The following is a 72,089-nucleotide window of genomic DNA, read 5'->3' as shown; positions in this document are numbered from 1 at the left end:
TCATATTGTCTTCTAATAGTTCTTTACACACGGATTTGGCTCTGATTCCCTAGGAAACAGAGGCTGAGCCCAAGCTTGCATGCTCATGCTTTACTAGGGAGTGCAATCTCAGGACAGCAGGGGAAACAGAAATGAGACCAAAAAGGAGGGAAAGCAAATGCATGGTGGGACATTATGGAGCCGACCACAGCTTCACGAGGAAACACAGTCACTCAGTCACATGAATGTCAGGGGTGGGGGATGGTGAGAATGGGGAGGAGAAGATTTTATCTGTCAGTTCCCTTCCATCTGCAGTTTCTCCTGGTCAACATTTGCCCCACAGGGCATGAATTGCCCTGCACTTCTGGGTGCATTACCTAGTTGGTGGGGAAGCCAGATCCCATGTCCCGTGGTATGCTGTTTCATCTGTGTCCAGAAGAGGGGAGGGTCACATCATCCAGATCTGGGCACCAGTGCAACACGGCCCTAGCCCAGCCTCTCCCTGGTGGAGGACAAGCTGGGCAGGATTGTTGGGGCAAAGCAATGAGGGCAGTGGCCAGGTCACTCCACTGCGCAAGCAACTGTGATCCTAGAGTGGCAGGTGGATCCAAGCAATTCTGGAGGGAATATATATATATAATTTGCTCCAGAATTTCTTGAACCTATCTGCAATATCCAAAAAAGATAAATAAATAAATATATGATATTATATATATATATTATCCTTTTTGCTATATTATAAGTTTCAGATATTTCCCCCCTAGTTTGTTATTTGACTTCGACTATTTATGGTGATTTTCTTCTGCCAGCAGAAATGTTTGGTTTTTATGTGACTGAATTTACCAGCGCTTTCTATTATGGCTTCAGCCCTTTCCTACTCTGAAATTATGAAAAAGAAAAAAAAAAACCTCCCATTTTTTCTTCTGGTGCTTCTAGGATTTCATTTTTCAAAGTTTAAACATCTCTAATTCATCTTGATTTTATTTTGGTGTAAAGGCATATAGTATGGATACAATTTTATTTTTTTCTAAGTGGCCACGCAATTGTCCCTGATATAAAAGGACATCTTTATAATATATTAGATTTTATTAGTTTTGAAGACTTCTTATTGAACCTGCTTTCACCAACTGGGTCTGAAATTCACTAGGTCTAAGAAATGATTTCAGGGGGAGAGTCGTGCAACTGTGGAGCTGGACTTTGTCCTGCACTGTGTCCACTCTAGAGAGAGCAACAGTGAGCAAATAACAGGCAGTTAAAACACAATCAATACTGCATTTGTAACACTGCAGTCAAAGTTCTATCTCCTTCATTTCACCAAGATGTTGCTAGTTATGGAGACATTGCCCCCACCTTGACATATTGTAGTTTGAATTATAGCTTCTTCCCCAGGAGAATGTCATAAAATATAAATGTAGTTTTAGATGTGCTATTTTTACTTGGCATGGTCTGTGGGATATCCTCAAAGGTGTTTAAAGTGCCAAAAGACCAGTAAGACAAAGATGAATAGGAAAAAGAAAAAAGCACATTTAAAAGAAACTGAATCTCTGAAACGACCTTTCGCCTACAGCTAACCATTTCCTTGTGCACCCCAATACAATTTTAATGACATTGAGTTATTTATGATCCATCTCTCCTGGCTAGACTGTAAGTTTCTTAGAGGCATAGACAGGATGGAGACCTGCCTATGTTTAATCCTAGGGATTAGCCTAAAGCCCGAAACACAGTAGTTGCTTAAAATGTGTTTCTGGAATGAATAAAATAAAGAACAGGATAATATATCAACCAAATCACCTCCTTTGAAAGCTTTATCTAACAGCATCATTGCTCCCTTTAAACCTACCCAGACTCTGGGATCCCACTGTGCCTTTTAATTTAATCAGGGACTTCCCCACTTATCCATTTATGTGTCTGTCTTCCCTGTGAGAGTGTGAACTCTTAAAAGACGTGGGCTGTCTTAATCAATTTTATATCCCCAGCACCTAGTAAACACTCAATAAACATTTGAGGAGTGAATGAATGAATGAATGAATGGTCTGTAGGCAGACTATTAGAAAAGATCTGAAAGTTGTTAAGGGGTAGCTGATATCTCCAGTCTTTGTGTCCAGAAAAGAGAGACCTGTCTTCCCAGAGGAGAAAATATAGTTGAGCAGAAAGATCACATGCTTCAGACAGAGAAGACCTGAGTTCTAATTTCAACTCTGCTGCTTACTTTGAGCAAGTCACTTCTTTTCTCTGAGCTTCAGTTTCCAGCACCGTAAACTGGAAATAGTTAGGATTGGAGATAAAGATACAGGGCATGGAATGTAGTAGGCCCTCTGTACTAGCTGTGCTGTTGCTATTATTTACTATTATTGTAATTCAGAAGTGTAGAGGAAATACAGAGAAAGCTGCTGAATTTAGAGTTTAGGTAGCTTTGGAAGAGATAGTTCCGGCATGGAATGGAGTGTAAGGGAACCTCCAACAACTGCTATGGTGATAACCATCAAATATTGAGCACCTGATCTGTCAGGAATTCCGCATACATCATTTCATTAAATCTCTACAACAAACCTTAACATCAGTGGTATCACCCCAATTGTCAAAATGAGGAAAATGAAATTCAGAGCACTCCTCTGAGTTTCAAGGTCACAGAACTAGTAAGTGGTTGAGCTGGGTTCAACCCAAATCCACCTGATTTCAAAGCTTGTACCCCAGGCTTAACTCTTACCCTATTCTGAATAACCCAAGAGCTGAGAATCTTCTGGGAATAAACCCTAGTTTAGAGACCTGTCAAGAACCTAGATAGTGAGTTAAGCCAGGCTAAGGTCTTGAGTAAAGTCACAAAGCTACATATAACCATTTTTCCATCAACCTATGCTTATTGCTCCTACTGTCATTAAAGATGTCTTACATTTTAAACAACTCAGTTTGTGCTGGACCAAATGGACTGCATTGGGTATGGGAAGTTGGTCCTTGGGAAAAAATCCCCACCTACACCCATCCATCGGAAGAAGCAAGTTACCAGTGGTTTTAGGAAAGTTGCCTTTTAGGGGACCGCCCTGGGCCTGGCTAATCACATGAACAGAGAATTTCATTGGTTTGCATTTCCCCAGCACACATCAGATGTTTGCCTTAGCATACCATACATTCTCAAAGCATGCGGGACGTGGAGACTCACCCCAGGCACAGCTGTCGCAAAGCTTCATCCGGCTGCAGCCTCTTTGACCCTTCTTTAGACTATTAGAAAAGATCTTTCAGATCTTTTCTAGACACGGGTTCATCCTGGTCAAAGACTTCTCTTCAGCATCACAGAACTTAGAACTTGATTCTGAATTCCCATGCACTCTGTGCCATTGTTGCACAAGCCTTCTCTCCACCAGCCAGGTGGTCTTAAATGTGCTCTGACCGCACAGTCCCCAGTAAGTTGTAGAGCACTCGGTAGGTACTCAATAAATATGCCCTGAACTGAGAGGTTCACTGAACAAGAGGAGTTGAGCAATATCACCTCTTGGCATCAGTTTTATGTGGCATCAGTATTTGGGAGGGGTTGAGAGGGCTGTGGAGCAAGGGTGACTTCTTTAAACCTCTTCATTTGTATCTATGTCTCCCCCACAGAGAGTCCTGCTGAAAATAAACATACTCTGCCCTGTGTGTCTCCACCACTGGAGGAACATACAGCAGGGGTAAGAACTGGCTTCTCTGGGGGAGCTTTTCCAAAGGACACCATCTATTTACTTAGCAAATATTTACTGAGCAAAATGGGAGGAGGAAGTGCATTCCAGGGAGAGAGAGAACAGTTTGAAAGAAGCTAAAGAAGAAAACAGGGGAAGGTATGGAGTCCACTGAGTAGTGAAATTCAGGAGATAAAATCTGGAAGACAGGAGAGAATCAATCAAGATGAGCTTTGAATGCTTGGCAAAGGAATTTGGGCTAATTTCAACTGGCAAGAGTGAGCCAAAGAAAGATTTTGAGCAAGAAATGGACATGATCTAAACTGCCCATTAGGAAAATTAATTTGACAGTAGAGCCTAAAATGGACTGAGATGAAGAATAGAATAATCATATCATGCAGCCAGCAATGACTGAGTACTTACTATGCGCCCAACACCATGCCAAGCCCTTTACATACATTGTCTCATTCAATAAAAGAAATAGATAATGCATTTAAGACTCAGCACCTGGCACATGGTGTTTTCCAATCCTCACAATCATCCTATGAGTTCAATATTATTATTACCTCAATTTTACAGAAGATGCCTGAGGTTCAAAGAGGTTAAATATGTATACCCAAGGTCAAACAGCAATAAGTGGCAGAGCCAGGATTTACACTCAGGTTGGTCTGACTCCAAAGCTGACTCTTAAGAAAGGGAGATGTTAGGAAGCAATTGCAAAAGTCCTGACAGGTGGTGATGAACTGGACGAGGAACAGGAGGGAAGGAAAAGAGAAAATGGATGTGCAACTGAATTATAGATACCTAATGGACATGATGTGGCAACTGATAGACTAGTGGAGAGAGAGAGTGGTCAAAGATGGCCCAAGGTCTGGAGCATGGGTGACCAACAGAAAGGTGGCATGATAATGAAAATCAAGAACATAGGAGGCAAAGTAAGTTAAAGGGACTCAAAATATATTGAATTTGATGTGTTGATGGCATTAACAAGTAGAGATATCTTGCAAGCATTTGGAAAAATCACCTTATTCCTTACACCCTGTTCCTCATTTATAATTTCTCTTTCTTTCCTTTTTTAAAAAATTTTTATTGTGGTAAAATATACATAACATAAAATTTACCTTTTAACTATTTTAAGAGTCTTTTATTCTTGAAATTAACATAAAGTTGACTTCTGGTTTCCAGTTCAACATGTCAGGAGCTTGGAAGTCATCACTAACTAACAAGTAAAAAGTTGAACAAACTGAAAAATGAACAACTCTTCTTAGATCCATCAAAGAAGTGAGGTCACAGGGCAAACCACTGCCCCCCAAACTGGAGAGACAGACGGGCAGATACAGCGAATCACAACTTACCAGAGCAGAAACCTCCATAGGAACCAGTATTGGGATAGGAAAACCTAAGCTGTAATTAATGAATTGCTGGAGGCTCAGTGTGGACAAATGCGAGAGTTAAAAATTCCAGTCATGGGGGATCCTCATACTTTTGTGAGTTTTAGCTCTCAGAGCTCTATCAGATTCTCACAGAGAATATCAGAGAAAAATCCCCTCATGCTTCTAGCAGGGGAAGGGGAAAAATGACCATTTTGAAACATGTCAGAGCATTCTGTTCTTCTTAACAGGCCTGCTCTCAAGAGAAATTATTTTTCCAGAGCCTAACCTATTGGGGTTTTATCAGAGCTTAATGAAACTGAGGGAAGGGAAATATCCAACTCCAGCCTACTCTAGCCATCCTGTTCCACCTAAGAGGAGAGAAAACTGAGAAGCATGTACAAAGTTCACAGTCCAGGGGCACAGACTCACTAAAAGACTGAGACTTACTCGTAGGACTACAGAATGCTTACCCTCTCCCCACACCCTACCCCACCACACCACTAAGGCCTGTTTATTGCAGTTCCTTTTATCCAGTACATCATGTTTGGCTTTCAACAAAAAAATTACAAGGCATACTGAAAGGCAAAAAAACAGTTGGAAGAGACAGAGCAAGCATCAGAACCAGATTTAGATATGGCAGGGATGTTGGAATTATCAGACCAGAAGTTTAAAACAATTATGATTAATATGGTAAGGGTTCTAATGGAAAAAGTAGACAGCATGCCAGAACAGATGGGTAATGTAAGCAGAGAGAAAGTCCAAGAAAGATTCAAAAAGAATGCTAGAGATCAAAAACACGATAATAGAAATAAAGAATGCCTTTGATGGGCTTATTAGCAGACTGAATATGGCTGAGGAAAGAATCTCTGAGCTTGAGGATATGACCTTAGCAACTTCCAAAACTGAAAATCAAAGAGAAAAAAAACTGAAAAAAGTGGAACAGAATATCCAAGAACTGTGGGACAACTACAGAAGGGGTAACATTTGTATAATGGGAATACCAGAAGAAGAAAAAGAGAAAAGAATGGAAGAAATATCTGAAGCAATCATGGTTGAGAACTTCCCCTACATTAACGTCAGACACCAAACCACAGATCCAGAAAGCTTAGAGAACAGTGAGCAGGATAAATGCCCCCAAAAAACTACACCTAACCATATCATACTTAAACTATGTAAAATCAAAGACAAAGAAAAAATCTTGAAAGAAGCCAAAGGAAGAAAACACCCTGCCTAGAGAAGAACAAAGGTAAGAATTAACTTGACTTCTCAGAAACCATGCAAACAAGAAGCAGTAAAGTGAAATAATCAAGGGTTGAAAGAAAAAAAACACCAACCTAGAATTCTGTACATTGTGAAATTATCCTTCAAAAGTGAAGGAGAGGGCCAGCCCTGTGGCTTAGCAGTTAAGTGCGCGCACTCTGCTACTGGCGGCCCGGGTTTGGATCCCGGGCGTGCACCGATGCACCACTTCTCTGGCCATGCTGAGGCCGCGTCCCACATACAGCAACTAGAAGGATGTGCAACTATGACATACAACTATCTACTGGGGCTTTGGGGAGAAAAAAGAAAAAAAAAAAAAAGGGAGGAGGATTGGCAATAGATGTTAGTTAGCTCAGAGCCAGTCTTCCTCAGCAAAAAAGAGGGGGATTAGCACAGATGTTAGCTCAGGGCTGATCTTCCTCACAAAATAAATAATAAATAAAAAATAAATTTAAAAAGTGAAGGAGAAATAAAGATCTTCACAGACAAACAAAAATTGAAGGAATTTGTTGCTAGTAGATCTGACTTGCAAGAAATGTTGAAAGAAGTTCTTCAGAGGGAAGGAAAATGATACAGGTCAGAAACTCATCTACATAAAGAAAGGAAGAGCATCAAAAAAGGAATAAGTGGAGGTAAAATTGAAACTTTTATTTTTCTTATTCTTAATTGATCTAAAAGATAACAGTTTACTTGGAGGGAAGAACTAGGAATATTTTGTTTTTATTAAGATACACTATTCTAGAATCGAAAGCCCAGAAATAAACCCACACATCTATGGACAGCTAATCTTTGACAAAGGAGCCAAGAACATACAATGGGGAAAAGAAAGTCTCTTCAACAAATGGTGTTGGGAAAACTGGATAGCCATATGCAAAAAAATGAAAGTAGACCCTTTCCTTACACCATACACAAAAATTAACTCCAAATGGATTAAAGACTTGAATGTAAGACCTGAAACTGTGAAAGTTCTAGAAGAAAACATAGGCAGTACGCTCTTCGACATCAGTCTTAGCAACATCTTTTCAAACACCACATCTGACCGGGCAAGAGAAACAATAGAAAAAATAAACAAATGGGACTACATCAAACTAAAAAGCTTCTGCACAGCAAAGGAAACCATCAACAAAACGAAAAGACAACCTAACAATTGGGAGAAGATATTTGCAAACCATACATCTGATAAGGGCTTAATCTCCAAAATATATAAAGAACTCATGCATCTCAACAACAAAAACTACCAACCCAATTAAAAATGGGCAAAAGACCTGAACAGACATTTCTCCAAAGAAGATATACAGATGGCCAACAGACACATGAAAAGATGTTCAAAATCACTAACTATCAGGGAAATGCAAATCAAAACTACAATGAGATATCACCTCACGCCTGTCAGAATGGCTATAATTAACAAGACAGGAAACAACATGTGTTGGAGAGGTTGTGGAGAGAAGGGAACTCTCATACACTGCTGGTGGGAGTGCAAACTGGTGCAGCCACTATGGAAAACAGTATGGAGATTCCTCAAAAATCAACGATAGAACTACCATATGATCCAGCTATTCCACTGTTGGGTATTTATCCAAAGAACTTGAAAACACCAATTTGCAAAGGTACATGCACCCCTGTGTTCATTGCAGCCTTATTCACAATAGCCAAGACTTGGAAGCAACCTAAGTGCCCATCAAGGGACGAATGGATAAAAAGCTGTGGTATATATACACAATGGAATACTACTCAGCCATAAGAAACGATGAAATCCAGCCATTTGTGACAACATGGATGGACATTGAGGGCATGATGCAAAGTGAAATAAGTCAGAGGGAGAAGGTCAAATACCGTATGATTTCCTTCATTAAGTAGTAGATAATAACAACAATAAACAAACACATAGGGACAGAGATTGGATTGGTGGTTACCAGAGGGGAAGGGGGGAGGGAGGAGGGTGAAAGGGATAATTGGGTACATGTGTGTGGTGATGGGTTGTAATTAGTATTTTGGTGGTGAACATGATGTAATCTATGCAGAAATAGAAGTACAATGATGTACACCTGAAATTTATCCAATGTTATAAACCAATGTTACTGCAATAAACAAATATATACCCACGAAAAAAAAAAAAAAAAAAAAAGATACACTATTCTGCAGTGGTATAGTGTTATTTGAAAGTGGACTTGGATTAGTTGTAAATGTATATTGCAAACTCTAGGGCAACCAGTAAAAAAAAGTAAAAAAAGAAGTATAATTAATATGCTAAGAAAGGAGAGAAAATGGAATCATAAAAAATACTCAGTTAAAACTACAAAAGCCAGAAAAAGAGTAGAAGACAAAAATAGGAACCAAAAACAAGGGTAACAAATAGAAAATAGTAACAAATATGGTAGATATTATTAGTCCAACTATATCAATAATCACTTTAAATGTCAATGATCTACTATGCCAATAAAAAGACAGAGATTGTCAGAGTGGATCAAAAAACAAGACCCAATTATATGTTGTCTACAAGAAACCCCCTTTAAATATAATCTAGATTATATATAAATATAAATATGATTAAAAGTAAAGGGATGGAGAAAGATATGCCATGTTAACACTAATCAAAAGAGAGTGGGAATAGCTTCTTTCACTCAGCATAATGCCTTTAAGGTCATCAAAGTTGTTTCATGTAGCAACAGTTTGTTCCTTTTTAATCCATTGTATGTATGAACCAGTTTTTTTTTTTTTAATCTGTTTACTTATTCAAGGACATTTGAATTGTTTCAGTTTTGGCAATTATGAATAGAGCTGCTATAAATACTATACAGGTTTTTGTGTGAACATAAACTTTCATTTCTCTAGGATAACTACCTATGAGTGCAATTGCTGGGTCATATGGTCACTTATGTTTCGTTTTTTAAGAAATTTGTCCAGTTGTTTTCCAGTGTGGCTGTACCATTTTGCATTCCCACCAGCGATGTATCGGAACGATGTTCCAATGTATCACAGCATCCTCTTTAGCACTTAGTATTATCCGTATTTTTATTTTAACCATTCTAACATTTGTCATGTTAGCTCACTGAGGTTTTAATATGACTTTTCCTAATGGCTAATGATGTCAAACATCCTTTCATGTGCTTATTTGCTTTGGTTATCCTCTTTAGTAAAATATTTAAGGCTTTTGCTCATTTTTTCATTGGATTATTTGCTTTCTTACTGTCAAGTTTTGAGAGTTCTTTATATATTCTTGATATAAATCCTTTTTTGTCTAACTTTGTTCTTCTTTTTCAAATTCTTTTAACTATTCTAGTTCCTTTGCTTTTCTGTATAAATTTTAGAATCAGCTTGTCTATATCTACCAAAAATCTGCTGAGGTTTTGATTGGAATTAGTTAAATATATTTATCAAGTTGGAGAGAATCAAATCTATACTTACTGAGTCTTCCAGTCCCTGAATATGGTATGTCTCTCCATTTATCTAGGTCCTCTTTGATTTCTTTCATCAGTATTTTTAAGCATATAGAACCTGTGTATGTTTTAGATTTATATCTAAATATTTGATATTTTTACCTATTGTAAATAGTGTTGGTTTTTTGAATTTTGGTTTCCAATTTTTATTGCTAGTATATAGAAATATGATTTTTCTGTATCGACCTTAGATCCTGCAATCTTGCAAAACTCACTTATTAGTTCTAGATGATTTTTTTTGTGTATATGTGAATTCTTTGGGGTTCTCTGTGACTAAGGATAGTTTTATTTCTTCCTTTACAATCCATATGCTTTTACTTTTTTTTAATTCATAAATGGATGTTGAATTTTGTCAAATGCTTTTTATGCAACAATTTCTATAATCATGTTGTTTTTTCTTTAAATGATAAATATAGGAATTACATCAATTAATTTTCAAATAATAAATAAGCCCCGCATTCCCTGGATAAACTCCACTTGGGAATGGTGTATTATTCTTTTTCATTATATTGTTGAATTTGATTTTCTAATATTCTGTTGAGGATTTTTAAGTCAATGTTCATGAAAGATATTTGTTTTTAATTTTCTTTTCTTGTGATGTCTTTTTCTGGTTTGGGTATAATTATATCCTATTAATGGACCAATCCTTTAAAAAGGATAGAACTTAAGAAATGACAAGGATTCTGCAAACATCCTATAGAAGACACCTCCTGGATTCTGAGCCAGTGACATTTGCTAGGTTGTGAATTGGATAGAATTTCTTTTATGTTTTGCTCCTGAATCCAAAATACAGATGGTAGTCATGTTGGCTGCAGTGATAACTAACTTTTGTAATCTCACTATCTTATTGCCAATTACTAAAACTAGTCTTCCCTGCTGACACATTTTCAGTAATTGATACAACAAATGTTTACATTTTCCTACAGCTGCACTATCAACCTGATCTCTTTTTTTTCTTCTTCTGTTTTACAGCCACACGTATAATGGAACAAAATCTACCAGCCAGGTGAGCCAAGGCCTCTGTGCAGTTCATAACTATGTAGATTTCCAGGGGACTTCGGGCATTTCTGCTTCCTTCTCCTCCAGAAAGGTGCAAATAGTTGAGATAACCCCAGGCCTCTAGGTAAGAATGGCATTTGGCTGAATAGATTGCCCATCTTGGGGCCATGGTCATTCAGGTAAAGGCCAGCCTGGGTCACCAATGTGAAAGTAGACAACAGTGGAACTTTCCACCAGGCAGCCCCTCTCCAAGTGACGGGAGGAATAGATAAGAAGTCAGCTATTCATTTGTTTTGTTTCATTTTCAAAAAGATAATTTTTAATTTTTTCCTAAGTATTAAATTTATATAGTCCAATTGTGGAGGGCTGTCTATGAAATGGAGTGGGAAATTAAATAATAGATACATTAAAATAGTTAAAATTCATGTAGTGCTTTTTTTTCCCAGTAATTTTATTGAGATCATAATGGTTTATAACATCATGTGATTTCGAGTGTACATTATTATTTATCAATTTCTGAATCGACTTCATCATGCTCACTACCAGTAGCCTAATTGTCTAATTTTTGTCTGTCACCGTACATATGTGCCCCTTTACCCCTTTCACCCACCCCTCAACCCCCTTCCCCTCTGGCAACCACTAATCTGTTTTCTTTGTCCATGTATTTGTTATCTTCCACATGAGTAAAATCACGCAGTATTTGTCTTTCTCTGTCTGGCTTAAGTCACTTAATATCATAACCTCAAGGTCCATCCACGTCGCTGCAAATGGGACAATTTTGTCTTTTTTTATGTAAATAGTGCTTTAGTGCTTTTTATATGCCAGGTATTGCTCTAAGCCCTTTACAAATATGAACTCATTTATTGTGACAAAACCCCCAATAAGGTAGGTATCATTGTTATCTTGATTTTACCAGGTAACGGTCACAAGAGGGGTTGCAGAATAACACGGATAGTCTTATTTGTGCAATAAAAAAAAAATCCATGTATGAAAATACAAAAAAATATGACGTGGGGTGAGGTTCCTCACGCTAAGCTGGCCGTGTGGGAGTATGTACTGAGAGAGGATTTTCTCTTCTGTTGCACATACATCTGTTTGCTTAGATTTTTTTTATGAGTATGCATTATTTTTATCATTTAAAATTAAATTTTTCTTCAAATTACTCACCCAAAAAAGGTAACACGCACTCATTGTAGAATTTTTAGAAAATGAAAACAAGCACAAACGAGAAAATAAAAATAAAAATGACCTGTAATCTCACCACAGAGAGGAAACAAACATTTTGGTGTTCACCTTTTCATTTCTTTTTTCTTTGTATAAATATATAATTTTATGTTTATCAAAAAATTGGTTTACACTTGTGAGATAATAAAAAACATATATTGGTCTCTGCTCCTGGTTCCTGACACAGGGCTCCTGAAGCCCTTGTAATTTCCTGGGTGATAGGAGTGTCTTTTATTCTAATGAGGCGACTCTGGGTGGCCTCCTTCTGCCTGATTGCACAGTACTGCCTTTACATATTTTTGGTCGCCTACTGCTGAACTCTCTTTTGCCATTGGAAGTGGATTGGGATGATTAACTGAACATTTTATGTGACAGAATAACCTGATTGAGAAATCAGCCATAGCTGGTTTTCTTGGCTGTGGACTCTTCAGGAAAGAATGTGAAGTATTTTTTCCCACATCCTCCCAGGACGGCCACCAGGGCTTCCAGTCCCGGAAGTCAAGGAGGATTAGAGCTGGTTTTGCAATTGGGAGTGGGAGCAGCCTTACCTGTGGGGCAGTGACTTCTAGCGCCTGAAAAGAGGGTGGGAGATCATGAGCGTCCACAGATGGCAGAAGTTGAGATCCAACTAGAACACACACATCCTCCCACCTCCCAGGATGGCAAAACCTGGTACGGAGATGGCTGTGAGGAGGAGGCTGGAAGAAAGACCGTGAAGTGGCCAGTTGCTGGGCTAGGCCACTGAGAGTGGGCAGCTCACCAGCCTGCGTGGGGAAGCAGTACCCACAGACACGAAGGCCCAGCATTCAACACGTAGCACACAGAGCAGCCGCAACTGTGGCCATGTCTACTGAATAAGAACAGCTGCTGCAGTTCTACAAGATCAAGCTGTTTGTTTGCTTGCTGGGGGATTTTTGTTTTGTTTTGTTTTGTAAAATCCAATGATCCAAGGGAAGAAGCCCTAATAATGATATTAAATTTCTAGCCAACTGTGGATGGGGCTTGGGACCAGATTTAAATAAACTTGGAAAAATAAAGAACATTAGCATTTCTTTCCCATCAAGTGTCATGGAGCTACTCACTCCTCACTTATATGCGACACCATAAGGAACATTCATGTGGCTAAATCTTTGTGTTCATCCGTGATCACTGGCTGTTCATTTCAAATGTCTTCTTGGCCCCGTAAGGGGAAGCAAGGTCTGCTGGGTCAGTCAGCTCCGTGGATTAAGCTTCTTGGATTAAGGGACCTGCACTGGGCCAAATAGATAAGGGTGGGGGAACCTGGTTCTAGTCCTTGCTCTATCACTAATGTGCTTTATAACTCTGAGCAAGTTTCTTCACCTCTCTGTGCCTCCATTTTCTAGTCTGTAAAGTTCTACGAACCAACAGGTCTTTGCCCCTTGGGAGCCCTTGGCCTATAGGAAGTCTGGAAAAACTCACTGGTAAATTAAGTGACATATCCATGGAAACCGTAAGCAGCTCAATATTCTCCCATGTGCTGCAGTCAGACCAGATTGCAGGCCGTATTCCGAATACTCTAAGTTTCACATCTCCATTGTTTTGCTCTTATTCTTCTCCTAGAATGAGTGCCCCTCATTTCTGCCTATTGAAATCCTACTCATCCTTTAAGATTCAACAAAAATGACTCTCTTCCACAAGGCTGCCCCTTTCCTTCCATAAGAAGCCATCTTTCTTTCTTCTTCCACAGGCATCTTATGGCTTTGACTTTACAGTCATCAGGGTACATTTTGCAAGCTCCCCAAAGGCAGGGGCTGGGCTTCATTCATTCTGCATCCCCCACAGGACCCAGTCCAGGATTCTACAAGTTATGGTGCAGCCAAATGTCTGTGGAACTAAAATTGGGACGTGGGCCTAGGCTTGGGTGAAGTTGCAGGCTATTTCAGGCCCCAGGATGGGTGGGGTGATGAGGGGAATGCTGGGGCTGGGACATCAAAGTCCTGAGCGGGAAGGCGGCCTGGGCTTCACTGACTGGAAGGGCCTCTCTGCTCCCCTCCTCTCCCCACCCCCATGCCTCCTCGCGAAGCCCGTCCAGGAGCACAAAATACTGTGTACTAGGGACTCTTTTCCATTAGACCCTTGGGACCCTTAGGACCCTCACTCCACCCATTCCTTCTCTGAGTCCCTCTAAAAAGGGCAAATATCCGAGTGGGTCTGCAGGAAATGGCTGAAGGGGCTATGGGGGAGGCCAGCGTCCAAGCTCCTGGTCTCTGGCTTGGGCCCCACTCTTGCTCTTGGTCTAAAATGTTGTGTTGACCCCTCGTCCGGGCTCTGTTTGGAGTGTGGAAGTGACATGAGCTCATGCTAGAGGCTGAGGAATCTTTCCTCACTGCTGCAGAATGGGACAAATGCTGAGGGTGGGGATGAGGGAGATTAACTCTTTTCCTGGAAAAGAGGCGAGGCTTGCATTGGGTAAGGTGGAGCCTTCGACCCTCAAAACGCTGCCCAGGCAGAACCCCTGTGCATCGTGGAGCAGAAGGGAGGTTTTCAAGATCAGGACAGGCAGGCCTGAGGGGCAGCCTTAGGAATCGAGGTCAGCTATAGGGAGGACTAGGAGGGTGAAATGGTTAATGGTTTGTTGAAAAACAGGGAGAGTCGCTCCTCCAGGGGCCCAGCTGGCTGCAAAGCCATGAGCAGAGGCTCCAAGAGTGATGCAATAGGGCCCGCCCTGTACACCAGAGAGGGTGAGGAAGGCAGGCTCCCACCCAGCAGCAACCTCCACACAACCAACAGCTGACCACTCTCTCTCTTCCAGCTCCAACAGACCAGCCACAGGGCAGGGCCTTTGGGGCAAAGGGGGCAAGACCCTGGCCACCTGAGATTTGAGAAGTTGCAGCTTCTGCCTGCCCCACTCTATCCAGCTCCAGTGACTTCCAGCCAAGGCAAATGTTCTGCTAGCCCCCAATGGGGTATCTAATCAGCCTAGCCAACCTCTTGTCTCTTCCAGTTCCAGGACTGTTTCCTGTCCTAGGGGCAGGAAGCAGGCACAGAGAGGCAACGCAGTGCCTGATCCTGGCAAACTGGCACCTCCACCTCACCAGCCCACTCTCCATTGTCTTGGGACAAGATATCCTGCCAGGGAGATAGTATTCCAGAAACTTCTAAAAGACTTAGGGCAGCTCCAAGGGTGGGTAAATCCATCTGAACTCTGGAGATGGACTGCTGTCCTCTTTCCCACTCTGAGTCTGGCATAGTCTCAGGGGCAGGGAGAATATGCCAGGTACTTCTAAGGAGGACTTTGCAGGATAGGGCACATGGAGAGAGCAAGGAGGAGGGCCCCTCTATGAGAAGGTATTGGGGGGCCCAGATTTTGTGGTAAAGCCCAGCTATTGACACTAAGCTCCATGTGGACAGGAACTGTGTCCGTCTTGTTGACTGCAGGCTCCCTGGCGCCTAGCACTGCTCCTCACACAAAGCCCGTGCTCAATAAATAACTGGCAAGCAGAGACCTGGGCTGAGGTTGAAGTCCAAGGCGAGTTTCACAATTTCTAGAGTCTGCTTTTTTGGTAAACTCCTCACCGCACACACACACAGACACACACACACAGATACACACACCCACACACACACACACACACACACACACGCAGAAAAGTACACAAAGTAGCACAAAGAATCATCAGAACAGATTCCTTGAATACTGTTTACAATTACTAGATGCCTTCTCAGCCTTAACTTTCACAGGCTGCAGCTTTGGAAACTGAAAAAAGATCCATCAGGATCTCTGGTCCAACCCAGAAAAAAGCATTTGAGGAAGTTTTGAGGGGCCGCTGGACACACAGTAGCCAGATCCTGAGGCCAGCTTGGGCCAGGGAAATGGCAGTTGCTCCTGCTGGGGCAGCTCCAGTCCTCCTTGTTCAGGAAGTACAATCCCCACGTAAACAAGCACTCAGTACAAGCAATGACAATCTTTTCCTGTGGCAAGCAGGTTTCTGCTCCCTCTTGTTTTTCTGGGAAGCAGGGCACAGAGAGAATTTCACATTCTCCACAATCACTCCCTTCCCCTCCAGATTTTCAGCCTGGATCCACATCTTAGTAACTCACATTTGCACAATACTTGTAACTTGTTCAAAGCTCTTTTTTATTTATTATTTTGTTGGATTGGATCATCACAAGCCCCAGCTGAAGAGCTATCACCCTGTTTTGCATGAGGGAACAGAAGCCCAGAAAGACCCAGGGTTCCAGCAGCCAAGTTGGTAGCAGAGTCAAGACTTGAGGCCACATCTCCGTCTGCCCAGATGCCCGGCTTCCCTCCACACCACACAGCCTCCCCATGAGTCAGCCATCACGAGTTCTGGGCAGTGGACCTCACACCCCCTTACAGCAGAAAGGTGCCGTCCCCCTGGCCCTGCTTACAGCCAGGACAATTGGCCCCACTGCTAACATTTTTGCTCCTTCTCTCTGGCAGGACCTAGTGCTGTGACCCACCCTTGTCTGTTTTGCTTGAAAGCCATTCCCACTCTGACTCCTATCCTGACACACTCTGTTTATACTGCACTAAGTTGGAAACAACTCATGCCCAACAATAGGAAAATGGGTAAGCAAACTCCTATGGCAATAGGATGGAACCCTTGGGAAACAGTGACAAGGACAAGTACGTAAACAATGTCCACATGTGGTACACGTGCTTTCAAAACACTATGATTTGATCAAACTGGAACACAAAATGACATATACCTACTGATCACAGGTATGTAAAAGTGAGTTTCTGCAAATTGATAAGAACCTGAAGTGAACTTAGATTAAAGAGATTTTTATCTTCACGGGTTTTTCTTTCCTATAAAGATTATGTTCAAAACAATAATAAACAGTAAAATGCATAATAAATAGGATCATAATAAGCACAGGAGGAGGCAGAGAAGGAGGAGGAGTCTTTCTAGGCCCTGGGGGACCGCCTATCTTCTCAAAAGGGCTGGAATTGAATACAGGGGAGGGAAGGAGGCTGGAAGTGGGGAATGAAGGAGCTCAGTGGGAAGTAGGAGCCAGGCATGCCTGGGGAGCCAGCACCAGAGCCGCAGAGGTGCAGCTGGGAGCCTTCCCCTTGGGGAGTCCCTCAGGGCCAGCAGGGCAGACCAGCAATCTGGACTCGTGCTCCAAGGGCACATTTCACATCAATTACAATGTCAATGGTGCCTTCCAGAGTTGTGCAACATGGCGGTTCTGGGACAGAAAGATAATGGGAGGGGGTCTGCTGGACACAGAGCCACTGAGCTGTTCACCTGTTTCCATACTTCTATTGTCACCCAAGATCTCCTGCAATTTTTCTGCACCATTCATTTTGGGGGACTAAAGTGGGGCCTGGCCTACAGGAGAGCACAGCCTTGCTGCAGGGTGCTGGGGGTACCAGACTGGCAGGGAGCAGATGGTGTGAAAGGCTCCAACTTAGGCTCCCCTGGACATAGGGCAGCACACTCCACAGACATATCAACCTCAACATGTCTTAAGCTGACTCCTTATCTCAGCAGCCCCTCCACCCAGACCTGCCTCTCCTCCCGTGTTCCCCATCTCGGTACATGTCACCACCATCCACCCACATCTGGCTCCAGCTTCAGCTCTCACTCTTCTCTACTTTGTACCCTGTGTCCCACTCACACTGAAATGTTTACAGTTCCCATAACATGCCAAGTTCTCTCATTGCCCTGCCAGGCTATTCCTTCAGCCTGGAATCCCTTCCTTACCTCGTCCAGCTGCTTAACTGTCAAGAGTCAGGTAGAGCAGCATCTTCCTCTATGAAGCCTTTCCTGCTCATCCCCATCCACCATCCCACCCACCTTACCCTCCACCATCTGTCCCCACGTAGACATCAGTACTTCATTCCTCTCTGTTGTCCCAACATCCAACACTGCTCCTTCTTCAGCATTCAATGTATATTTTATGAATAAAAAAAAAAAAGACTGAATTTGGAGGGTAAATTTTAGGGTGGACAGAAGAGTGAATTTGATTAATAAGATCAAGCCCATGTGTGGTACCCTTTCTAGAGCAGGGTCCCCTCTGGTCTCTAAGCCCTTCGGAGACTTCCCCTGACCACACACAATAGGTGCATCTGTCCTTGGGTCCCCGCTCTTCTCAAACACTGGCCCCTGGTGGCTTCTCTCATCTGTGTGTGGATTGTGCTGTTCAGGGGAGTGAGCCCCGACTCATCCACCTGACTAAGCTCAGAGGCACTGCGTCTCGTAGGTGGGTGGGTGGGCTGAAGACAGGTCATTTCTTGGCATCCATGAGAGGCAACACCTTAGCTGGTCCATGTGCAGCCATCTAGGAGTGGTGGGGGCAGCGTGCAATGGTTCTCACTGATGTTATGTCATCACACTTTCTGGCTGAGTGAGCTCTTTGATCTCCAGCCACACACAATGGGAGCAAGGGCAGCCACTCATGTCCTCTGCAGCAAGCTGGTTTCCAGGAATGCCCTTGGGCTGTGGCCTGACATGAACCACATAGGCCTGCTGCCTTTCCACCAGGGCAGGGAGCACTGCCCCTCCATCCTTCCAGTCTAAGCACCCCGACTCCCCTAGGTCAGCCTCCCCAAACCCACCTTGGGCCAGGCACTCACGTAAGTGGAGTCACACCTTCTGGTCTCCTTCTTGGCTCAAACTGTGAAGGTACTGCTTCCTCTAGGCCTGGCCCTGTCTTCACCACCCCCAACAGCAGCAACAGCCAATCCTGTGAACCTGGTGATAGGGAAAACCTGTTACTTTTGTTCAGGAGTAAAAGAGAGGCTGAACTTCAGTCTCTAGGAATCTCATAATCTGAATACTAACATTCACAGCATGTCTCTGAGAGACAAAGCTCTCAGACAATGGAAGTTTTAAAAATCAAATCCAAAAGACAAACACACCCTGCTTCCTTATTTTTAAATAGGCTATCCTAAGTCACATGTTTTCCTATTCAAGGGATGTGGAGTTTTCACCTCTGTTCCAACTCGTTCTGCCTCTGTTCTCTGAGCAGGCAGCTCTGATCCCTGGACTCTGACAATAGTTCAGGCAAACCCATAGGATGAAAGCTACTTCAGGCCATATGTCCAAAGAGTCCTGGGTGGGCAGGTATAGCTCTGGGCCCCGGCTGGGAGATGAGGACAAAGGTGCCAGTCTGGGACCCTTACAGATGAATCCACCATTCTGGTTCCCCATCTCTCTGTCCCTTATGCTACAGGAATACCCCTGAGAGGGAAGTTGAGGGGCTTGAAAGAGTGGGCAGATGAGAGAATCCTGACAGTTAAAGACCAGGATCTGCAGAAGTGTGCATCCTACCAGGCACTTCCACAGCCTGCATCAAACAGATGGCCTCATGGGGCTGGAACATGGGCTTCTCTGTCTAAGACTTCTGGAGCCCCACAGGCAAGTATTTCACATACTTCCCAACTTTGAACATAAACCAGTGGGGAAAATATCACTTCAAACCACAACTTCTTTCTTGAAAGAGTTGACCCTGTCAGAGACCTGGTAGGTTTCTGGATATAAAAAGGTGGCCTGGGGAGAAATTTAGGAAAAGGGCAGTGGGAAGACTTGAATAGTCAGCACTGTAGAGAAAAATCTGGCTTCCCAGAGTCACTCAAGGAGGGGAGGATGAGGTGGAGGGATGGGAAGGGAATAAGAAGAGGAAGCTAGATTAGATGGCAATGGGCTAGGGATCTTTGTGGGGTGGTGCGGCCAGTGAGAAATCCTGGGTGACGAGATAGCCAAAATAACTTTTCAGAACATTTTAGAAATATGACTTTAAATTGTTTGCTGTGTGATGTAATCTCTCCCCTGTGGCCCACAAACCTTCATTAAAAGTTCTGCTACATGTTACGGCATTATTTTTGTGGTTGTTTTGGAATAGAGGTGGGGGTTAAAAGGAGAAGGGGCTATGTTCCATATTTGAATTGACAGCAGGAACTAAAGAAACAGCTACAAAACCAGAATAGCGAACAAAACTTCAGATGAGGCAGAAAATTAGAGCCAGAGGTAACCATGAAAATCTAAGTCCCCCCAGTAATTCACAGAAATCCTGGGGAGGGCATTGGACTTTCCACAGGAAATGGGAGTTGGAGCCAACGTCGTTCGAATCTCAAAGGACAAGCTACCTCAGCTGACATTAGGTTGCAAATACGGTTTGAGTCTTCGGGTGGACAAAGCCTTGCAAAACATAAAACGTATCACACTCATCTTTACTATCCAGGGTCTAGCACAGGAACAGTACGTAGTACGGCCCAGTAACAGCATGTACATGGTCCATGAACGCCCTGGTTGCCGCACTGGGAGCTGGCAGAGTCTCGTGCTTAAGGGGCGGGGTGCATGGAGCAGGAAAGCCATTCAGGCTCCTCCACCCCCGCCCCTCATGCTCTCCACCCTCTGACCCATTATCCCTATCCTCATGGCCGACAACATCAGCTCTGCGGCCTGAAGGTCTTGTAAACAGGCAAGGCCCAGCGGAGACGGTGGTGAAGGAGGTCACAAAGGGTCGCGCAGAAACCACACAGCTTGGAATCTGTTCTGGCCACCCTTAAGTCAAAGAGGCAAACACTGCCCCTTGGGAAGGGGCTTCTGGTCCAAAGGGCCTGGGGTGGGGGCAGTGAGTGGGCTGTCTTGGGCCCCGAATGTCACCTAGGACTGGCTGTAGGATGTGTCGTGTGGGACTCTGGACTTTGCTCCCAAGCATCCCCCTCACGCTCTTCCGAGGTCTTGCCCGAAACCCCGCAGTCCCAAACGCCCCCCACAATTACGCGGCACCCTTGCATGAACCACGCGCCTCTCACAGGGCTGATGGCGCCACCTGGCGGCGCAAAGGGTCAGGCTCACGCTGGGAGCTTCAGTACCAGCGAGCTGGAAGAAGGGGTGGCTTCGGCGGCCCAGTCCAGCGTGGTGACGTCATGACAGAGCGCCGTTTCTCCCCGCCTCTTCCTCTTCCCCGGAGCTGCCAGTACTTGACGTGGCGTCACCTTCCTCTACCCTTAGTTTGCGTGCGTGTTTGCGTGCGGCGGAGGTGGTGGCGCGGACCGGTCAGAGCTCCGCGCTGCTGCTTCTGGTGCTCTCGTCGCTGCCGTTGCTGTCTGGCTGTCTTGGACTGCGGTGCGGACGCGGCACGGGTCACAGCTCCTCAGCCCCGGACGCAGCTCGGCGCGGGGCCCGGCGGGAGGGTGGGCGAGCGCGTGTCGGAGGGAGCCGCGCGGGCGGGCGAGCGGGCGCCCGAGAGGGAAAGAGGCGGGGGCGGCGGGTCAGCCGCGGGCCCGGCCGGCCGGGGGATGTCGATGCCTGACGCGATGCCGCTGCCCGGGGTCGGGGAGGAGCTGAAGCAGGCCAAGGAGATCGAGGACGCCGAGAAGTACTCCTTCATGGCCACCGTCACCAAGGCGCCCAAGAAGGTGCGGGGGCTCTGGGTGGCGGCGGAGGCGCAGGCTGGGGCCTCGCGGAAGGGGCGCGAGCGAGCCCGGGGCTCCAGCTAGTTCGGGACTTCGGGGCAAGGTTCGAGGTGCCCCGGGACGGCCGAGGTGGTGTGAGGGGCGGGTGAGCGGCCCCAGACCTATCCCGAGCTGGAAAGGCCGCCCCTGACCTCACTTTCCTTTGTCCCTCGGCCCTCGGGATCTTTTCGAAACCCGACAGGGCTGGGCCTTAAATTTGCGGCTGACTTTTCCTGGATGAAAGGTCTCCAAGACGGGAGTGGGAGGGGGTGAACCAACTCAGTGGATCTCTGTGACCAGCCCCATGGGATGGAGGTGTTCAGAAAATCTCCCCTCGGGTGAGTGTGTAAATCGGGTAGAGCTGCTTCGGGCAAATCTTTGGAAGCGGTGGCCGGTTTATCCAACAACTGCGTGCTAGCTTGGAGCAGGAGGGGAAAAAATGCGTGGAGCTGGGTCTTTTATGCAGGTGAAAGCAATGAGGACAACATGCGATTCAAAAGAAAACTGATTTTCACCTTTTACGGTCGTCCAGTTGCTTCGACATATGTAAGAAATTAACATTTGGAGGTTGGTGACAGCAGACATTGTCATGGATACAGGTTGATCGTAGTCATGTGCATAGATCACTTAGGCATCCCCTGAGAAAGGAGCTTGGGTGGGTTGGAGGGGTGGGTGGTAAGGAACGATGGCTCATTCTTTACTGCACTTACTGAGGCAGAACAAGTTTAGTCTGTTGTGCTGGAGGTTGAGCTCAAAGGACGCCCTTCTAATTCTCTTGTGGAAAAATAAATGGCAGCCTTTGGAGGTTTTAGTCTAACTAGTTCTCAGAGTGGTGGAATTGGGATTTCTAGTGCTTTCTGAGCATTTGTTGCCAACCACATCTTGACTTGTGACATACCTGGCATCCAGTTAACAATAGACCAGAGAACCTTTGCAGAGACGTGACCTTTCTGAAACCAGTGAGAACCTGGATAAATATTTCCCTCCTATATAAAGACAGAGTGTTTCAAGGCTGTCTCTCTCTGCCTGCAGTGTTTGATGGGATGCAGTGCTTCTATAAGCTGAACAAAGCAGGGTTTGCAGGAATAGTTACAGTCTTGGAGGCTCCTGCACCTGAGCTCGTTATGCTGTCATAAGTGGGAGAGATGACTTTTTTTTTTTTGAAAATTAATCTACTACTCCAGAAATCAAGTGCAGAATTGAAAAGACAGGTCACCATCGTGTGCTTTAGCTCTGTTTTGCCACAAAATTAAGATCTTACCAATAGAATGCCTAAAAAAAGGTTATAGAAGATCCCTTGGTTCTAAGAAGTCTGATTAACCTTATTTTTAGTGCTATCAGTTCAGCTGACTGCTTTGTTGGGGCAGTAACCCTTTGTAACCTGCATTATTTGGAGATACAGTCTCAGCCTTTATAAGCAGAAGGCTTAAGGGTAGTACCTGTGATGAGTTAGGGGGAAGAATGGGAAAGCCCTGGTACCCTAATTCCCTGAACTCATCCTCTCCCCATTAGCCTGTCCTCTTTTGTCTAGTTGCTTCAAGAATTAGGTGTCTTTATTCTTACTTGCCTCTATTTTAGTAAGGCTTTATTCTTGGAAGTGCCACTATTAGTAAGACACAGGTTGTATTGTAGATTGTAAACTCAGTAAAGGCAGGGACTCGTGTTCACCATTGTATCCACTCTGCCTAACTCTGTACCTGGCATACAGTAGGTAGTGAAATATTAATTGCCCACCTGGCTAACTAGTAATTTGTCTGTATGACTGCCTACCAGGAATAAGTATCCCTTTTCATCTTTTCTTCCCAGGAGGAATATTGCTAATGTGTACGATTGTCAGGCCAAGTGCGAATGATTTTAGAGACTCATATCCCATTAGCTGAAAGAAGCAGTTTTTGCCAGGAATGTGGGAAGACCCTGTTGTAAGTTTCCATTTGCTGGTAAATGTACCGCCGGGTTTCTTATTAATCTGCTCCTTCTGAGCTTTATTGTTTAGCATTTACGCAGCACTTTGTATTAAAGGGCTTTATGATGACTAATTACCCTTTCCCTGGTGATGATAAAAGGCATTTATTTAGTTAATGAGTTGGTTGAGGACTAGTCAAGGTCACATAGCAAGTCCTAGGTGATCTGTTTTTTCAGAACTTCAGCTGAATTGGACATTGTGTTTCAAGTCACTTTTGTACCTCTGCCATGTACTGATACTGTGAGAAAGCATGAAAAAAGTAAGAGGAAAAATGTAGCTTGGCCTGTACTGAATGGTGTGAGAAAAAGGCCTCTTTAAATGGTGCGGTCCTTCACCTGTGAGGATTCCAGTGTGGTTCTAGACCAAGGAATCCTTGGATCATTCCAAGCCCTAATGCCCTTCAGGAAATGAGGACATTTCTGGTGCCAGTCAGGGTGACTTGGATAGTCCTTAGATCAGATTCCATTGTAACTAGTGAAATTTTATTCACTATGTTTGGGGAAGCGTGATGTCCATCAATTAGAAGCAGAGATGTTGGGAATCTTCAACTATAACCATAACTTATTCAGTTTTGTATACCCCAGGGTCTACCACAGTGCTATGTAGGTAATAGGATTTGTTGGTTTGATTCAAGGCTTGATATGGTTGTCAAGAAGCCATCTAAATGGGTACCACCTTAAGCAAGTGAGCTTCTATGCCTCAGTTTCCTCATCTGCCAAGTAAGTGCTTTTTGTTTGGAATAGGCACCTGGCATATTGGGAGCTAAGATAGCAAAAGTGGTTTTTAAAAAGAAGTCTATTAGTATACTTAAACTCTCTCTTTTTAATGAGCATTTGAGATGGCTTATAACACAGGACACATACAATGTGGATAGGAAGTCAAAACTGTAGAAAGAAGGAAAAAAGTATTGTTAACTCTGAGGGCTAAGATAATTGATGAGGCTGGTCATCATATGCAACTCTAAGCTTCCTGGGAGCCAGAGGATAAAGGGAATCACAGTTATAGTCTCATTAGCAGACATAGGAAATAATACATACCAATTCCTCAGGGAGACAACTTGTGCCGACACTAAATTCTAAGGGAAATTTTCATGGGACAGTATGAATAGCTATAGTGTGATTCTTGTGGTAATGCTTGTTCACGGCTGTCACTGGTGGTTTCAGGTGGTATTGCCAGGAACATTTGGGTGAGAAAAGGAGTCCTTGAGTTGGAAGGGTAGTATACATTGTACTACAACTAAAGAGGATCCATGTTTAATGTTGGCAGTTATCAGTCCACCTAAATAAGTCAGCTAGTTTCCCATGATCACTGGGTATTTATCCTTCTTTTTCTGCTACTTTGTGTTGGAGATGTGATAGCTGTCCTTGGGCCTTTGGAAATTGACGTTGTGTCAAGTTGATTTTTTTTTTTCATAGAGTAAACCCAAATCTCCAGCTTGTTGTTCAAGCTTCCCAAGATAGACATGTTTCTCTGGAAGGCCTGTGGGAAAATTTGCTATTCTCTGCACTTCTGAACATCTGGAGGGACTCTCTGGAGTTACACATTAGGCATTGGACCTAGGCTCTATGTAGTCAGACGTTTACCACCAGCCCAAGAGGGGAAAGGAGAAAAAACACAAAAGAAACTACTTTCGCTTGTAGGATATTCTTTATTGGAATAAAGCGTATATTGCACCGATTCGTTAAAAGGGTCAGCTGAGACTTAGGAAGAATACTAAGTAGAGCCCCAGTGAGTACTCCTTAGATGTTAACCTTTTGGGTGGAATCCAGGATGGTTCTCTTCTCATCAGGGTTATGTTATGGCTAATTCTTGTTGCAGTTTTCTAGCATTACACCATTACTTCTTGGATTCACTGAGAAGAGATTTGGTAGATTGATATTTCTTATCTTCTCCACATCACTAGTATCTCTCGATTCACTTTGGAGCACTACTCTTTTAGTGGCAGTCTTTGAACAGGAGTCAGGGCCGTAAGATCCTATCTTGTTTAGATTTCTCCACAGATATTGATTAGTTCTCTTTTTCATATTTGATTCTGTTTAGATACTAGTTTCCCTATTACTTTGTTCTAAATTCCTTTAGACTTTTAACTTGTAACAGAGAGAAATCTGTTCATTGTCTGGATCCCTTGCTGGCAAGATAACAAATGCATACTTTTTGTTTTATCAGAAGGGTATCATTTGAATCCAGTGTGTTACCCAATATAATATTCTTGTAAAGGTGTTTGTAAAGAATATTTTAATACATAGAATTGTTAGATCTTTAGTTGCCTGTGACTCCTAATAAATTTACTCTACCGTCTCAAGTAGTTATGATTTGTAAACAGCACTTTAATGCCCTCTCGGGGCTGTTACTTAAAGGAACCAACCAGTAAAGGAGAATCATTTATACCTAACAGCTTCTCAAGTTTGGAAATTGGAATATTAAAATTTTACAAAGAAGAGCCACCATTATTATGCTGGGTATGATAATTTAGAACCCAGCATACTGAGGTGGCTCAGAAGCATCCCCATCATGTATGAACAACACATTTGCTGAGACCAGAGTTTTTTCCAACCTGAAATCCAAGAATCCAAAGTTAAAGACAGATTCCTACCACAAATTTTCCTTCCTATTCTTGTCAGCACTATCAGTGTCTTGCATATGGTAAACAGTTAAAAATTCACATAGAGTTGTGCTCACCCTTTCTCTTCTGATTCCGTATTTCCCTTTGACTCATCCAGGTGGTTCTTTTGCTATCCCACTGTTGCTTGGCTGTTATGTAAGACCTCTTTAACTTCTACTTTTTCTTCCTAAAACTGTGAGTAGTAGTACAATGTAAGTTAAGCACCTGATTTTTGGAGTCAGGTTTACCTTCAGTCTCTACCATCTAATACCCGTGTGACTTTGGATGAGTGACTTACCCTTTCTGGGCCTCCATTTTCTTATCTGTAAAATGAGGAATGATGATAGTACTACAGAATTGTTGAGGGGATTAGCATTTAGTAAATACTAATTAGTATATTTTCTCCTTTATAACTAGAGTGACCATGTATCCTGGTTTGCCTGGTCTAGTTCTGGCTTATACCTGTTACCCCAGCCTGCTGTTCAGTGAGTGCTTCCTTACACTCTGAAAAGTACCCTAGTTTATATGGAATTTTGGAATCTTCTTAGAGCCAAAACAAAGATGTTTCTTTTGGAATGTCTTTTGAACAGGAAGAAAATTTTCCCTGGCAAAATATGTTATTTTATGTAGAGCTTACACCTGTTGAACACTAAAATATTTGTTGATTTCCAGGAAGTACGTAGACAATGGGAGAGCTTAGAGCTTGTGATGGAAATGGGATATGCTCTACCTGACCGCTCTCCCACCCCATCCCCCGTATCACACAATCGCCCCCATAGAAATGCCCCCAGTGTGGGCATTTGTCAGACACTGGGCTAGCTGAGACCAGGAGTTTATTTCCTCAAACTGCAATAGTTTGGGAGTCTTCCCAAACTAGAATCCTTGAATTACATAAAACAACTCCAAAGACTCGTCTGAGCTGTGACTTTATGTTTTTATACAGTCACCTTCAGATTGCATCCCTATGTACTCCAACTCCCTCCCCCAGGTACTTGCTCTCTGCTCTCAACAGCCTGCTCCTATAACTGATTTTCTCCTGCAGAAATGTGTGGCCTTTGCTCCACAGCAATTACAGAACTAGGGTGGAACACTCATGCCTTTATTGACACTCAGACTAGTTTCATTTTTGTTCCTATCTCTGTTCACTTTTTCTAAAGGATTCAGTCCAGTGCCTTAATCTCAGAATGTATGTAATGATTGATACTGCGTAGCAATATACAATGGGGCTTAATCATTTACTACCCAAACAGGACACAAAGTAAAAAAGTTTAATGAACTACTGGTAAAGGTAGTATTTGGAATACTAGAGTAGAGATTGGGAAAGGACTTTGACAGAACCACAAACCTAGGACCGTCCAAGCATGCTCCTGCTTTCTTGCCGTGAAAGCCCAGTGCCTCAGCTAAGGTGCCTCTGTACTTAACCTGTAGGGCTTAATGGGCTTAAAATGTTCTCCTTTACCAGCCCAAACCAGTTCACTTCTTTTAAAATGGACACCCTATTCGCAGTTGTGTGCTAGAATGAGGCTTAGACAGGAATGGTTTGGGGCTGCTCACTGTTCCATGCTGTTCATCTTGAGCCTACCTCAGGGTTATTAGTTCTTTACAATCTGAAGAACTGCCCAGCTAGAGCAAGCCCTGTTTGTATATTTTTCTCTTCTCACCTGAACCTATGTGTATACAGTGGCATCAGTGGGATCCCATGGAGCCTGTATGCTCAAGGTGCCAAGGAAAATGCTTATGTGCTGAACTGCAGTGGTGCCCAGCTCTGTGAGCTAGACGGTGAATTGGTGAGTGGCAGAATGGAGGTGTGAAAGGCCTGGAGAGGATGAATGTAACCATGTTTCCCCCTGAATGAAGCTGTTCATATCACTGTCTTTTGAGTAGTGTCAGGATTTGGAGAGTTCTGTTTTTAACGAATGGCTCCAACTCTGCTAGTACTTATTAATTGTATTGAGGTGAACCTTGGGCACAGTTTCCATGGGCATAATGGGAATTACTTTATCCCTTTCCCCCAGGACTGGCTTGACCTCCAGTCGAAGTTTTTGGGCTATTATCTGTTCCTATTATGATCTTAGGATCCTGAAATCAAAAAAGGGACCTATCCGGAAAGTTAATAGGACTGAGATTTTGCTCTGCTCTTTGACCACCCCCACCCTGTCTCCTTCCTCAGAGGCTTTAAGGAAAACCTGTTTGGGCTCTCCTGATGGGTAGCTTTATTTTGGAGATGTAGAATAGAGCTCTTTGCCTTGAATTTTCAGAGTGTACATCCCCATCTCTATTTCTGATTTCAAAAGAGAGGTCAATAAATAGACAAATCTTTGTGGAAGGCAGAGAACTTAAATAGATTTCTCTTTTACCAGTTTGAGGGAATGCTCTTGAGATATTCGCTGGATTAGAGACTCTAGAACAGTGGTTTTTAATCTTTTGAGTCACAGATCCCATTAAGAATCTTACAAAAATCATGGTTCTTTCCTCCAGAAAATTCAGGAGCTTGCATACACTTTCAGAGGATTTTTGGTACTGCTTGAAACTTTTCCATGGATCCTGGGTTAAAAAAACCTGATTTAGAAGGGCAGGCCTCTAAGCCATAGTATCTCTTTCCTTTACAGATCTAGAAACTAATGAGATTTCCAGCTTGCCGTTTGTCCTTGGAACAAAGCTGAGGTTGTTGGTGTTCTTTGTCACCCGCTCTTCGGGATACTCCTCAGCTTCCCAAGAGACTCATTATCCTTGCCTTGAGGGTTCAACTCAGGAACTTAGGCACACTGAAACCAGCATTTCAGCAACTTGGGGGGTTTTGTACTGTCTCAACCCCACTGCACTTCATATGAACTGTGGCTGCCCCTAAAGCTCCAGAGCTGATTCCATAGGAGTATTTAGAGTAGGGAGCTCACATTACTAGACTGAGTATCAAAACTAAATAATTTGCTTCCCTGTGTCTCTCAGAAATAGGTTTGATTTCAGTATAGTACTTCTCAAACTGTTTTCAGGACTGACTTGATATCTGAATCTTACTCTTCACTTGATTTCTCTAGACCAAATATATTGAGGGCAAGGACCATGTCTCACTCATGTATAGTATATAGTGCCTGACACATAATACTGTCAGTAATTGTTTATTGAGTAAAATAGTGTGAGATGATTATCCCTAGGAGGAAGTGAGTTGGATACACTTGGTGGCTTTGGCTCTCTTTCCCCTTCATTTGGCCAGGGTTGTTTTTCTAACTTAGACCCCTCTCACGTGGGTGATAATGGAGTACCAAGAACTGCTGCTGAGAAATTGATGAGAATTTCCAACAGATTACTAGATCCCTTTATAATGCCAGAAATAGGAAGTAAGGGAGGAGACTGTTGAGGATACGTGGCCTCTAGCTTCTTAGCCCAGTAATATGAGAACCACAAGGCAGTAGGCTAGAAGCTTAGGGATATTCTTAGACATAATGGGAAAGGTAACTTGAATTTCCCACTGAGTGTTAAACCCTCAGCAGTAGGGACACTGCCCAAAGTTGAAACTGCTATTCTGGTTTACACATACTCTTGATTTAAGGAAGAGAGGCTTACTCTTAGGGTGTTTGAGATTTGGGGGCCAGCGATGAGTTGAACAGTTTCATTTTAGAATGTGTGTTGGAGTCCTGAAAGTAATAAACAACAGCTCTGCCCAGCAGTGCTGAGCAAACTTCTGATTCTTCTCATTCTGCAACCCTGGCTGCCCAAAGGCTGAGCTCAATGTTCAAAAGCTATATATGCCCTCGTCTTTGAAATACACCTTCTTTAGTGTTACAGTCCTCTGGGAACTGGGCCAGTGCCTGTCCTAACCAGGAACTCAGGCTCTCGTTGGCAGTGAGGATTCGGTGTGCGTTGTTTGCCTTAAGTATGTGACCTAGGCAGGATTCAGGGGAAAGGGAGACTTTCAGAATTTTACAGCTTTCGAAGTAGGAATAGGTGCTTCGTAGACATGGCAGATATGTTCACTTGTTCTGGTAGCTAACTCAATTTCCTGTGGGTGGCCAGGGGTATCCAACTTCTAATTCAGTTCTTGAGTTTTCAGCACCCAGCTTCAGGGCACCAGACTTCTTAGCAAGCAAGACGTGAAGATTCCCAATGTTCAGCTCTTATGGAGAGTAGCCCAGCTGGCTTGTCATGCTGGATTAGATGAATTGTGAATGTTAATTATATTGATCAATACAGTGGCCTTGGTAACAGACTTGTAGCTGCTGTAGAATCTGTTTACTTCAGGTTTGTAACAGAAAAGAGACCAAGCTGGTTGGGAACATGGTGTTCTCTGTGTGTAATAAACTGTATTGTAAGTCCAAGGGAAACGCATGCTGGAGGAACTGACCCCATTGCACCCCTTCCCCGGGATTTCTCAGAGGGAAACATTACTCTGGGGCTGGTTTCTGTTCTTATTTGCCAGTTGAGAATGAATTGAGGTTGGCAAAGGCTTGGATTTTAGTGAGGGTGGGGTAAAGGATGTTTACAAATGATAAAGAGTAGAAGGAGAGTACCCATGTTGAGAGGCACCTGATTTCTCTACCTAGTTTGTAATTAGGAGTGGAGAGTTGATGAGATTAGTTTCAACCCTTGGATTCAGAAGGAACCCCTCCTATTTGGGGAGTAGAGGGTTCAGAATTCTGCACATTCTTTTCTGACTCCACAGGGAAGGGATTAGCTGAGCGCTGGGCATGTTTGGAATGAGAGCACCTTGCCAGTTTTTACTGAATTTGGACCAAACCATTGTAAAAATATCGTCTTCCTTCCTCAGACAGCTCTTTGTCATGTTCTCCTAAACCCTTGTGGATCCACCTGGTGGATTGTCTGTACCTGACAGATGGAGTTGGTATTAACGGCAGATTTTCCTACTTCCTTTGCCTTCTTTGTTTTATGTCTGAACAAGACATATCTAACCCATTTGTTCCCTGTGTTCCTTGAGTCTCTTTATCAAGAACCTGGTAAACTCTTTGTGCTTGTGTTTGCTTTTTCAGATCCTGCTTAATCAGAATGGGGAGGGATTGAGGGTAAGGGGCAGGCAGAGAATTGGGATAGTATATGCGTTTTGAAACAGCTTGAACTAGAAATATCCCAAATTTAGAACTACTCTTTTAGATTATCTAGCAAGGCTGGTCAAAATTGTTATGGAATCTGATATTGGGATGGTAATGCAGCAGTCACCTGTCTTGGCTGACTTTGGCTGTGAGGAAAAATCTTGTGTCCTGAAATTAACCTATACTTACTCTTCTTTGCCAAAGTATTCAGAGTATGCTATGACCAAAAATCATGTAGCCCTATCAGCTCAGAGTTGAGCACCTACTGTGTCCCAGGACCTGTGCTAGGCACTTGGGATACATCAGTGAACAAGACAAAGATCCATATCCTGTGAAGCTTACATTCTTGAGAGGTTATAATTTTGATCATGTAAGTCTAGTGTAGTAGTTCTTAACCATTTGAGGTTTGGAGCCCTATCAAAGCTGTGTTCATCTTCCAGAAAAATGTACAAATATGCATCAATTTGCATATAAGGGGCAGTTGGCAGCCTGAAGCCCATCCATGGACCCCAGGCTAACAACCTAGAATGTTTGCTTAGTATTGAGAGGGTGGTACTGGGATAAAGCCGGGCCATGAGTGGGGTGTTTGGGACTGTTGTTGGCTAGCCAGACTGGGTTGTAGTTTCTTCATGTGTATAGCCAAGGCAGTTTGCAAAGAACATGAGGGTGTCTCTAGAAAAAGTAAGTTTAAGGAATGGCTAGGCCTCCGCTAAATCAACAGCATTTCTTGAGTCTGTATTCTCTTTGAAATGCTAAGAATGATTTTGACTCTGTCCGCTTTCCCACCTCTGGTTTCTGGTTGGCTGAGCTTCTCGGACTCAGTGGATTAAAAATCGAGTCAGAATATGAGGATTTCCTTAACATGATAATTTATATTGTGAATTCCTGGACTAAGAGTGATATTAAAATTATAAAGATCATGAGAGGGCATTTTAGTGAAATTCTGTCTTCAAAACACAGAAAAATCTCAGGAGTTGATTGAGGTGCTGAGGAACTAGCCAAAGAGTAAAGATTGGAGAAAGATGACAGGAAAAAAGGAGAGCAGAGCTCAGAAAGACAGTTGACTAAGCTGGTAATCCGGGCCAGGAGAGCAGCTTCCTCCTTAAACCAAAGTGAGTGAATTTGAGACCTAGACAAAGAAAGATTCCTTTTTAGTCCTGAAGGGGTCTGTCACTATTGCTTTATTATCAAGTAGAACTCAGGATAAAAAGGGGAGGGCATACAACATGATGACCCTAGCTAACACTGCTGTATGATATGTAAGAAAGTTGTTGAGAGAGTCAATCCTAAGAGTTCTCATCACAAGGAGAAAATTTTTTTTCCTTTATGCTTTCCTTCTTTCTTTTCTTTTTATAGTACCTCTACATGAAGATGGATGTTAGCTGAACCTATTATAGTAATCATTTCACAATATGTGTGTATCAAACCATCATGCTGTTAACACCTTAAACTTATACAGTGATGTATGTCAATTATTTCTCAATAAAACTGGAAAAAAAATAAAGTAAATTTAAAAAAAGAAGGGAGGGCAGATAAGGCTTTGCTTTATTTATACCGATATTAATATGTCTCTGTCCCTGGAAAAGTTGGTGTTTGACTTGAATGAATGGCCAAACCTTGCCTCAGGGTTAGTACAATGTGTAACATGTACTACAGAAACATGAATGAAATTTCGTTTGAGGCACTGGAAGAAAGAATTATGTAGAAAAGATATGGCTAGATTTAGAGGTTGGAGCACAATGAGCACACAGAGTCCTGTGCCAATTCTACCTTCACCTCCCTGAAGTCTGATCTTTATTATAACCACAGGCCAAGACCTGTTTAGGGTGGCCTTTACAGGGATATTGTTTCTCTGCCTGAGGTCTAAGGGGAACTTTCCAGACCCACACTGAGGGATTGCTGAATAAGTGCCGTGTTCAAGGCCTTCCAGGCAAAACTCCTATGAACTCAGAGCCCATTATAGAACAGAGCCCACAGTCCTCCCCAGAGGAGCCAGGAGCCTCTAGATGGTTCCAGTTGCAGCTACTCTCCAACATATGGAAAAACTGTTCTGCTGTTAATATAAAGACATCTCATTGTTTGCTCAATGATGCATTAAAGCCAGAGCTACCTAATCTAGGGGAATATAGTCATACCACAATTATCTTTATTTTCTGTTTTTAAAGAAGCCCTTTAAAATGATCAAAGGAACTTCAGACCTCACTTCCTGGGACTGTTTAGATCTGTTTTGAGGTTCTGTTCAGCTTCTGAAGCTATATAGTTAAAACCTGCTACCCAATTTTTGAAAAAATGCTCCTCTTAAAAACAATATAATCAGAATTTTTTCTTTTGTTAAGTGAGTACTTTAAATGTCTACCATAGATATGAAACCAAGATTCAGTAATCACATATCATGTTACTTAAATCCAGAATACTGTACTTCAATAAAATTAATAACCTTACAAGAATTTTTTTTAGTCCTAGTGGAGTCATTTAGAGAAGTGGTACCAGAAAATGAGGAAGTATCAAAGACAAAATGTATCTTTTTAAAAAAAAATTTTACTTGGGGTACCCAAGTTTAATATAACTGGTTTTGTATTGGGAAGAGCCAACTTTGCCAGATCTTTCAGACATGTTATAAGATGCAAGGTGACTTGGAGGGGGTACTGTTTGAGTGGCACACTGCAGATGTGGAAGGAACCTAATGGAATGTTCTCAATTTAAGGGCATGTTCTCTGATTGTACTAAGTGTGTGAAAGAAAAGTTCCCCCATCACCATTCTGCACAGGATAAATAAACTCCCTTAAAAAGCACATTTAAAATATTCTCTGTTGCATGTTTTAAAATATGTCATTTCTTGTGAAAATAGCCAGCAAGTTTCTCAGATGACCAAAAAAAAAATCATTGGTCAGTTTTAACCATACCAAATTGAAAACCTCCTTGTATAAATAAATAGAGGTGGAATTTCTAAATTTCTTCTGGGGCCATTTCTTTCGTCCTACTAAAGTGGTCAGCATTAGATTGCCCATACATTGTCCTCCTCCTCCACTCCATCCCCCCAAAACAGTGAAATATTCCAGAATGGAAGCTTTCTCTCCAGAATGGATCTTTCTCTTGGGCTCTGCTTTTCTCTCCTCACCCTTTTCAAGTCCAAGGAGCAGTACCTCTCAATGGCAATTCATTGGGAACTTTAAAATATTACATTTCTTTGCATCATTCCACTTCTCCCAAAATCAATCTAAGTTTTGGAACAGAAAGAATTCTTTTCCTTTCCTAAAGCTCGCAAATGTTCATCTGTTATTGTGAGCTCAGAAAGCTTCAGTGCAGTAGTAGACTGTTCTGTAAACTGACCCCTTGAAAATACAGGGGAAAGCTGCTGTTTCCCCCAGCCTAGTTCAAAAGAGGGATAATAGTACTGGGCTTGTAGGGATTTTTTTTTTCTTTCTTTTTTTTTTAATCTCAGTGTTGGTAGCAAATTTGCCTTGAGCAAGTCACTTAACCCCCGCCCCTGTTCTGTTTTTTCATCTGTGAAGGGTAGATCTAGCACTCAAAGGATTCCAAAATATTTTGAAAATACGAATCCTCTATAAGGAAATCATAGCCTTAAGCCATTAATGTTGAAACAGAGTGCTCAAACTAGAAAGTCATAGAAATCTAGGCATTCAGGGCCTTGATTTTCATGATGTTATAAGTAGATTTCAAACTTCTAATCAGTTTTAAGTACAAGTCCTGATTTAATGCTTTCGGATAGTTTTACTTGTTCTTTGTATGCCAAGATTTAAACAAAAATGATTTGAAAATATTTAGATCAGTGATATTCTAACAATGTTATTTATTGATAAAATTTGCCAAGTAATTTTTCTTATACAAAATTTGATTTGAGATTTTTATCCTCTTGCATCTGTCCACTTTACTCATTAGAAAATAGCTGTTCAGAAGTCACAGGTCAGGAAAACCCAAACTTCTGTATTCTGGTGTGGGAAGTAGATAGAATGGCGGGGGGATTATACTGTATTCATCCCAGAGCAATAGGTAGCTCTTATTTTTAAATAGCCCCACAGAAGTTCCAACCAACAATTCCTTTCAACCACCCTGTTTCTTACAGGCTATTTAAGGTCATGATTTTATACTGAGATTTTTATCTAAAATTGAACATAGACATCTCAAGTTAGAAAGTCAAGAAGGATACTAATATTGCCTGTCTAGAATGGGAAATACAATTACGTCTTTGATATGACTGATTATCTTTGATAGATTCTTGTCCATGCATTGTGTCTCTGCTGTCTCCTTCTAGAGGCTTAATATTTTGTGTTTTCTTTGTAAGAGCTGTGGAAACTAAAGCCCATTGCTGCTGGTCTTTAAAGAGATTTCACCTTGTCCTTTGAACTTGAAAAGATCCAATGGATTCTGAAAGGTCCCATTGACCCACTCACGTTGGAAACAATACCTATTACTACATAGTTACTATTTAACATTAGCTCTTTAAAATCAGATTATTTTATTTAATGTTGAGTTTTGATGGCTTTTTCCTCCCTTGAGCCTATACTTTATGGGAAGCAGTGGATGGTGACTAAAAAACTGATACGCTTTCTGTCTCATTAAACTTTGTTGAGTGTTAGTCTAGAGTTTAGAAAGCTGACCCACAGAGACTCGGCTGCCACTTATTGGGAGCTGCTTGTATTTCTTCTGCCATATACTATTGGCAAGGACTTGCATGTCTTTCACATCTCGTTAGATACAGCCTTCCCAAATGCTGAGCTGACTCACAGGTAGGATTCACTCACTCAAGCAAATACATGAAAAGGGTTTGAATTTGTAAAATGTAATTGGCTTTCAACTTAAGATAGACTTCCAGATCAAGGAAGGAAGAATTGTTCTTTTATGTCTCCAATCTTGTTCCTTCTTGGTAAGCTAAGAAATTATACAGGTGGCATTTATTCAGTCTGTGTGGCCACCTTACAAAATGCCAGAGACCCCATCTTCCTTCTATAGCTGTGCGTTGGTCGCTTGTTTTCGGTGTTAACTTTTCTTCTTGTAGAGATTCATTTGAAGAATACAGGTTTATGTATTTGTAAGCAGTTGACAAGTTTTCATCTTAAAGAACATCCCAGCATAACTTCTAATAGGTTTTGCCAGTTTAATTTCTTGTGAGCTTCATTTAAAATCAAGATTGACTTTAGAGAGCACTGTGAATTAAGGCAAAGGACTTTTTATTACAAACATATAAGGTGAACAATAGTAACCTGGCTTGGTCTTTCCCAACATTCAGGAATTGTTGATTCTTATATTCTATGAACCAATACCAAATGATTTCCAAGTGAAAAAAACAGGGTGCAGAATATTTTACCATGCTACCTTCTGAGTAAGAAAGAGAAGGAAAATGATATAAATATACATTTGCTTTTTTCTACCTTCAAAAATGAACATAAACCAGAAACCAATGAAAATGGGGAGGGAGAGCAGAGTTGGAGGGATAGGAATGGAAGTGAGTCTTCTCTGAATATACCTTTTAAACTTTTGAGACATGTGTTTTAAAGATTTTATTTATTTATTTTTCCCCCAAAGCCCCAGTACATAGTTGTCTGTCATAGCTGCACATCCTTCTAGTTGCTGTATGTGGGACGCGGCCTCAGCATGGCTGGAGGAGTGGTGCCTCGGTGCGCACCCGGGATCCGAACCCGGGCCGCCGGCAGCGGAGCGCACGCACTTAACCGCTAAGCCACGGGGCCGGCCCCGAGACATGTGTTTTAGATGTGAAGAAATAAAGAGAGGGGCTGACCCAATGGCATACTGGTTGAGTTCGCGCACTCTGCTTCGGTGGCCCGGGGGTCATGGGTTCAGATCCTGGGTGCGGACCTGCACACTGCTCATCAAGCCATGCTGTGGCGGCATCCCATATACAAAGTAGAGGAAGATTGGCACAGATGTTAGCTCAGGGACTATCTTCCTCAAGGAAAAAAAGAGGAAGATTGGCAACAGATGTTAGCTCAGGGCCAATCTTCCTCACCAAAAAAAAAAAAAAAGAGAAAAAAAGGAAACCTTAAACAGGAACAAATGAACCTAACTACATATCAAATTGATTATACAATCACCCAGAAAACAGTACTTCGACTAACTATCCTTTGTGAAATATATTGCAAGGACAAAAAGAACTTCAATGAAATGTTGACAGTTCACTGTGTAGTATTATTGTTAGTAATAATATTAGTCTTGTAATTTTGAAATTATTTTATGTATATTATAGAATAAAGCAAATAAGTACATATATTATTGCTATTAGAGACCAAGGTTGTTAACATAAGAGAAAAGATACAAATAGAAAAATTAAAAATTTTTTTAAAATGGAAATATCAATGTGAACTCGAGTAAAACAAAAAGATTTGTTTCTCTCTCCACTGAAAGAACCTAGAAACACTGACACCTCTGATAGCAATTAGCACACCTTCTACCCAGATATTAGTTTCTGAATACCATTCCCCACTGAAAGAAATCAGGACTCCTTGGAGAAATGGGTGATTCCAGGTCTGAAGCAGAGAAAGCAGAAGGTTAACCTGGTATGTCAAAGGAAGGAAACGCTTAAATGGAATCATGTCAAAAGGACAAAAGTCAGCTTGAAGGAGGCTCGCACTGGCCCAATTTGGGACAATTGGAGCATTCAGTGCATTCATCGTACAATTGAGTGTAACATATTGAATAAATAAAAATAGAATAACAAGTAAAAAAGAAAGTGAAAGAGGAAGAAGAAAAACTTCTTTACAAAAGAATGCCAGCTAATGTATGTAGAAGAAATGATAGAAAACAAGTCATGATTCTAGAAACTCCCTCTCCCCAAATTGGATCAGGCAAGGAGTTGGAACAGATGGTAGAGTCACTCGGGAACAGGATATTCGCAGGCTGACAAGTATGCCACAAATTAACCCTTACTTGCAAAGGGGAAAATATACTTTTCCAAGACTGATGGTCTCACTTTAACAAAGGGTTCAGTTTAGTATCACTAATAGTGGAACGACCTGACGTTATGTGCCACCTAATATGATGCAAAGTGAAGTGTACATCATCATCTATGAAATATGCTTGTCAAAATTTTAACCTCTTTCTAGTCAAACCTCGAAACTGAACTTCCAGTTCACAGGAAGGAAACAATCTGAAAAATTCAAAATATAGGAGATTCTATAAGGCAACTGGCCTGGACTCTTGAAGGAAAAAGTATCACAAGTCGGGGAGGGGAGAAGCAGGAACACTGTTCTAGATTAGCAGAGACTAAAGGAACCTGCAACCAAACGCATTTAGTGAACCTTGATTCTATTTTGGGTTGGAAGAGTTGGGGAGTCTGTTGGGTCTACAACTATGAAAGGTATTATTGAGATAATTGGACAAGTTTGAATACCGACTGGATATTTGATGATACAGAATTATGGTTTATATTCTTAAGTAGGATAATGTTATGGTTCTGCAGGAGAGTATCCTTGTTCTTAGAAGATGCATTCTGAAAAATTTATTGGTGAATTTTCATATTTGCAGGTTTTTTTCCAGGACCATTTGAAAGTATGCATGTGCACATATGTATATATACAGAGAAAGAAACCTAAAATGGAAAACAGAAAGGTTCAATCTAGGTGGAAGTTATACAGGTGTTCATTATACTATTCTTTTAAAATTTTTATATGTTGAAAACAATCGTAATACAGTTGGAAAAATAAATAGAAAGTGCAGCAATAGTGGGAGGGGTACTTTGGTGTATCACTAAAGTCATGGGTATGTTCCAGGAACCTGGATTTCTTTAGTCACCCGTACAAAAAATTTTTTTTAACCTAGAGTTGATGATAATCAGTGTCAGGAGAAAAAGAAGAATGACTGGCATGTTTTCATATGATATTGGTAGCAGATTGAGAATGAGGAAAGTATGGACAGACCAGGCAGTTGGACAGGTAGATAGTTAAATAAGCATTGAAACATAGTCTGGATGTGTGCATTCTGTTGTAAATTCTGGTTTTCAAAAGATTAGGAAGACTTTCTCTGTCCTACGTGTTGCCATTTTTTAACCTCTTAACTTTACCTCTAGTTGACAGTTGGAGGCCCAGATCGCTCATTTTCCCTAGAGCACTTTAGGAGATAATAGAAAGCCAGTGAAGTGTGTTGTCTCATATGAAGACAGGGGGAGTAGCTGATAAGGATAAAACCACTCTTGGGCAGTTTTTTATGCTTTACATTCCTTCCTCACCATTTAAGTGACTCAGCAGTGTGGGCCCTGGCGTTGCCTCACCCCTTCCTCCCTCCAACATTGATGAAAGATCAAATCAAGTCCCATTTTAAAAGGAGTATTTCTTCTGACTGTGGAATTGAATTCTAGCAGTGTGTGTGTATTATATCCTGTTACTGTTGAGACACGGAGATGGGTGGAGTGGGGGAGGGAAATGTGTGCTGTGATTAGTCAGCTTGCTCACCCCCTCCCCCTGCAGAAACTCAGGCCCCATCTGGGGAAACTGAGAACTTAAGAAACTTGAGACAAGGAAGGAGGGCAGTGAGCAGCCAAAGCCTGCCTGAGTCTCAGAAGACTGGTTCTGCGCGAGGGAATGGAAGAAGTGGCTGAAGGTGGCTGTGGGTTCAGCTCTGTGACCTGAGATCGATTCCCTGGAGATAAATTGTTTTCTGGTGGTGTGCCTGAGGGCAGTGTGTTGGGGAGGGGAGGCCCTTCTTCTTTGGGAAATTTCTTTTACCCAATTGAAAGTCTGAAAGATGTTCAGACTTACATAGTTCTTGTACCAAGAAGTTGGTGTTTATTGATAACTGTTTTTTTTGGATTCATCTGAAATGGGAATCAGACTGATCAGTGGTAAGTATCAAGAAAAAGTCTTGCACCTTTTTAGGCTGACAGCTATACCCTCGTACTTTCCTCTGAAAAAAGAGTGAGCGAGAGTAGAATCTGTAGAAGAAAGAACAAATGAGCCAGAAGGTGTGTGAAAGAAGAATTAGCAAAGATGTAGGACTCCTAGAAGGTGTTGTAGCACACTGCTTAGCAATTGACCTTATTAAAATTTCTAGCTTCTGATAGTCACTTTTTTTGCTCAGTTGCTGAGTATTAGCTAAGAAATATGCTGACCATAATTTCTAAACAGAAAAATCTGCACACACAATATGCTAGAGGAGACAGTGGGACAGATGATGTAAATTTAGGAAGGTCCTCAGAAAATCAATAGTGTACCAGAAGAGGGCTACTGGCCCTTCAGATAACCCTGACTGATCCCTCTACTCGCTTCTAAGCTATGCTTTCTTAATGATTTGTTTTTCTAATAATTGCTGTTTACCTTTGAGTCTAGTTCTTCACTCTTAGAAGAACTTTCTGAGGAAATTAAAAGGTGTTAGATAGGCATGTGAAATAACAGGTTTAATAAAATGTCTAGCCTAACCTCTGATTTTTGGATGCCTAAGTTAAACAATATCCAGATAAAGCTGTGAAGGTTACAGTATCTAGCATGTTCCTAGAGAAGCAGTAAAATTCTATGACAAAGCCATTTGTTATTACACCGTGAATCAAAACACATTTACAGATTGTAAGGGACTATATTTCCTTTCATAGATCTTTCCTGGAATAGCACTGGGTACTTGGTGCCTACCAAATGTGTTGACTAGAAGAATATAACACTCCATGAGTATTATCCTCATCATCATCCCTTAGCCACAGTGTCATAGTGGAATTCTGGTGGCTTTTAATTCTGATTCAGGAGCTAGAAGGCAAAATTGGGTGGGACCTGGGAAGGAAGTGTAGCTAAGCTATTTAACATCTGGATAGATAGACCACGTGTTTGTGGAAGTAAACTTCTCAGCTTCCAATGGTAAAAAATATCAATTAGGATCAACTGAACAAGTCATATACAACAATTTTTCTTTTCTGGAGGCTTATAACTATTTGGGATTGCCTGTGATCCCTTTTTCTTGGTAAGTTCTGTACAGCAATTCTTTCAGCTCACTCTGTCACCAGACACTGCCACTAGATGGTGGATGTACCATACCCCAAATTGTTTCTTCAGTAGAGCTTTTCTTTTATCATTCTCCGTATTACATGGAAGAGAGTCAACCTTTGTACCCACTAAGCTATTTGAAGAGGTCCTCCGAAATAGTTAACTCAATGTTTTTAAAGCACAGCAAGTAGACTTCTGTGTTTGGATGTGCTATTTGGAAAATGGGTCAATCTGACCTAGCCTTTCTCAGATGTGATGTTAGTTCAAGAATGATGTTAGTTCAAGCACTGATGTGCACGTTGTAGGTAAAGCCGTTTGTGGGGTGGTGAGTATCCAAACACAAAAAGATCTTTAACATAGAACTTAGGATTTTCAGATACTTTTTGAACTTCAACTACCTTATCTCCTTTTTCCTCCCCCACTTCCCCATCCTACGTCATATTTAGACCTAGCATTCCTTACAGATCTACATTTGAAGAACACTCAAGTATACCAGTTAACACTTAATAGTGATTGGAAGAAATCATGATAATAGGAAGTAATGTAAACAGAACAACTTTGCAGAAGTCTTTGGATTTTATTTTTACCTAAGTGATCATATTTGGCTTAAATGCAGTGAGTCCAACTCAATTAGAAGGCTGTTATTGAAATATGATTTTACTAGAGAGAAAACTTGTCATATCCAAAAATTGCTTTTGGTGACAGTGTTTTATTTACAATGTGAAGGTGAGCAACACTCCAGGAGGTACTTCACCAAGGGGAAGACAGAGCTACTTACTAGCTGTGAAGACAGCCAGTGGCAGGAGCAGGCCTGGTGGAACCTGGCAGAGCAGCTGCATTCCACAGCAGCAGTCGTGCTATAGGTTCTCTTCAGCATGTAGTTGAGAGGTGGGAGAGAAGACAAGGTTATTATGCATCTTTGTGTAGCTGGACCACCTTATTTATAAGCAACGAGAATAGACAGCCACCCGTCCGTGTCATGGTTTCAGTTAGCATTTTGCCCGCTTCAAATATAGATCGTATTCATTATTTGAGAGATGGGGCACTGCACTGATTAGTAAGCTCCTTGCATCACAGTCTAATATTTTTAGATGGGAAAGATTTTGCTAAGCTTTAGGCTACTAACGAACTATATTAATACAAGGTGGAATTGTAGCTATTAATTCAGTTCTAAGGTGCTGAAGAAACACATTTCTATCTTGCCAGAGCTGTCTCTCTATTTTTTATTTAAAAAACTGCAAATGTTATTGCAGTTCCCTCCCCCAACTCCCCACTCCTGGCTAGATGGTGTCTGGGAATATACCCAGAACCTTTTGAAAAAAGATGAACAAGGGAGGGAATCATAACAGCCGTGAGAGGAGAGCAGCTTCCGAATAGGCTGCTCATGCCAGGAGCAAGGAGGCTGAGGAAGGAAAGGGCTGCCTCTGGAGAGTGTTAAAAGGCGTCCATGGTCTCTTGACTGTGTATTTTTTCTGCCACCAAAATAACTACATATTGGATTGAAAGTCATTACCTTGGTCCTGGATTAGTCTCTTAAGTAAAACTAGCTTTGCTGACTGCAGAAGTCATGTGAACATGCAGTGGGAAATCCTATCTAGAAGGACAGATGCTGACCTGTGGCCACCTCAGTGAATGTTTTTTTTGAAAGGCAGTTGTGCTTTTGACATTTAAGCTATTTAAAGTTTTAACACCTAAGCTAAAAATGCTGCTTGAGATGTACGAAGATATTTGTTAATCAACTTCTGGTGCAGTAGATGTTGTTTAGCTTGAGTCTATTATTATTTCTTTCTGAAATTTGATTGATTTGATCTTACCAAAGAATGAAATTTGAAAGGTTTACTCATTCTACAGATAATTATTGAATGGTTTCTATGTACAAGGTCCTTGTCTAGATGCCAGGATATGTATCTCTTTCCCTTCCATGACTTTAGTATCTGTCCTCAGACTTAATAAAACAGGCTGTGGACTCGACGTCCTCCTTACTTCACAGAGTAGCCTGAAGAAAAAAACTTGCCCAATTAAATGTTGAGCCAAGGTGAGTTTTAAATAGAAGTACCTTCAGGTTTTTCTCTCGGGCCTGCCGTATCTGTGGCTATTACTGCATGGCTATTCTCTGCTTTCATTCTTGGTGTGAAAACACAAATCTGTATTCCCTTGATTATTGCTTCATTACCTACGGAGTCCTACTGACTCAGTAACTGATTTGTTCATATTGGTGCCTGTGCCTAGGCTGCACATTTATTCTGCCAGCTGATGCTACCCTAGCTGGAAGGTACATGTTACAGAGGAGGGGAACGTTTTGCAGCTGTAGCTAATGGGGCAGTTTACTGTTCCTGGCTTCAGAATGGCTATAACCATGTTGCTAACATTATGGAGAGAAGATTTTAATCTGTAATAGCTTACATTTCCAGAGATATTTGCTAAAGACTTAGCTTAATGGATTCTCCATGGGAACTTTTTCAGATTTGGTCAGATTGTCTCAATTCAGATTCTGAAACTATTCTGTTTTTCGGGAGGCTGAAGTTTATTTTATATTTTAAAGAAAAGATTTATCAGAGTTTAAATAGGAGGTGAGGAAGAAAGTTTAAATCATTTAATAGAAGAAAGTATTTTCATACACTTTAGGAACACCCATTAATTTATCTATAAATAATATTAATTGTAAGCTACTTGCTATTTATTAAAGCTAGTTTTCCAAGTATTCTTCGAATAATTACCTAGTTCTGGTTTATTTCATTTAGGGAAGTTTTTATTTATTTATTTATTATTTATTTATTTATTGTGTGAGGAAGATCAGCCCTGAGCTAACATCCATGCTAATCTTCCTCTTTTTGCTGAGGAAGACTGGCTCTGAGCTAACATCTATTGCCAATCTTCCTCCTTTTTTTTCCCCAAAGCCCCAGTAGATAGTTGTATGTCATAGTTGCACATCCTTCTAGTTGCTGTATGTGGGATGCGGCCTCAGCATGGCTGGACAAGCGGTGCGTCGGTGCGTGCCCAGTATCCGAACCCGGGCTGCCAGTAGCGGAGCGCGTGCACTTAACTGCTAAGCCACGGGGCCAGCCCTAAGGGAGTTAGGATACAGAGTTTACCAAGTCATTATTTTCTTCCTTCAAATTAGTCCTAATTAGTTGGAATTTACTGTGGTGTGTATGTGTCTTTTAATTTCTTTTTCATTGGTATATTCTGGTATTTTACTGGATATAGAAGGTTCCGGGGATGCTACATTGGCTTTGTGAAGTATAGCTATATCATTGGACTCGGACTATTGACACCCCAATGCCCATCACCATTTCAAGGCATCTCTTCCTAATTCTTTCAGAAAACAAGACCGTTGTTAACTTCAGGATAAGACTGTGCTACAAGAGAATATTCTGAAGAAAAGAAAAAACAAGCAGGAGCACTATGAGATTATGCCTGTTTTTTGATAGAGGTGGGAGGAAGGGTAAAGGGTTTAATGTGTCAAGGTTATAAGAGAAAAGAAAACTTTATGGAATGTGGGAAGGATAAAAGAAGTTGGAGCTTATGCCCTCCCCACCCCCACCCCCCAAAAAAAATTCCTGCTGAAACAATTGGGAAGAGACAGTAATTGGAATTTTGGGAGGAGTCAGAGAGTAGCCTTTCCCCACCGTCATTTCTGGTGGAAGAGTTGCTGGCTTAGTAGGAGCCACATGATAACATTAGCTTTTAGGGAAGATAATGTATGGCCTTAAAAATGGAGCATTTCGTAGAATCCTAGTTGTAAGTTTTTAACTTTTTGTCTTCCTCTTATAGCAGATCCAGTTTGCTGATGACATGCAAGAGTTCACCAAATTCCCCACCAAGACTGGCCGAAGATCTTTGTCTCGCTCCATCTCTCAGTCTTCCACTGACAGCTACAGTTCAGGTAAGTGTGAACTTCATGCCCTCTCTGATCTCTCTTCCCTGTTCCAGAGCCTTAAGCTACTTCTCTATCCAGTGCTCTTCACTTATGCAGAATCTGAAAATACCTCATGTCAGGATTGCTCATCTTTGTGCTGAAAGCTGATAATTAGTGCGAATGTTCCCTGTCAGGCTTGTAGCTGGGGAAGCTTTTGTTATCTTGAGACTTGCTTTCTCTGACTGTCTCTGTGTGTGGTCTGTGGCCGGTGCCCGACTGGTAGTACTGGGTTGGTTCCCATTCCCACGTTTATCTGCCCACATTCCAAAGGGAGAAAATCAATGGTATTCTGGCTGACAAAACTGGCCTTGAAAAAGAGGTGTACTTTGGAAGCATAATTTCTAATTTTTTTGTATAGGATACACCTGCCACCTGTGTTTTCCTTTCTTGTCTCCAAGACTGTTTGAATTGTAACAATAAAAATTAGTATTTTGGCTCCTTTCATTTACTAGGTTACCCTTTATGTTGAAGTACCCTCTGCTGTTAACCTCTGGAGTGGGAAAGATTCAAACTACTATAATGTGGCTCCAGCTCTGTTTCTTTTTAGTTCTCTCTTATCTTAACCCTATATAAGTAGTCTTTTTTCTGATTTGAATTGTGCCCTTTGCAACTTTAGAGGGGATATTAGAAAATTTATGTGGAAAAGGATATAAAATCTTAGGATTTGGGTACTGGAGGAACACAACACTGAACACAGGGGCATCTAAACCACCCCCCCCTCAATATTCAACTGAGGAAACATTGTTAAAAGATTGAGGCTTGCCCAAGGTCATAGATTGCTGTTAATGTCAGCAAAGAGATTTGTACCAAAAGTCATTCATTATCTTTTGCCAGCCAGAATATTGTTTGCATTGTATTATTAACATTAAGGACTGGGCTTGAAGTACAAGAATGTAATAAAACAAACAAGTAAACAAATTTTAAAAACTTATTCTCTGCCCTCCACTGACAACCCAATATAGACAAGATAGGCAGACAGGAGCAAATGATGGTATACAGGGTTAAATACTGAAATAAATGAATATGCAGATTCACTGTGGGCATGTTGCAAATATAATGGCTATTGTAGATGAAAAGGTGTCTTAGAGTGACAGATACAAAAGGTGGTGGCTGACAAGCAGGCTAATTATTGCTAAGAAAGAATTGTGAAAGATTGAGTTATAAGAGGAAGAAAGGTGGAGTGAGTGAAGAAAGTTTGATGAAGTTTTCAAAGATGTTGATGGCCATGTATTATGGGAACCTATTAGAGCATTTTTAAAGCTCTTTGATATACTTAAATTGTCCTAGTAGGATAGATACTTTTAGTAGTATTTGTATTAGCTAGACAGAAGTATTTGAGTTAGCTAGTATGTAGAAGTCAGTAAGAGAGACTTGATGCACTGGCAGAGATAGTGATCAGGGAAATACTCGATTCAGAGAGGAAAGAAGTGATTTGAGAGGTAAGGAGCGATCGTTGTATATCCTCCTGCATACCTATGTAAAAGGACATTGTTAGCTTTTATGAGAAACTGCTTTTTAAAGTTGAACGTCTTGAGTGATCTCAGGGCTGGCAATAGAACCAGAGCTGCTCACCTTTTGTGTCATTTCTTTCAATCTCTATATTCCTTGAGCACAACCTAGTATAAAATCCTTTGTAAGATTGTCTTACCACTTTCATGCATATTAGTGATTCTCAAAGTGAACAACAGCATGAACAACACCTAGGAACTTGTTACAAGTGCTAATTCTTGAGTCCCATCTGAGACCTACTGAATGGGAATTTCTGGTGCTGGAGCCTAGCCATCTGTGTTTTAACAGACCTTCCACGTGATTCTGATAGATACTGAAGTTTGAGACCAGTGATCGATAGAATAGCATTCCTTACGTAACCTAAATTATTCTTCCATTTTTGCTGTGTCTGGTTCCAGTCCAGGTTGGGACCAAGTACCTCTATTATCTGGGATTCACTAGAGGTGGCGTGGGATTGGGATCAGTAGCTCTTTATCACAGGCACTAATGGCAGAGTATCATCAGGGTGGGTAAAATGGCCACAGCACTGAAAGATCCACAAGAGTTTCATTTATACTACCTATTAGACCTTGGAGGAGCAGAACTGAGAGTGACGTAAAACGTGGCTCCAATTAAGAGTGTTCGCTTAACTTAAATGAGAGTCCCTTGGGAACTGCACTCTGTGGAGTTGGGGCCATTGAGGTTTTCCTGTCCTCGTTTCTTTCTTTCCTGGCTCTAGCTGCATCCTACACAGATAGCTCTGATGATGAGGTTTCCCCCCGAGAGAAACAGCAAACCAACTCAAAGGGCAGCAGCAATTTCTGTGTGAAGAACATCAAGCAGGCGGAATTTGGACGCCGGGAGATTGAGATTGCAGAGCAAGGTAAAGAAAGGGAGTGGGTCGGGGACCAGAAACAGCCCACTTGCTGGTCATCAAGATCCACAGACAACTTAAGACTTAAAAGCCAACTTGAAAGTCTCATGGGAACATGCAGTATCCTGGACTTTTGTATAAACAGATCCCTGTGTATAGAGCTTGAGCTTCAGGATTCTTGTTCACCCTGCTTCCTCTTCTCAGCACGTGGTAATTACACAGAGTAGTTTCCGTTTTCCTCCCCCATGACACCATATTCAAAGATCTACTTGCAGAGTCAGCAAGTCCTGGATCACTACTACATGGTGTTTAGTTCTCTGGGATCTTACCATAGCTGCCAATTGCAGAGACCCAGATTTCCCAGAAGCAGCAAATGTGGGAGGGTTTTCAGCTAAGGATGTGGTGACTGAGGGTCTCGTTTGTTCTTTGGTCCTGAGCACCCTCTGCTGGAGCAAGAGTAAAAGTGACTGACAGTCAGTTAAATCTTGGTTTCTCCACCCCACTCCACTCTTGTTAGATCTCTTTACTCTTGTTGCTTTCACATGGAAGGCATGTTCTATACTAGGAAGGAGTACAGAAACCAAACAAACTGACAGAATAGGGTTAGCCAGCATAGAAAAACAGAAGCAAGTGGCTTCTGCTGAGGTTCAAGTCTTCTTCCTGGTCTGATGATTATCTATAGGAGTCCATTAGCCAATGCCATAACTACTTCTCTCTCCTCCCAGATGAATGAGGAGATGCACCCTTCATTTTGATCAGTTTTAAGAATTTACATCATTCTCCGTTCAGTCCTCTGCATATAAGGCTGAAACAGTAGAGGAAGACAGAAATCTCAAGTGAATATATGATAACTCCCCACTGTTGTTTTGCTGTTGAAGCTGCCAGTCATCGCAGAAATATGCTTAGAGTTTTTCTACCTTATCTCACCATCTCTCAACAGATCCAGACCAGCCCTGGATGTTGCTGGGGCCGGAATTGATATTGCTAGTGCAGACCTAGCTCAAATCCTCTGTTCTTTCACAGACATGTCTGCTCTGATTTCACTCAGGAAACGTGCTCAGGGGGAGAAGCCCTTGGCTGGTGCTAAAATAGTGGGCTGTACACACATCACAGCCCAGACAGCGGTGAGTTTGTTGGGAGAGAAGAGAGGGACTATCTGATGAGGGGAAAAAAGAAACTTTTTTTTTTTTACTTGCTTTTCCTTCCCTATCTATCCAACCTCCAAATACTGTTAGGTGGCACCTTCCTGTAACACAATAATGGGGTTTTCTACTTTGTTTATATAAGTATAACCTACTTTTAACAAACCTGACTTAGAGAGATCTAGATTTGTGAAAATACAATTGTTATAAAAATGTTATTAAGACTTAGGAACATATCTTTGGGGTGAAGTTAGAGACCAATGTGCTACCTATCTGGATTATACCCTTTTGTAACTCCCCAGTGTAACACTTGTTGTTGCAGAGTTACTGGTTATTCTTCTCTTATATGCCACTGCTGTCTGGCCCTCCGCTTCCTCACCCTGTCTTCCTGTACATCTATATAGGTGTTAATTGAGACGCTCTGTGCCCTGGGGGCTCAGTGCCGCTGGTCTGCTTGCAACATCTACTCCACTCAGAATGAAGTGGCTGCAGCACTGGCTGAGGCTGGTAAGTTCAGCTTTTTTCACCAACTTTGCCTCAAAATCATTATCTAAACGTAATTTTTATGTATCAAAATTAATAGTGTCATGGATGTCTAGGGGCTGTAAAATTTGGAGGATAATAAAAACATGAACAAGAAAAAATGGATAAAAAATTAAGGTCTGGATCCATGATGGAATATTATATAGTCATAAAAATGATCTTTGAAAAGAATCTACTTACATGAGGAAGTGCCCAATTCTAATGTTAAATGAATAAGGAAGAATATTAAATTATATGAGCTGTGTAAATATGCACTCAGCTGGTCTCCTTTCACCAAAAGTCCCATCACTTTTGAGAGAACACAAGAAGTGCCTTCTATGTAGATAGTTCATTAGATAATTTGATATTCTATATTGCATTGGAATATATGGACTACTTGTAAGTTCAATTAAATGTAAAACAATTTTTATTATTAAAATGTTCAGAAGAGGGGCCAGCCCGCTGGTGTAGTGGTTAAGTTCACGCACTCTGCTTCAGCGGCCTGGGGCTCGCAGGTTCAGATCCTGGGCGCAGACCTACTCACCACTTATCAAGCCATGCTGTGGCAGGCGTCCCACATATAAAGTAGAGGAAGATGGGCACAGATGTTAGCCCAGGGCCAGCCTTCCTCAGCAAAAAGAGAAGGATTGGCAACAGATATTGGCAATAGATCAGGGCTAATCTTCCTCGCCAAAAAAAAAAAAAAAAAAAAAGTTCAGAAGAAAATCACCATGAAGTTTCTTTAAGAATCTCCCATCTTCCGAGGATCCTCAGAAAGCAACTTCATAACACTTCTGTTTTTCTTGTTTCCTCTTTTCTGGTGTTTGTTGCAGAAAATTTAGGAGGTTCCCAAAGAAACATAATTCTGCTACACAGAGATAATATCTGACATATTTTTCTTTTTTTCTGTTCACTTTTTTACAGAGATGAAGTAAATCTCAGTATGTATACGATTTTATAACCTAAATATAACATTTCAGAAGTCGTTTTTCGTGTCACTGAAGACTTGGACAGCATTATTTATAATACTCAGTGATATGGCCATGTGATTTTACTTCACTATTTTCCTGATGTTGAACATTTAGGTTGTTCCAAGTTATTTACTAATATAAAGAATGTTCCAGTGAATAACTTTGTTTTGATTCCCACTTTATTTACCTGCTTAGGATAGAGTTCCAAGTATAAAACTGGACAAAGAGAATAACATTTTAAGGTTCCAAAATACTTGCAAAAACAAAAATCCCTTAAATTCATAACCAATTTCTGAGCTAAAGGTGCTGTTTTGACTTTTGCCCATCCTAAATTGTTTCATTTCCAACATTGTTTCTGTAGCCTTTTTCTCTTCACGTGGATTTCAGAAAGTGGTATTAGTATAGGACACTCCCCAAAGGAGGAATCAGCTGATTTCTTTCCATCTCTACAGGAGTTGCGGTGTTTGCTTGGAAGGGCGAGTCAGAAGATGACTTCTGGTGGTGTATTGACCGTTGTGTGAACATGGATGGGTGGCAGGCCAACATGGTAATAATGCATATTCATCCTACACTTTTGACAATAGATTTGTTTCCATTTTCACCCTCAAAGCATGGTTCCCTAAATATGTTTTGGATGTTTGGTCTTATGCACTTAACTTTGTTGCAAAGTGTTTAGCTTGATACCTATTCAGAATGGGTCTGAATACTGAACAGAAAGGTGGGGGAAGGGTAAGACTAACTGAACATGTGTGGCTCAAACATAGCAGAATGGTATAGAAAGAAATGATGTGGTACCTCTTTGGAGTAGGATTCTGAATTCTTTCCTTCCTGCCCCAGCTTTACTTTTGCATTCAAAGGGGCTATATATTTCAAGATGCTGGAATAAAAATGAGCGTGTGATTAGCCTAATACTCTTCGCTATAGCCTAGAACAAACTTAGGAATCTTTTTAACCATCTTACACCAACAAAGTTGACTGTGTTTCCACTGTCTAAACCTGCTCTAAGGAGCTCTGAGGAGTGCTCTTCCAAAATACAGGGCTCTCTTACTAGTACAGAAAGTGGGCTCAAAGTTCCCCCCAGCTCTAGCAGCCTGAATGCCCATAGAAGTCTTCTGGCTGTTCTGTAGATCCTGGATGATGGGGGAGACTTAACCCACTGGGTTTATAAGAAGTATCCAAACGTGTTTAAGAAGATCCGAGGCATTGTGGAAGAGAGCGTGACTGGTGTTCACAGGTAACAGATTCTGGAGTAGCTGCCCCTTGTGTCCTTGCCTCAGCAAATTCTTCCGGTCTCTGTTAGGTTCTAGTGCTGTGTTTCACACTTGCAGTAACTAAATGGGAGTTATCTTCATTAGATAAAACTTTTGAGTTTTTACTTTTGAAAAATCAAGGAGACCCTAAAAGGAAGTTATTTCAGGTTCTAGTTCACACATTTTCCTCTCCCACTTATTCCACTGAGATTCTCAACCAGTGTTGGGAGGTAGGGAGTGAGTTTAAAATCTGTATTCAATATTGTATTATAATTTTATATTTGAAATATGAAAAAGAATCCTATTGTAAAACTATACATTATGTACACTACAAAAAGTAAAACTGGGGGCAAAATATTCTTGGCTTGTTGGAATACCTAAAAGATATCTGAAAGAGTGTTTCTCAGTTGGGGGCACATTGTATGTGCTCACACACAATTAGGGAACCATGTCAGAATCATTGATGATCTTGGTTTATCAGAAGTAGGCAGGGGTTTTTTAAAGATTGAGAAAGTACTGGTCTAAGGAAATACATCCCCTTTTATGGAAGAGAAGTAAATTTCTTCAATTGAAAAAGTTTTTTTCCTTCCAAAAAAGGGGGTGGGGGGTGGGGCAAGGGGATGGAGAGAAAATGAAAAGAAATGAGGAGGGATGACAAGGAAATAATTTTGTTTATTAATATCCTTGGGCAATAAATAAGACTGGGGAGGGCAGCATGGAGCTTGAAGAGCATTAGGCAGATTTTGCCATGTAGTATGTTTTACCAGTTAACTTTGTTTTTATTTGTTTTTGTGGCTTCTTCTTCCTTTAGGTTGTATCAGCTCTCCAAAGCTGGGAAGCTCTGTGTTCCAGCCATGAATGTCAATGATTCTGTTACCAAACAGAAGTTTGATAACTTGTACTGCTGCCGAGAATCCATTTTGGATGGGTAGGTTGAAATGTGTGGGTATTCAAACATATAGCGGGTGGATTTGGGTTGGGTTGCAATGTTAGTCTGATATCACTCCAGTCTTATGCCCTGGTCTTCCTTTGGCTTTCAAAGTTGGTCAGAGGGGTCCATTTCATAGAGAGCGCAGCCAACGTCCAGGTGGAGCTCTTGTGGAGCATTGCCTCACACTTGTAATTTTGTGCAGAGGGACTGTGTTTGAGCTAATGAGGGACTGTGTTTGAGCTAATAATGTTTGAGTTGAGCCATTGTCTGTTTCCACAGCCTGAAGAGGACCACAGATGTGATGTTTGGTGGGAAACAAGTGGTGGTGTGTGGCTATGGTGAGGTAAATAGCTGGGCCTCAGTGTCTGTCTTTTCATAGACTTATTAGAAATGTTGAGCAAAGGAGACTGTGCCGTCAGTGTAGAGTCACTGATGCAGGATTTAAAATATGCTTTTAGATAATGTATCTCAAAATAATAGCAAAAGTCCATTATTCAGATTTATGAATAGAGACATACAGAATGAATTGCATTTTCACATTTCATCACTTTGTCTTGTGGAATGGAATGTTGGCATTATTTCCCCCCAATTATAACAATAAACTTTTATGAGACTTAATTCAAGTGAATATGTAGCATTTTAGCTCCACAAGTGGCTTGCTATGGAGTGAAGGGTGGAATTCAAAGTGGCATGTAGTTGATTATCTCTAAACTAGAATAGGTGAAAGAGATTTTATTGTCATCAACAATGACCCACAGAATTTCCTGAGTTGCTAGCCTGTCCTTGAGTTAGAAGCATCTCAAATGAGAGTTATCAGGTTTTCTGGAATAAGAAACTAGAGGTTATAGCTGCTCTTCCTTGGTCTTGTTTCCCTAATGGTAACACTTGTATTTCCTTGATCTCTTTTGCTATCCCAAGCCCCAGCCCTTGCTATGAAATAGAGATTGTCTGCTAAGTCACCCCTCTGACCAAGGGTCACAGCATGATCTGGATCTATTTCTGCTCTGCTTGGGTTGGAGCATCCCTGCAAGGGCTCTCTAAATGAGGGGTGATTTCAGGGAGGTTAATTCCCATCTCCCAAAGAGCCTGCCAATCCCAATACCCAGGCCTTCATGGACCTGACAACCTCTCTTCTTTCTTATGCTCTGCAGGTGGGAAAGGGCTGCTGTGCTGCTCTCAAGGCCCTCGGAGCAATTGTCTACATCACAGAAATCGACCCCATCTGTGCTCTGCAGGCCTGGTAAGCACAGGCCTAGTAATACTGTTAGATTTACTCCAGGTACTTTATGTTTCTGAGCGTTCATGATTGATTGTATTAACCATTCCTTGCAGAAATCTCTCAAAGGAGGAAAAGGCTAGGATTGCTCTATTCCCTCATTGTAATCTCAGGGCACTCCTAGAGCTTCTTGGCATTTTCCCTTCCTGGATGGAGTCTCGGGGAGTCTGAAGAGGCAGTGTGTATAGTTTAGCACAGCTTACCCACTTATCATCCCTGTGAGGTAGCATTGGATCTGACTTTAAAAGGGAATTTACTTGTCTCATTTTGTGACCAGCTTCTGTCCCACTGCTTCCTTGCTTTGCTCATAGTGTTCCTTCCTTTTCTTCCAGCATGGATGGGTTCAGGGTGGTAAAGCTAAATGAAGTCATCCGGCAAGTTGATGTCGTAATAACTTGCACAGGTAAGTATCAATGCTTTGCGTACGTGGAGGAGTGTTAACTCTGGGGCTAAATCTTGAAAGTGGTCTGACTGACTTTCATATAAAGCAGGTGAGACCTGTGCTCAGTGTAAAAGTCTCAGAACTAGAGTAATCTATCAGAACCTTAACATGTTTTCCAGAACAAAGAGCGTTTTTCTCTGCTGGCTTTTTATACTACTCAATCTTAAAACCAATTAACTGAGCCTAAAGAGCCGTTATACAATGCACACTTCTTTTCTCACAATGTATACGTGCTCTTTAATGCCAGCAGACCTCCTCTCTTCCATGTTCTAAGTGAAAGCCAGTTGGTACCTTTGTTCCCCTGCAGCTCTTTCTTCAGCCACTCTCCTTTACTTTTAGGAAATAAGAATGTAGTGACGCGGGAGCACTTGGACCGTATGAAAAACAGTTGTATTGTATGCAATATGGGCCACTCCAACACGGAAATTGATGTGGTAAGGCTTCTCTCGTTCATTTATTGCTAGGCCTTTTTTCTCTTCTTTTCCTTATAGCCATAGTCAGCTGTGCTCTCTTCCTTTCAGACCAGCCTCCGCACTCCAGAGCTGACATGGGAGCGAGTACGTTCTCAGGTGGACCATGTCATCTGGCCAGATGGCAAACGTGTCGTCCTCCTGGCAGAGGTACACACACAGAAGGGCTCTGGCAGTGCAGCACCAGCAATGTAGTTAGATCCGTGGGGGAGAGGGGAGACAGGAAAAAATACTGGGCCTATGTTCACCTGAACTCTGTCTTTGGATAGAGAGATATTTCTCAAATGGTCTGGTCCCCAAAATAGAGTCACTCAAAAAATATGTACTTTTTACTAAGTAACATACTGTTTCCTGACTACAGCTGATTCTTCAGCTTGTCAGACTCAGATTGACTTACAGAAAATAAAATAGACCTAGAGTCCTAGTCTGGAACTGTAGTTCTTCCTCTACCAACTGAGCCTCGAGGGGTATAAAGTTTATGTCTGCATTTGCTTGACTTATATGACATTGGGATCTGAGACAGGGATAACACAGCTCATCCCAGGGCTCTCTTTTACTTTTTTAGGGTCGTCTGCTGAATCTGAGCTGCTCCACAGTTCCCACCTTCGTTCTGTCCATCACAGCTACAACACAGGTATGTGACAGAATGCCTGCTTACCCTGCATTAAGATTAGTGGAACTGGGCCAAGATCAGATTCCCATGAGAGTGCGCCCTGCTATGTTCTTATCAGCCTGTTCTTTTTTCAGATCACAAGTTGTCAAGATTTAGGCTTTCTCAAATATAGAAAAGAGTCATTAGTCACGCAGAGTCAGTATTTGTGTCCCTTTAAGTTGGCTGTTTTAGTTGAGAATATAGTGTTCCAGCTTAGTTGTATTTAGTCTGTTCTTTTATCTGGAACTAAACAAAAACACCAACAAATCCTCTTATGACGTATGCTGGCATTTATTACAGGCCAAGTTCTGGGTGCTATCACTATGGTAGATCACTACAGTACTTACCCCAAGACCCCAGAACTTGTTAAGTCTGGTTTTATTTTTATGTCCCTGTCACAGAGTGTTTCTGCGTTTTCTGACCCTCTTTTCCTGACTTAGGCTTTGGCACTGATAGAACTCTATAATGCGCCTGAGGGACGATACAAACAAGATGTATACTTGCTTCCTAAGAAAATGGGTGAGTGAAAAACAGTAGAAACCTATGTTGATTCCCCAGAGTGTTGCATGGTTTGGTAAAATGAATATTATGAAAACCATTGGATTTAGAGTCAGAGTTCTAATCCCTGTTCTAGCACTTAGTGGTTTTTGGATCTCCATGACCCCCAGTTTCTTTATCAGTAAAGTAAACAATACTGCATACATTGTGGAATTGTAGTAAGAGTTACAGCTAATGGGTAAAAGTTCTTAGCACGATGGTTTAGGGTAGATGTTCTTATTCTAAGTAGCCTTATGAAGTTCAGTAAACTTCCTACTACCACTGAGTACAGCCTGGGACCAAAAGGAGAGAAACAGAAACAAATACAAGTTTTATTGTCCATCCTCTGTGTAGATATGCAAACAACCTCCTGTCATTCCAGGAGACAACTGTGCTGTATTCATGTGACATAATACATCATCTCTAGTTCTTGACCTTTCTGAATAGTGGTGCCCATCTCCCATCTAAATCCCTGTCTGCTTAAAGCTAAAAATCTTTCTGTTCTCATCCCTTCCAACAGCATACCTCAGATTGGCTTATTTAAAAAAAATCATATTCATAAAGGTAAAGCCCAGGAAGCTTATCTGTGGAAAAGTAATGGATTTGTGCCAGCTGCCTTAGCAATCCATGATCCTAAGATTTGAGGCCTTTATGGATCTTATCCTAAATAAATGTTAATGACGCAGGGCTCTTTTACGCTTACTGGCATCCACTTTGATTCTTAACTTGACTATAATCCAGTTAAGGAAGATGAAAGTAGTGCATGGCATGTCGGCCACTGAGGTGAAGCTAGCTTTGCCAGAGAAGGATGGGAGGTACAAATCCACCCCATTTTGTCGCCCTGGTAAATGGCTTTCTTAATGCACTCTGGATGTACTGAGAGAAGTACCCTGCAAGAAAGGCAACTTTGGGGTGGGTTTTTGGTTTTTTTTTTGTTTGTTTTTTTGAGGAAGATGAGCCCTGAGCTAACATCCGTTGCCAGTCCTCTTTTTTGGCCGAGGAAGGTTGGCCCTGGGCTAACATCCGTGTCATCTTCCTCTACTTTATGGGATGCTGCCATAGCATGGCTTGATAAGCGGTGCATCGGTCCACGCCCGGGGTCCGAACCTGCAATCCCAGGACCGCTGAAGCGAAACGCACCAACTTAACTGCTACACCACTGGGCCGGCCTTGGTTTGTTTTATTAAGCAAATATTTTGAGTCGTAGATTCTTTCAAAGTTATTCCATCTCTTGTCCTCTTTCTCAGAAAGCTTCAGATGAAAATAAGGGGAGGTTATACCCTGAGAGGCATGTTTGAAATGGTCCCCTGCCACTTTGTTCTTCCTAGATGAGTACGTTGCCAGCTTGCACCTGCCATCATTTGATGCCCACCTGACAGAGCTGACAGATGACCAAGCAAAATATCTGGGACTCAACAAAAATGGGCCATTCAAACCCAATTATTACAGGTAACTTGGGGGAAAGCACCTGAAAAGCCCTTTTCTCCGGTATTAAACCAAGCAGGCTAACCTGCTTTCTTAAATAAAGTGTTATACCTGATTTTGAAAAGGGCAAGAACTCGGCTCTAAACTAACAGAGTAGACAGAGAAATTATGTGTCTAGTAGTAGATGTGAAGAAGTAAGGGTTTTCTAAAATTTTGGAGCTTGGGCCTCACCCTAGATATTCTGATACACTTGATCTGGGATGGGGCCCAGCCTATTTTGTAAAAGCTCCCCAGATTATTCTAATGTATATTCAAGGTTGAAAACCACTTACATTATCAGGGAGCAGGAGATAAAGCCAGAGATGGCATTGTCACAAACCCTGTGGAAGCACAGGGAAGAATGATCTCTGGGGAATGGCTGCAGAGATCCCAGCCTGGGCCGTGGGGAGACCCTGGGCAGTGTGCTCTGTTTCTGATTCTTCTCTTGGAACTCTCATGTGGAAGACACAAGTGCTAATCAGTTAATCTCTTTCTTTACAGATACTAATGGACCATATTACCAAGGACCAGTCCACATGAACCACACAACTCTAAAAGAGATTTTTTAAGATAACTTTAATTTTCTTCTTATTCCTTTCCTGTTGATTTTTTTTTCCCATAATTTCATTCTTATTTTTTCATCTCATTATCCAAGTTCTGCAGACCACACAGGAACTTGCTTCATGGCTCTTTAGGTGAAACTGAGATTCAAGGTTCCTCACCCTAGTCACTAAAGAAGGATTTTACTCTCCCAACCCAGAAAGGTGATTCTTTCTTTACTGTTTCTGGGGACTTTAGTCTTAATTGGGTACCTTATTAATAGGAAATGCTAAGGTACCTTCTATGTGGAACAATCTGCAATGTCTAAATTGCCTTAAAAAGAGCCCATTTCTTAGCTGTTGAAATCAGTGCTCTTTCACTTCTTCAGAGGAGCAGGGATGGTACCTACTAGCCAGGTAGGTTAGATGTAGGTGGTGCATGTTGATTTCCCCATGTGTTCCAAGCCCTGTTTCCTGTGTAAAGGTGGCATGTCTGGTTCAGAGATGTGGACTAGTGAGTGTTGCTTGTTAAGATCCAGTAGGCCCACTTGGATTTAGTACAGCCCTTCCTCCACTCCCACCGGACCTTCTCATTTTTCAAGTTGTTAACAAGACTGCACACTATTAAGTTGAATTTGTCCCATAGCATTTATTTCTGTTGTACAAAAAAAAGTGTAAGAAAACTGTTTAGTGTTAACACTGAGGAACTGCTTGGGTGGCTAGTTATCAGTTTCTCTTTTGAACCTTTGGAGCTAAGAGTGCAGCGTTGGGTCTAGAGAAATGCTGGTTCCAAACTCTGATAAATCCCTCTGTTTCTAGCCCATAGTTTATAGCATTAATGAACTGGGGCCAGAACAAATTCTATCAGCTCTGCCCCATACAGCTTGTGCTGAAGGCGAATTTCTTGAGCCATTACTCAGTATAAAGCACTGAGCTCTCTCTTTAGGATTTATCCTTTAAGGGCAAATTTCTGGTCAGCTGTGCTTCTGCAACCTAAAATATTTAAAGGGAGGAGGAAGGATAAATTGGGCCAGGGTGAGGGAAATCGAGCTCCGTATAATTTGCCTGGGACTTTAGGCCTCATATAACATTAGTTTTACAGAAGTGGTACCACTTTTGATTGACACATGTCACAAAAAGTTTATGAACTAAGATCTTAAAGGGCAGTTTGTGCGTAGAGAAAGGAATCGGTGTGTCCTGGCTCGTGCTCTGAAAGAATCCCCAGAGAGGCTCTCTCAAAGATCAGAGAGATGTGTTCCCATGCCATGCACCCTGCTTACCAGCATTTCTGCATGCTCAGATGAGCTTTAAGTATATAATTATCCACGATTCTAAATCCTCAACTTGTTCTAGCTTGTGATCCTTCAAAGTTGGGTCAGGCATTAGTGCTAGGTACTAGGAATTTTCATTTCTCTATTGCCATTGATCAGAGAGACAGACATGAAAAACAGGAATATAAGAAAGGAAAGCTTTGACCCTGCAACTTCCTAGCAGGGGACAGTGGTCTTGCCAAAACTTTTTTCCCTTTCCTCTCTTGTTTCTCCCCACCCAGTCCCTTTCCACTCCTTGCCAGTGTGACCATGCTTTCTTCTCTGTAGAGGTTAATGGTTCAAGCCCTTTTTCCCAGGGCATTTAACCAGCCAATCAGAACACCACATCCTTTAGGGGAGGTAACCTGGCCAATAGTGGTATCCATCACATCAGCTCTGCTGGAGGGAAGGGGCCCAGGTCCTGCTGCCCGCTGGCCTGCCCCCTGCTCCTTATCTATTACTGTGTCCATAGGAATAATAGGTAAGGGCTCCGTCTCTGTCAAGCCATGTAACAAAGGACACTCTGGAAAAATGTCTGGCATCAGAGGGAGCGTGTGGAGAGCAACTTGGGAGGAACAAGTTTATTTTGTATTGAATGATTTTTAATGAATGCAATATTAATTCTTGCAGATGAGCAATAATCATTAAAGTCAATAAAAGTGATAAGACCTTACTGGAAGTCTGTGTCATTCTTGGTTGAACAGCAAAACTTCATTAGAACCTGTTTTCTAGGGTCAGACAAGTCATGGGTCAGTTAGCAGTATCTAATAGAGGTTTGCTGAGGAACTCATATGTAGAGGACCAGGGTGGATGCAAAGTTCTTCAGTAATATCTTAAGTTTCAAATGCCTGCTCTGTGCCAACGCACTTTTGCTCTAACTTCCTTTGAGAAGCAGACTTGCCGCTTAAGCTTCAGGGCTCCTCACTCGCATATCCATTTCTAAGACCCTGTACCTAATTCTTTCTCTTAAAGAATGCCTACAAAGTTATGTAAGCTTCAGTCCCCTCCCACACACCTGTATCCATCTCCGAAGTTGTCTCCATGCTTTCTAATGTAACAATGTATCTATTGATAATCTTGTTAGAAAGCAACACCTTTTCTGTTTTGTTAAGTTGGTCCCAAGCAATGTTGATGATTTCTATGCAGGCTGGTAAAATGAGTGTTTTTAATTATGTGAGGCTTTATCCATGCACATAAATCCAAATTTAAGATAAACTTCATATTGCCTCATTAGAGATTTAAACTGTACTGTCTCGTGAATCTATTAGATAACTTTCCAGTTTATAAAAAGTTGTCTGTTATATGGTGGGAAAAATATCTTGAAGTTAAATATTTGAATATGAAGAATTTAAATGAACTGTTGACCTTATAGTTTCATAAAATCAATTCTTCAGAGTTTTTTTATTGCCTACTGTGTGCCAACGTCTTGTTTTAGATACTTCGGATACATTAGTAAAAATCAGAAGAGCTCTTCTTTTGTGGAGTTTACATAAAATTCCAACAAGACTCAGAATTCCCCTTTTTCCTTTACCCACAATTCCGCCATTAGGTAGAGCAGAGCAAGCTAGGCATCCGCATGGATTTGCAGCCTGCTGTGTGTGGGTGGGAGCCAGGGATGTGACCCAGTGCAGGGAGTCATCCTAAGTGGGATGGGGTGGGCATCCACAAAGGGGAGGGTGGCAATGGTAGATTGGGTAGGAACAGGGGACTTGATCAAATAAGCAAAAATATTAAGGATAATGGAAGCCAACTTTCTCCTTTTGGGAGAAGGTGTTACAAATTGGAAAGGGGAAAGACTAGAGTGAACTCTGGTGTTGGGTTTACATAGGAGGTATTGGTGTGAATACATGATTTTCAACATAAATATAGTGTGTGTGTGTACACAAACATTCCCTAGCTCTGTCTATTAAGAGAGCCTTGGAGCAGCAGTCTCCCTCTTCCCCCAATGCACTACACACACCTAGCATCCAGATTCAGGCATTATGTTCTCCACTTAAATGAGCCGAGACTCCAGAGAAATGTCTGATTCCATGGTTGGGCAGGAAAAGTACAAGATGAGCCAGAAAGCAAGGAAGGACTCAAAAAAGTGATGGGGCCATGTCAAAAGGACACAGAAGCCAGCTTTAAGGGACTTACAGTGAGCAAATCTGACATAATATGAGCATCAAAATAATGGCTTTAAACCATTGAATGAAATAGGAAACTGAATATAATGTGATATGAATGAATGAATGGTTTAATGAGGAATGGGATATGTACATAGTTTCAAAGTACCTCTCCATAAAATGTTTCTGAAGTACAATGCGGAAAAGAGTAGTTTTAAGGAGGAGAAGCCTGGCAGACACCTTAATCAAGTGAACAAATGAACATCAACAATGGGAGAAATCTAAATCCACCACTAGGAGGCATTGAGAAGGTCACAGCACCCCTTTTGTGACATTTCTGCCAAAGATACAAAACCTGAATGTAACCGTAAGGAAACATCAGATAATTCCACAGTGAAAGACATATTATAAAATAACTGGCCTAACGTCTTCAAAAGTGCCAATGTCGCCAAAGTCAAAGGAAGACCAAAGAACTGAAGAGACTAATACAACTACGTGAACTGAAATGGATCATTTTGCTATAAAGAATATTATTGGGATAACTGGTGAAACTTGGAAGGAGTCTGAGGACAGGGTGGTAGTAACATTAGTGTTAATGTCCTCATGTTAATGGCTGAACTGTGGTTATATAGAATGTTCTTGGTTGTAGGAAATAAACACTAAAATATTAGTGATGGGTCATCAGGTCAATGACTCTCAATGGTCAGGAAAAGATTATAATGTACTTGCTACCTTTTTGTAAGTTTGATTATTGCAAAGTTAAAGACAAAGGAGAGTTCCAAGACCAAAAAAAAAAAATCAGACTTTAGCTTCATCAATTGAGAAAATTAAAAAAATCTATTTGTTTAGGAACATCTTAGACCAGATAATAATAATAATAATAGATAATAATAATAAAGATAAAGCATTCTGGTTTAGCAAAGGAAATCAGTAGAAAAAAAATATTTTACATGCTTACACAAAACAAATATTTCACTGACAAATCCCAACAAAAGTAATACACAGACCTGGATGGTTCAACAGGAAGGTGGAGAGTGGAAGTGCAGTGTGATGTAACCACTCAGAGTGCTCCCTGGACAAAGCCTTACCTGCCAAATAACTTGTGATGTGGGAAATTCCAGAGAAATTTGTGAATTTTGGAAGAATGTAAAACAAGAATTGATATCAGTACTTACCTGCTAACTGGTTGTGAAACTGTGTTAGAGCAGGGGTCAGCAAACTATAGCCCTCCCATGAGCTGAATCTAGTCCACTGCCTGTGTTTGTACAGCTCACAAGCTAAAAATGGTTTTTATGTTTTTAAATGGTTAGAAAAAAATCATGACTAATATTTTGTGACATGTGAAAATTATATGAAATTCTAATTTCAGTGTCCATAAGTGAAGTTTTATACACAGCCACACTCATTCACTTATGTAATGTCTATGGCTACTTTCATGCTACAATGGCAGAGTTGAGTAGCTGCAACCAAATGACCCACAAAGTCCAAAATATTTACTATCTGGCCCTTGACAGAAAGTTTGCTGACCCCAGGCATAAAGGTTGTGTTAGGTATAAAGGCAAAGATGTGTTGGAAGGCATTGGTTTGCATTCTATTAGCAGAAACTGAGAGAACGAAAGCATTAGAAAGTAAAGGAGGGGCCGGCCCCGTGGCGCAGCGGTTAAGTGGGCGCGCTCCGCTGCAGCGGCCCTGGGTTCGGATCCCAGGCGCGCACCGACACACCGTTGTCAAGCCATGCTGTGACAGCATCCCACATAAAGTGAAGGAAGATGGGCACAGATGTTAGTCCGGGGCCAGTCTTCCTCAGCAAAAAAAGAGGAAGACTGGCAGATGTTAGCTCAGGGCTGATCTTACTCACGAAAAAAAAAAAAAAACAAGTGAAGGATATCAAACAATATTCTAGTCTAGGTAGCAGATGCTAAACCCACCTGCATCCCGGCCAGGATTCACTCTGTGATTAGGAAATCTCAGCAAACTGATAAAGCAATTTTAAAATTACTTGGGAAGGTAATTTGTGATTCCAATTTAGAATGTGTAATTGATCGATTTAGACTTAGTAATCAATTTTAAGCTGCAATCATATGTAGGGGCCGGCCCCAAGGCTTAGCGGTTAAGTTCTCGTGCTCTGCTGCTGGCAGCCTGGGTTCAGATCCCGGGCGCGTACCGACTCACTGCTTCTCCCGGCCATGCTGAGGCCGCGTCCCACATGCAGCAACTAGAAGGACATGCAGCTATGACATACAACTATCTGCTGGGGCTTTGGGGGAAAAATAAATAAATAAATAAAGTTATAAGCTGCAATCATATGTAAATATATGTAGTATTGGAAACTATATGCTATTGGAACTTATTAATAATAGTATTCTGTTTTTATTTTGTTTGCGTTTGGGTTGCCAGAAAATTGAAGTACTCCAAAAAGGAAATTGAATATAATAAATGTATAAATGCATTTGGAAATGTTTAAAGGAGTTTAAGTTTATAAATTGGATATTCAAATTCCCCTTAAAAGTGATTAACATTTGGGGACGGCCTGGTGGCGCAGCGGTTAAGTTCGCACGCTCAGCTTCGGTGGCCCGGGGTTTGCAGGCCCAGATCCTGGTCGCGGACCTACACACCACTTATCAAGAATCTTCCTCAAAAAAAAAAAAAAGTGATTGACATTTGCTAGATTTATAAATACAGTAAGCTCTATAAGCTGAACTTTAAAAAACAAGTAATATTTTAAATTTAATAAATTGAATATTAATTTTTTTATCTGAAGTGATGTCTTCTCTGCCCACGCAGCAGCCCTTGAAGACATTTTAAAATGTCCTCTAAAAAGATTTGTTCTGAACTGTGGGCTAGAGGGTACTTGTGTCTGGTCCTGGGGCCTGTTCTCATCCTGCTGTTCTGTGCATGGTTCTCTACTGCAGCCACCAGGTGGTGAGTTTTCTCACATTGTCTGCTTGTCAAACAGGGTCTCTGGCCAACAAAGGATAATAAAATACAGGTCCATAATCCCTTCTCTGAGAACTCTGTGTTTTGAAATTGAGAATATTTTAGATTTTTAGGAAATACACGAATATGCAGTACATTAGGTAATACCTATTGGGTGTGGAGCAGCATTCTATAATCAAATGTGTTAATATTTCTTCAATTAAGTTTATTAATATTCACAGAATAAGGGATAAACGAGGGCTATTAATAGCCTTCCATCAGTTCAGATCAGGTTTTGCAGCCAAATTGATTTGTGCCAAACTTCAGGGAAAATATTGATTTTTAGAATATTTTGAATTTTGGAGTTGTGGATAAAGGTTTGTAGCTCTGGAACAATAAGAGGAAGACTTACATAGTGTTTGCTGTGTAACTGGCTCCATTCTAAATGCTTTACGCAATTAGCATACTTGATCCTCACAATAACCCCATGAGGTATGTACTACTATTATCCCCATCTTACAGATGAGGAAATTGAGACAGTGAGGTAAAGTAACTTGCCCAAGAGTACCCAATTCCTAAGTTGGTGGAGCTGGAATTAACCCAGACAGGCTGGCTTCAGGGTCCATGCTTGATGCGAGGCAATATGGCTTCTAGGAAATAGCTCCAAACCAGGGTTCTAGTATCAGAGTCACATGTGGGGCTGATTAAAAATACAGATTTCTAGATCCCATCCCAAACCTACTGAAACAGACTCTCAGGGCCATGAAGAAGTCAAATACCTCTCCAGAGTCATAGTGCAGCTGATAGGTAGAGCTAGGGTCTGACCCTCAGTCTTTTCTGGTTCCCTGTAGCCTTCTCCTAAGTCACCTTGAGGTTTCCCTTGAGGCTTTCAGGCAGTTTCCCCAGGGTTCTCATTTCTCAGCAAAGATTCTTTCAGCAGAAGAAACTTGGCGTGGGCATGCAGATGCCATGACTTTCCTAATGCTTCCTGAATGCAAGCCCTGACAACCCAGGGAACCTGCTGCATGACATAAAATTTACCATCTTAACCATTTTTAAGTATACAGTTTAGTGGCGGTAAATACATTCACATTGTTTTACAACCATGGCCACCAACTATCCTCATAACTCGTTTCATCTTGTAAAACTGAAACTCTATGCTTATTAAACAATAACTCCTCATTCCTCCCCCCGCCCCCGGCAACCACCATTACACTTCCTGTCTCTAAGAATTTGACTACTCTAAGTATCTCATATAAGTGGAATCATATGTATTTGTCTTTTTGTGATTGGCCTATTTCACTTAGCATAATGCCCTCAAGATTCATCCATGTAGCATATTGCAGAATTTCCCTTTTTTAAGGCTGAATACTATTCCATTGTACATATATACCACATTTTGCTTATCCATTCATCCATCGATGGACACTTGGGTTGCCTCCACATTTTAGCTATTGTTAATAAATCTGCTAAGAATATCGGTGAACAAATATCTCTTTGAGATCCTGCTTTCAATCTTTTGGGTATATACCTAGAGTGGAATTGTTGGGTCATATGGTAATTCTAATTTTAATCTTTTGAGAAACTCGCATACTGTTTTCCACAGTGGCTGTACCATTTTACATTCCCACCAGCAGTGCACAAGGGTTCCAATTTCTCCATATTCTCACCAACACTTTTTGTTTTCTGGGTTTTTGATAGTAGCCATCCTAATGGGTGTGAGGTGGCATCTCATTGTAGTTTTGATTCGCATTTCCCCAATGGTTAGTGATGTTGAGCATCTTTTCATATACGTACTGACCATTTGTATATCTTCTTTGGAGAAATGTCTGTTCAAGTCCTTTGGCCGTTTTTGAATTCAGTTGTTGTTTTTTTTGGTGTGTGTGTGTGTGTGTGTGTGTGTGTGTGTGTGTGCGCATGTGAGAGAGAGAGGAAGATTAGCCCTGAGCTAACATCTGTTGCCAATCCTCCTCTTTTTGCTGAGGAAGATTGGCCCTGGCCTAACATCCATGCCCACCTTCCTCTACTTTATATGGGATGCCGCCACAGCATGGCTTGACAAGCAATGCGTTGGTCTGTGCCCAGGATCCGAACCTGCAAATCCTGGGCCGCCAAAGTGGAGCATGCCAACTTAACCGCTACGCCACTAGGCTGGCCCCTGTTTTTTGTTATTGAGTTTTAAGAGTTCTTTTATGTATTCTGGATATTAATCTCTTATCAGATATATGATTTGCAAAAGTTTTATCCCATTCTTTGGGTTGCCTTTTTACTCTGTGGATAGTGTCTTTTGATGCACATAGTTTTTAAATTTCCATGAGGTCCAATTTGTCTGTTTTTTCTTTTGTTACCTGTGCCTTTGGTGTCATAGCCAAGAAATCATTGCCAAATCGAATGTCATGAAGCTTTTGTTCAATATTTTCTTCTAAGAGTTTTATTGTTTTAGGTCTTATGTTCAGGTCCTTGATCCACTTTGAGTTCATTTTTATATATGGTGTCAGGTAATGGTCCAACTTCATACTTTTGCATGTGGATATCCAGTTTTCTCAGCACCATTTGTGAAAAAGACTGACCTTTCCCCATTGAATGGTCTTGGCACCCTTGTCAAAAATCATTTGATCAAACATGTGAGGGCTTATTTCTAGGCTCTCTATTCTATTCCATTGGTTTATATATCTGTCTTTATGCCAATACCACACTGTTTTGATTACTGTAGCTTTGTAGTTAAGTTTTGAAATTAGGAAGTGTGAGTCCTTTGTTTTTGTTTTTTTTTCAAAATTGTTTGGCTATTCAGGATCCCTTGAGAGTCCATATGAATTTTAGGATGGGTTTTTCTATTTATGCAAAACAATGTCATTGGGATTTTTATAGGGATTGCATTGAATCTGTAAATTACTGTAGGTAATACTGACATTTTAGCAATATTATAACATTCCAATCCATGAACATGGGATGTGTTTCTATTTATTTGTGTCTTCTTTAATTTCCTTCAGCAATGTTTTGTAGTTTTCTTTGTACAAGTTTTTCACCTCCTTGGTTAAGTTTATTCCTAAGTGTTTTATTCTTTTGATGCTGTTGAACATGGAATTGTTTTTGTAATTTCCTTTTCAAATTGTTCATTGTTCGTGTATAGAAATGCAGCTGATTTTGTGCGTTGACTTTGTATCCTACTACTTTGCTGAATTCATTCGTTAGTTCTAACAGCTTTTTGTGGAATCTTTAGGGTTTTCCACTTATAAGATCATATCAACTGTGAACAGATATGATTTTACTTCTTCCTTTCCAATTTGGATATCTTTTATGTCTTTTTCTTGTCTAACTAATTGCTCTGGCTAGAACTTCTAGTACTATTTTGAATAGAAATGGTGAAAGTTGACATCCTTGCCTTGTTTCTGATCTTAAAGGAAAAGATTTCAGTCTTTCACCACTAAGTATGATGTTTGCTGTGAGTTTTCATATATGGCTGTTTATGTGAAGGTAATTTCCTTCTATTCCTATTTTGTTGAGTGTTTTTATTGTGAAATGGTGTTGAATTTTGACGGATGCTTTTTCTGCATCAATTGAGATGATCATGTGAAGTTTTTTTCCCCTTCATTTTCTTTTGGCATATTACATTGATAGATTTTTTTATGTTGAACCATCCTTGCATTCCAGGGATAAATCCCACTTAGTTGTGGTGTATAATCCTTTTAATATGCTACTGAATTCTGTTTGCTAGTATTTTGAGGATTTTTCATTGATGTTCATAAGGGATATTGGTCTGTAGTTTTCTTTTCTTGTAGTGTCTTTATCTGGCTTTGGTATCAGGGTTATGCTGGACTCACAGAATGGGTTAGAAAGTATTCCCTCCTTTTCAATTTTTTTGAAAAAGTTTAAGAAAGATTGGTATTTGGTCTTCTTTAAATGTTTGGTAGAATTCACCAGTAGAGCGATCAGCTCAAGGGCTTTTTGTTGTTGTTGGGAGATCTTTGATTACCAATTCAATCTCCTTACTAGTTATAGTTCTACTCAGATTTTTTATTTCTTTATGATTTAATCTTGGTAGATTTTGTTTTTCTAGAAATTTGTCCATTTCATGTAGGTTATCCAATTTTTTGGTGTACAGTTGTTCATAGTACTCTCTTATAATCCTTTTATTTCTGTAGAATCCATAGTAATGTCCCCACTTTCATTTCTGATTTTTAGTAATTTGAGTCTTCTCTCTTTTTTCCTTAGTCCTTCTACCTAAAATTTTATCAATTTTTTTGAAGAATTTTTATTTCATTGATTTTTCTCTATTGTTTTTCTATTTTCTATTTTACTTATCTCTACTCTAATCTTTATTATTTCTTTTCTTCTGCTAGATTTGGATTTAATTTGTTCTTCTTTTTCTAATTCCTTAAGTTGTAAAGTTAGATTGTCGATTTGAGATCTTTCTTCTTTTTTAATATAAGTGCTTATAGCTATAAATTTTCCCCTTAGCATTGCTTTCACTGCATCCCATAAGTTTTAGTATGTTGTCTTTTCGTTTTCATTCATCTCTCAGTATTTTCTAATTTAACCTTGTGATTTCTTCTTTGATGTATTCGTTGTTGAAAAGTGTATTTGTTTAATTTTTATAGTTTGTGAATTTTCCAGTTTTACTTTTGTTATTAATTTCTAACTTCATTCCACTGTGGTTGTAGAAGACACTTTGTATGATATCTATCTTTTTAAATCTATTGAGGCTTAATTTGTGGCCTAACATATGATCCATCCTAGAAAATGTCTCACATGCACTTAAGAAGAATGTATGTATGCTTTTGTTGTTGGGTAGAGTATTCTGTATGTCTGTTAGACCTAGCTAGTTTATTGTGTTAAGTCCTCAATTTCCTTACTTATCTTCTATCTGGTTGTTCTATCCATTATTGTGAGTGGAGTATTGAAGTCTTCAACTATTATTGTAGAACTGCCTATTTTTCCCTTCAATTCAGTTTTTGTTTTGTGTATATATATATATATATATATTTTGTGCGTGTGAGGAAGATCGGCCCTGAGCTAACATCTGCAAATCCTCCTCTTTTTGCCAAGGAAGACTGGCCCTGGGCTAACATCCATGCCCATCTTCCTCCACTTTATGTGGGACGCCGCCACAGCATGGTCTGACAAGCGGTGTGTTGGTGCACACCCAGGATCCGAACCGGCGAACCCCAGGCTGCCGCAGCGGAGCACATGCACTTAACTGCTTGTGCCACCGGGCCAGCCCCTGTTTTGTATATTTTGATGGTCTTCATTAGGTGTATAAATGGTTATGATTATTACAGCTTCTGGCTGTACTGAACCTTTAATTAATATATAATGTCCTTCTTTGTCTCTTCTAAACTTTTTGGATTTAAAATCTATTCTGTCTGATATTAGCATGGCCACCACTGCTCTCTTTTGGTTTCTATTGCATGGAATATCTTTTTCTACCCTTTCACTTTCAACCTGTTTATGTCTTTGGATCTCAAGTGAGTGTCTTATAGACAACATATAACTGGGTCATGTGTTTTTATCCATTCTGCCAATCTCTGTCTTTTGATTGGAGAGTTTAATCCATTTACATTTAAAATAATTACTTGCAGGGGCTGGCCCCATGGCCTAGTGGTTAAGTTCAGAGCACTCTGCTTCGGTGGCCCAGGTTCGGTTCTTGGGCGTGGACCTACACCATGCGTCAGGGGCCATGCTGTGGTGGCAACGCACATACAAATAGAGGAAGATTGGCACAGATGTTAGCTCTGGGCGAATCTTACTCAGCAAATAAATAAATAAATAAATAAATAAATTAATTAATTAAATAATTACTTATAAGGAAGAACTTACTTCTGTCATTGTGCTATTTGTTTTCTATATGCCCTATAGCTTTTTTGTCCCTCATTTCCTGCATTATTGTCTTCTTTTGTGTTCAGTTGATTTTTTTGTAGTGACCTGTTTAAATTCCTTTCACATATATTGTATAGCTATTTTCTTTGTGGTTACTATGGGATTACATTTAACATTCTAAAGTTATAACATTCTAATTTGAATTTATACCTTCAAAAGCATGAAAAAACTCTGCTCCTTTACAGCACTGTCCTCACTCCTTTTGGTTTTTGATGTCACAAAATATCACCTTTATACAGTGTGTCTGATATTAGCATGCTAATATATGTTAGCATAATAATATGTTAATATTATTAACATAAACTAATAATTCTTTTAAATGCATTAGTCTCCTAAATTATGTAGAAATCAAAATGTGAAGTTACAAACCAAAGTTACAGTATACTAGTTTTTACGCTAACAATTGTTTTGTTCTTTAAATGTATTAGTCTCTTAAATTATACAGAAAACAAAAAGTACGGTTATAAGCTATTGTTACAATAATACTAACTTTTATAATTTCCCATGTATTTACCTTTATTGAGATCTCTATTTCTCCATACAGCCTTAAGTTACTGTCTAGTGTCCTTTCGTTTCACCTTTCAGGACTCCCTTGAGCATTTCTCGAAGGGCAGGTCTAGTGGTCACAAACTCCTTCAACTTTTGTTTATCTGGGAATGTCTTAATTTCTTCCTCACTTTTGAAGGACAGTTTTGCCTCATATATAAGATTCAAGATATAAGATTTTGGTTGACAGTTTTTTCTTTTAGTACTTTGAATATATCAGTCCACTGTCTTCTGGCCTCCAAAGTGTGTGATGAGAAATCTGCTGATAATCTTACTGAGGATCCCTTGTATGTGATGATGTGCTTCTCTCTTGCTGCTTTGAAGATTCTCTCTTTCTCCTTGTCTTTTGAAAGTTTGATTATAATATGTATCAGCATGGGTCTCTTTGAGTTCATCTTATTTGGAGTTCTTTGAGCTTCCTGAATGTTTATATTCATGTCTTTCATCAAATTTGGGAAGTTTTCAGCCATTAGTTCTTCAAATATTCCACCTGTCCCTTTTCTCTCTCTCTCCTTCTGGGACTCCCACAATGCTTATGTTGGTCCTCTTGATGGTGTCCCACAGGTCTTTTAGGCTCTGTTCACTTTTTTCAATCTTTTCTCTTTCTGTTCCTCAGCTTCAATAATTCCCATTGTCCTATCTGTAAGTTCACTGATTCTTTCTTCTATCTGCTAAAAATCTGCCTTTAAATCCCTCTAATATTTCATTTTAGTTATTGTGCTTTTCAGCTCCAAAATTTTTTTCTTTTTAGCTTTATTGATATTTCCATTTTGTTCTCACATCATTTTCCTGACTTTGTCCACATCTTCCTTTAATTCTTTCAGCATCTTTAAGATAGTCATTTTCTTTGTCTAGCATATCTGCCATTAAGTCTTTTTCAGCAACAGTTTCTGTTGACTAATTTTTTTTCCTTTGAATGGGCCATACTATTCTATTTCTTTGTATGCCTTGTGATTTTTTGTTGAACACTGGACATTTGAATCTAATAACGTGGTAAGTCTCAGAATTAGATTCTGCCCCTTACCCCAGGGTTTGCTGGGTTTTGTTATTGTTTTTGTTGATTGTTATTAGTTTTTTGATTGTTGTAGGCTATCTCTGTGCCAAGGATCAAAGTGAGGTGTAAAATTAATGTCTTCTCAGATATTTTCTGAGCCTTTCTCTAGGCATACATGGTCACATTCCAATTTTCCCTATATGTGCAGTTATTTTTTAATGTCCTAGTCTTTATTTTATTTTATTTTTATAATTTTATTTATTTTTCCCCCAAAGCCCCAGTAGATAGTTGTATGTCACAGCTGCACATCCTTCTAGCTGCTGTACGTGGGACACAGCCTCAGCATGGCTGGAGAAGTGGTGTGTTGGCGCGCACCCGGGATCCGAACCCGGGCGACCAGCAGCGGAGCACGCGCACTTAACCGCTAAGCCATGGGGCCAGCCCTGTCCTAGTCTTCAATGTCTGGCTCCCAAAAGGGGAAAAAGCAAAAAATGAGAGAGGGGAGAAAAGGGCCCCAGCCATTTAAAACCCTGGAAGTCACTTTGGCCAGAGGGCAAGGGGCTTGCAATAGTGGGGGCAGTGCAACAGCAATAGCTGCCTCTTTGTCTGCACCTCTGTGATCAGAAGCAGCAATCAGCAATCAGAGCATAGATCCCCAATTTTGGAGAACAGCATCCTTTTTACCCACCCTGGCAAGCTATGTGTAAAGTGCTCCATGCTAGGTGCATAGCTGTCTGCCGCAGGGCTGGGGCTGGGTATGGGTAGCTGCTACTGTGCTAGGAGCTGAAATTGACCATAATTTACCATCCAAGTCTTCTCTTGGAAGTTGCAAGCCTTCAACAGACTCCAGAGTTCCAAAACAGTTACATCAGGCAGATTCTGCCAGTGCAATTGTTGTCTAAGTGGAGAGACAGATTGCTGGTGCTTCCTACTCTGCCATCTTTCCAGAATCCTCTCCTACGACCCCTATGATTTTACCACTTACATATCATTTGAATAA

At 41.1% G+C, this 72,089-nt stretch overlaps 1 protein-coding gene across 2 annotated transcripts; it reads left to right on the top strand.

Annotated features, from left to right (window-relative positions):
• Positions 1-20,901: 20,901 nt before the first annotated feature.
• AHCYL1 (adenosylhomocysteinase like 1) lies at positions 20,902-59,324 on the top strand. 2 transcript variants are annotated; one of them, XM_014780052.2, is made up of 17 exons: positions 20,902-21,283; positions 44,642-44,750; positions 47,011-47,154; positions 48,169-48,269; positions 48,692-48,794; positions 50,233-50,327; positions 50,908-51,014; positions 51,842-51,958; positions 52,241-52,304; positions 53,113-53,201; positions 53,570-53,640; positions 54,019-54,113; positions 54,201-54,299; positions 54,715-54,783; positions 55,242-55,320; positions 56,667-56,787; positions 57,304-59,324. In XM_014780052.2, the coding sequence occupies exons 1-17, from the start codon at positions 21,164-21,166 to the stop codon at positions 57,308-57,310; spliced, it is 1,590 nt and encodes a 529-aa protein (XP_014635538.1). In that variant the 5' UTR covers positions 20,902-21,163; the 3' UTR covers positions 57,311-59,324. The 2 variants fall into 2 exon arrangements, with proteins under 2 accessions (XP_014635538.1, XP_004420760.1); XM_004420703.3 differs by having other exon boundaries at positions 20,903-21,283; positions 44,639-44,750.
• Positions 59,325-72,089: the final 12,765 nt, after the last annotated feature.

This window comes from Ceratotherium simum, chromosome 2 (genome assembly GCF_057802395.1).
Source record: "Ceratotherium simum simum isolate JZ-2026a chromosome 2, ASM5780239v1, whole genome shotgun sequence".
Lineage (NCBI taxonomy): Eukaryota > Metazoa > Chordata > Mammalia > Perissodactyla > Rhinocerotidae > Ceratotherium > Ceratotherium simum.
This window is presented reverse-complemented; position numbering and strand designations above follow the sequence as displayed.

Excerpts from the sequence above, each read along its gene's own strand:
- AHCYL1 (XM_004420703.3), top strand. The coding sequence starts at position 21,164 with ATGTCGATGCCTGACGCGATGCCGCTGCCCGGGGTCGGGGAGGAGCTG. Across the intron at positions 47,155-48,168 it reads GATTGAGATTGCAGAGCAAG|ACATGTCTGCTCTGATTTCA; the intron begins GTAAAGAAAGGG and ends GTTCTTTCACAG. Across the intron at positions 52,305-53,112 it reads TGGTGTGTGGCTATGGTGAG|GTGGGAAAGGGCTGCTGTGC; the intron begins GTAAATAGCTGG and ends TATGCTCTGCAG.